This window comes from Cyprinodon tularosa, unplaced genomic scaffold, assembly GCF_016077235.1.
Source record: "Cyprinodon tularosa strain WSP-4 unplaced genomic scaffold, ASM1607723v1 ctg309, whole genome shotgun sequence".
Lineage (NCBI taxonomy): Eukaryota > Metazoa > Chordata > Actinopteri > Cyprinodontiformes > Cyprinodontidae > Cyprinodon > Cyprinodon tularosa.
This window is the reverse complement of record NW_024039018.1, coordinates 333,773-404,549: the sequence shown is the minus strand read 5'-3', so window position 1 is coordinate 404,549 and position 70,777 is coordinate 333,773. Positions and strand designations below refer to the sequence as shown.

Sequence of the window (70,777 nt, the reverse complement as noted above, 5' to 3'; positions counted from 1 at the left end):
GGCTTCAAATCTGAGACCATTTCATTTGTGTGCTCAGAGGTCTCTGGACGGCACAGAGCCTGCTCAAGGGTCTCTGGACATAGCTTGCTAATGGGCCCTGACTTGGAATCTGGCCCACTAAAGGGCACTGGCCTGCTAATGGGCTCTGGTGCTAGGGGAACTGGTTCACTAGGGGAACTGGCCCGCTAGTGGGCTCCGGCACTAGGGGAACTGACCTGCTAGTAGGCTCCGGCGCTAGGGGAACTGGCCAGCTAAAGGGCCCTGGCTCATGATCTGGCCCACTAAAGGGCTCGGGCTCGGGAAGTGCTGGCTGGTGGGGAGCTTATCGAGGTGGTAGGAAGGGAAATAGATCTTACATCTGCCCATAAAAGAAGTCCCATAACTGAGACTCCTCAATATGGGGTCTCTGACTGCAGGGGGTGTAATCATGGATACTTTTTTTAAACCTCCAACTGGTGAAGCGAGCTGCTGGTCATGGAGGTGACGACCTAGGCCATAGGGGAAACTAACCTGGTGAAGAGGGGAACTGAAGCAGGCGTCAGGCTGACCGGCCGGAGAGGAACTGGAGGCGTCAGGCTGACCGGCCGGAGAGGAACTGGAGGCGTCAGGCTGACCGGCCGGAGAGGAACTGGAGGCGTCAGGCTGACCGGCCGGAGAGGGACTGGAGTCGTCAGGCTGACCGGCCGGAGAGGGACTGGAGTCGTCAGGCTGACCGGCCGGAGAGGGACTGGAGTCGTCAGGCTGACCGGCCGGAGAGGGACTGGAGTCGTCAGGCTGACCGGCCGGAGAGGGACTGGAGTCGTCAGGCTGACCGGCCGGAGAGGGACTGGAGTCGTCAGGCTGACCGGCCGGAGAGGGACTGGAGTCGTCAGGCTGACCGGCCGGAGAGGGACTGGAGTCGTCAGGCTGACCTGCCGGAGAGGGACTGGAGTCGTCAGGCTGACCTGCCGGAGAGGGACTGGAGTCGTCAGGCTGACCTGCCGGAGAGGGACTGGAGTCGTCAGGCTGACCCCCTGGAGAGGGACTGGAGTCGTCAGGCTGACCGGCCGGAGAGGGACTGGAGTCGTCAGGCTGACCGGCCGGAGAGGGACTGGAGTCGTCAGGCTAACCCCCTGGAGAGGGACTGGAGTCGTCAGGCTGACCCCCTGGAGAGGGACTGGAGTCGTCAGGCTGACCGGCCGGAGAGGGACTGGAGTCGTCAGGCTGACCCCCTGGAGAGGGACTGGAGTCGTCAGGCTGACCCCCTGGAGAGGGACTGGAGTCGTCAGGCTGACCTGCCGGAGAGGGACTGGAGTCGTCAGGCTGACCCCCTGGAGAGGGACTGGAGTCGTCAGGCTGACTGGCCGGAGAGGGACTGGAGTCGTCAGGCTGACCGGCCGGAGAGGGACTGGAGTCGTCAGGCTGACCCCCTGGAGAGGGACTGGAGTCGTCAGGCTGACCTGCCGGAGAGGGACTGGAGTCGTCAGGCTGACCCCCTGGAGAGGGACTGGAGTCGTCAGGCTGACCGGCCGGAGAGGGACTGGAGTCGTCAGGCTGACCGGCCGGAGAGGGACTGGAGTCGTCAGGCTGACCCCCTGGAGAGGGACTGGAGTCGTCAGGCTGACCTGCCGGAGAGGGACTGGAGTCGTCAGGCTGACCTGCCGGAGAGGGACTGGAGTCGTCAGGCTGACCCCCTGGAGAGCGACTGGAGTCGTCAGGCTGACCTGCCGGAGAGGGACTGGAGTCGTCAGGCTGACCTGCCGGAGAGGGACTGGAGTCGTCAGACTGACCTGCCGGAGAGAGAGGGGAGGTGTCAGGCTAAGGGAGTGGTCTTCTTCCCCCAGCGGCGCTCACGCCTGGATGAAGAAGAAGGCAGTGGGGAACAACAGCCGGTGACAGTGGAGGGACCAAACTGGAGGCGATAGACAACAGAGAGGGAAGGTGATGGAGTGATGGTTAAGGTGGTGGAGGTCTGTTGAAAAGTTGGGGGCTGGCTGCTTGATGGTTCCACTCCAACTCTTCAAACAGTTCTGATAACAGTCGGGGAGAAATGAATGTGGATTTAGAGAAGAGAATCTGCTTTATTTGCCAGCCCCACTCACCCTCTCCAAAGGCGGGCTGAGACTGGCAATTAAGTCCAAAGTTTTTTCCCAGATTGAGGAAGTCCAAACCAAGCTCTGCTGGGTCCATTTTGGTTGGTTCCTTCTGTCAGAGTGGTGTGAAGGTTAGAGGACCCAGATGCAGAGAGACTGAGGTGATTTCTTGCAGTTTTAATAGTTAACACAAACAATTAAGGCAAAATCCAAAAATCCAACTTAAAATGTTACACAGACCAGAACTGTGGAGACATCAGTGGAAAACAAGCACGAGGAGTCAGGGAGTGACGAGGTGAGAAGACAAAAGCAATGATAGAACCAGCAACAACGAGGAACCAACAAGGAGTGACAGCAGAGGGAGAGTCTATATAGCTGACAGAGACAAAGGCAGGGCTAACGAGCTGATAAGGAGCAGGTGTGAGAGGAGACAACGAGGGAGCCAAGGGGAAAGGAACACACACAAGAGGACAACAGAGGACAACAACAGAAAAACCTGAGAACTAAAATAAATCTAGAAACACAAAGTGTGAAACAAACCAATAAAACACACGGATCAAAGTAAAACAGAATGCAAGACCGTGACACTTATTATACTCGAATGCTACTGCAGAAATATTAACAAATAAAAATGCATCTAAACCAACTGTTATCAAACTAGGATGTCCTTTATCCCCTTTGGTGAGGTCCCATAAATCTATAGCAGGCATTACAAACTTTCATTATATACAGATGATATGATCCTGTTCATTTTAAACTGAAATAACTCTATTCCACAAATTGCTTTATTCAATAGAGGAGTATGGTCACATTTCAGGGTATAATATGGATAAAGCTAAATCTTTATCGTTACTAGTGGATGGAAAAGAAATGCCCCCAGAAATGAAATCAGAACTTATTTAACATATTTAGAAATTCTAATATTTTCAAACCTAGATATGATTGTAAACCAGAAATATAAAGGTTTAACAAAAGAAATCACTGAAAATATCAATACGTGGAAGCCCTCAATGCCAGGGGCGCCCCCTAATGGACAGAAATGGAATCTAAGTCATAAGCCCACCCTTACCTTTCTACATTGAAAGGCTGTTGGGGAAAATGTTTAATCTCATTGTTTAAAACATGTCAAAATATGATGTAAAGTCACAATCAAACCAGTTATACTGTCACAGTTTATGGGTTTTACTCCTGGAAGAGAAGCAGATTCTGTATTTAAACAATGGGCCACAAATGGAATAGATACAATTCAGTATTTATTTCAAGCAAATTCAGCTTTCATGATCTATTTTGAAGAATTCAGGCAGAAATTTAATATAGATAGAAAATACTTCTTTAAATGTCTTCAGCTCATAAAATACATTAGAACAAAAAACAAAGATTTATCCAAACCACCGAAATCACAACTAGAAGTTGCTTCCAAAGATAAAAGTGTTGGGATATATCGCCACAATGGAGCCCAAATCAATTGAGGAACCATTTCAAACATCCATAAACCATAAATTAATGCTGATTTTAATCTGTGTTGGTTATCAGAGCTCTGGTTCATTGGCTGAAATAAGTTAGCTGTGAAAGCTTCTTTTTTCTTCTCTTTCCTATCCTGCTGTCTCCCTTTTCTGTTTTAGAGTAGTTAGAAGGAGGAGGTCTCTCATACCTCCATATACATTTCTCTCACACACATACAAAACTCTGTTGATGCCGTTTGCTAAAACGACTTCTGCTGCTGTTGTTAATGCATTTTAACCATTTATTATTTTAAGCTGAATGTATTTTTGTTTTATCTTAATTGTTATTTTAATTGCACTGTTGTCATCATCATACCGGCTGCTATTCTAAAGGACATTATTGAATGTATTAACATGTGGCCTATCTTGGACAATCTCATAAGCCAGTTAAACGGACTCTTAGGGTTTGATTCTTTTTGTTTTCTTTAAACTCGTCATTTAATCTACCTCGTGTTTATTTTTTCTAATAGCGTGTAATGTTTGCATAGATGTTAGACTTCTGTAATCCTGAATTATTAGAATAAAGACGTCATTGATTAACTTGTAGTGGTTCTGTGTTTCATATAGTGGATAGTTTATAACTCAGGCCAGATCCACCCTCTTTTGGTAACAGCGTGAATAAACAGAGATAAAAAGTTCTTTGATTGATAATTATTAGCTCTGCTGATAACCTCCAGAGGTGAAAGGCATAAACCCTGGTAAGAAAGCAAATTAAAGCTACAATTATTCAACTAAAAACACTAAACTGATTTCACCTCCGATTTTCAATAAGTTAAATAATTATCTATAACTCCAGTTCTAGTTAATCATTTATTCATTATCTGCAGGATATTATTTTGCACAACAAAAGTAAAGCTGTGATTTCAGAATTCTATAACTTTTTGGTTTTGAATATCCCAGAAGACTCGACACTGAAACTAGGAGCCTGGAGATTAGAGCTGGGATTAAATCTGTCACTGGAGGATTGATAATCTGAGGGTACAAAGACTCAGAAACAAACAGTTAACTTGCGTTTAATGTTACTTCAATACTAATGGTGAAAGCAAATCTATATTACAGCAGGACAATCCTAAACCAGACTTTAGATGAATAAGGGAGTTTGATTCATTGTTTCTGGGAATACAGGGAAATTCAAAATACTTGGAGAACAAGAAAATACTGTAGAACATCTTGTTTCGAAGGATGTTGTTCTAGATCAGGTTTTCCTCATTTTAGGTTTGTATCCAAAAAATACTTTGTTTACCAGATGTGAACAATTATTGATTGATATGTTTCTGCTACAAGCTAAAAGATTGAAAGCAATATTGTGGAAGAAAACGACAGGACCAGGTATTGACCAATGGATCAGGCAAATACTGAAGACTTTGGAACTTATCTCCAAAAAGGGAAATGAGAATTATCTGAAAACATTTGGAGACCCTTCTGGAACGTTATTAAAGGAGGTGACTTGGAGAAGCCAAACAGCTAAAGACGGGATTAATGTGGGACCATACAGGTGCTGGTCATAAAATTAGAATATCATGAAAAAGTAGATTGATTTCAGTAATTCCATTTAAAAAGTGAAACTTGTATATTATATTCATACATTACATACAAACTCATATATTTCAGATGTTTATTTTGTTTAATTTTGATGATTACAAATGACAACAAATGAAAATCTCAAATTCATCATATCAGAAAATTAGAATATTGTGAAAAGGTTCAAAATTGATGGCCCCTGGTGCCACACTCTAATCAGCTAATTAACTCAAACCACCTGCAAAAGCCTTTAAATGGTCTTTCAGTCTAGTTCTATAGGCTACACAATCATGGGGAAGACTGCTGACTTGACAGTTGTCCAAAAGACGACCATCGACACCTTGCACAAGGAGGGCAAGACACAAAAGGTCATCGCTAAAGAGGCTGGCTGTTCACAGAGCTCAGTGTCCAAGCACATTAATAGAGAGGCGAAGGGAAGGAAAAGATGTGGTCGAAAAAAGTGTACAAGCAAGAGAGATAACTGCACCCTGGAGAGGATTGTGAAACAAAACCCATTCAAAAATGTGGGGGAGATTCACAAAGAGTGGACTGCAGCTGGAGTGAGTGCTTCAAGAACCACCACACACAGACGTATGAAAGACATGGGTTTCTGCTGTCGCATTCCTTGTGTCAAGCCACTCTTGAACCACAGACAGCGTCAGAAGCGTCTTGCCTGGGCTAAAGAGAAACAGGACTGGACTGCTGGTGAGTGGTCCAAAGTCATGTTCTCTGATGAAAGTAAATTTTGCATTTCCTTTGGAAATCAAGGTCCCAGAGTCTGGAGGAAAAGAAGAGAGGCACTTCATCCACGTTGCTTGAAGTCCAGTGTAAAGTTTCCACAGTCAGTGATGGTTTGGGGTGCCATGTCATCTGCTGGTGTTGGTCCATTGTGTTTTCTGAGGTCCAGGGTCAACGCAGCCACATACCAGGAAGTTTTAGAGCACTTCATGCTTCCTGCAGCTGACCAACTTTTTGGAGATGCAGATTTCATTTTCCAACAGGACTTGGCACCTGCACACAGTGCCAAAGCTACCAGTACCTGGTTGAAGGACCATGGTATCCCTGTTCTTAATTGGCCAGCAAACTCTCCTGACCTTAACCCCATAGAAAATCTATGGGGTATTGTGAAGAAGAAGATGCAATACACCAGACCCAACAATTCAGAAGAGCTAAAAGCCACTATTAGAGCAACCTGGGCTATCATAACACCTGAGCAGTGCCACAGACTGATCGACTCCATGCCACGCCGCATTGCTGCAGTAATACAGGCCAAAGGAGGCCCAACTAAATACTGAGTGCTGTATATGCTCATACTTTTCATGTTCATACTTTTCAGTTGGCCAACATTTCTATAAATCCTTTGTTTTTATTGGTCTTCAGTAATATTCTAATTTTCTGATATGATGAATTTGAGATTTTCATTTGTTGTCATTTGTAATCATCAAAATTAAACAAAATAAACATCTGAAATATATGAGTTTGTATGTAATGTATGAATATAATATACAAGTTTCACTTTTTAAATGGAATTACTGAAATCAATCTACTTTTTCATGATATTCTAATTTTATGACCAGCACCTGTAAGGTTAAACCTTCTGCATACTTAAAGGACTGAATGCAGATGTGTGTCTGTGAGGGCGTTTGTTGCTGTAGCTGATTGTATTGGTTATATGGCAGATAGATTTATATAAAATACAATAAAAATATGACTTAAAAAAAGACAAGAACTGAGCTTAAACTGAGGAGGAGGACTCATGTCTCATAGCCATGACCTCATCGCCATGCAGGTGGTCAAACATCTCACCTGGTCTGCCAGGCCAATAATGACCCAAACGACCCCCATTCCAAAGGGTGGACCCATTCGTCCATTTCTATTTGCATGTTTTCTAAACAAAAACAAGGCTTTGTTGGGCTGCTGGATAAAACCTGGAACTCAACACTATTTCTGACATTTTGAATTGAAAAAGTTTCCTGGATGGAAGAGAAACGTCTTTAAACTTGGGAATAAAGGCCAATGGATTGATTTATTTTTTTTTTTAAACCACAGCAAGCAGCTTCAGAATAAACTGGGTGGCTGAGGCATGAGCGCCATCTGCTGGACACATTGGACAGATGAATGTCAGGTTTAAAAACTGGGACAAGGCCAGGTTATTGATCAAGCAGATTTCAGTAGAAACAGTTCAAAAAGCTGAAGGTGAGCAGAAAGAGAAGCAGAGTGCAGCTCAATGGAAAATAGAATTTACTCAGTAAAATAGGATTTCATAGGTAAAAGTTACTAATATAGAAATTAAAGAAAGGTTAGACTGTAAACTGAACTTTTCATGTTCAGATCTGTCAGGTTTAATCAGGATTTAAAGCGCTGCAGTTCTAAGGTTTTATTCCTGTTTGCTGGGAGTTTATGAGCTAGAAGCTGCTTCTATTATTATTGTTATTTCACTCTCAGGAAAATATGCCATTTTGAGTCAAATCCTCAGGAATTACTTATTTATTTTTTGCAAAACTATAATTTTAGTTAATAAACTCATAGCTTTTATGTATTTTATTTGCATTTTTCCAAACTACATCCCATATATTTGGTAATCTGTAGGGAAACATTTATTTTTAACATTTAAGGGGATGAAAATCGCTGATTTCATTGTTCATAAGGCTTACGTGATATACATGTGTATTAATATTTTTGGAGGAAAAGGAAATCAAATTCTTTTAGTTTTTCATTTAGAAAAATCGAATTCAGATTAAAATGACACATGACACACTCCTCAGACATTCCTGGCACAGGGACAAAGCAACATACCAGAGATGGAGCTAATCTATCCGAGTGGCTGCTACTACTGTGTCAGACCATGTTTGAACAAAGCAAGTATTTCCTTCATTGCAAGATGCAGAAATGAATCTAAATAAGAAAGTTATCAAGCTTTTCTTGCATAGTTGAAAGACTATGCAAGACCTCGAGGTGGCAAAAAAAGGAGAAAAAAAAGCTGTTTAAAATGATGGATGGATGAAGAGGAGAGTTGCAAGAAATCACCTCAGCTCCAGAGAGAAATGGGTTAAAATTAGAAGGCAAAAGGAAGTGTTTAAACCTGATACTAAACATATTATATATTAAACTAACACTATACTAAGTTATAAGAATAATTTTTAATTTCAATGGTGATTTTAAATAAACTAAACTCTAAACTCTTACAGGAAGTTAATAACGCATAGCTAAAAACTATTAAATTATTTACAAAAACAAAGTAAGTAGAGCATAAAATAAGGTGAAATTAAAAGTTTAAAAAATTAAAAGAGGAAAAAACTAGTAAAATGGAGGAATTAACCTAAAATTACAAAAAAACAAAAAACAAAATTCAGAAAAGCGTGTTGAGAAAAAGGCAAATGATATGGTGATGAGAAAGTATGTGGTGAGAGGAGCTTAAAGTGGCTGAATTTCGACTCGTCAGTCGTCCCACTTCATCCTGCAGCCACTTTAATTCACCTTTCCCTTTTTTTTTTTTTTTTTTTTACAGTGTCCTGTCTCGCAATGTGCCAATAAGAATAATTGTCTTGATGCCAAAAAGAGCCCAACAGGTTTTACTTTCACAAGTGGAGCAGTACGGCTATCGCCATAGTGTTCCGCTTGATTTATGCACATAAATAGCTTTATTATAATTATGCAGGGAGTTTTACAGATTATATGGACGCTGCGATGTTAATAAAACAGAAGAGGAAAAACAGAAGAAGAAGAAAAAAAGGGAAAAGATGAAACAAAGAGGAGATAAAAGGGAGATAATGATAAAACATTTTCAGTCTGCTTCATCACCTGCAAAGAGATGGAAAAAGAACAGCACAACCAACAGACATGGTACGAGACATACAATAAAGTAACACCTAGATACTATCACTGAAGTAGTATTATTTAATCTGACATGTACTCTGTGTTACCTGAAGATCAGAATGTGGGAATTGTATGTGGAAGTGAATCTCTGAGTACCTGGAGCCTAGCACCTGTAGTTAATTGTGAAAGTGCACTTGTGCATGTAAAGTTTATCCATAGAAAAATGCTCAATAGTGGTTGTGGAGAGCCGAAGAGGTGCCCCAAAGGAAGTCCCCCTGCCACCGCAATGCCGCCAGCAGCCAGCCACCCCCGAAGTGAATCCGGCCCTGGGCCCCAGGGATCCGAGGCCCCAGGGACGCCCGAACCCCACGCAGGAGCCCCAGCCAGGCCCCGGGCGACCGGGCCCCGCGGAGAGGCCGCCAGGAATGAACCAGCAGCCACCCGGGCAGCTACCCCCAAACCCCGAGCTCCACCAGTGGAGCCCCGACGCCAGCCAGCGGAGGGAGGGCAGGACAGGGGAATGCACTCCGCACTTAGCGTGTAATAGAGATGTGCGTGGGAGAGGGGGCAGTTCAGACCCCAACCTGGGAGAGACAAGAAAGAAAAAAGAGAAATGAAAGAAAGAGGAGATAGAAAGGAGTGAGCTTGTCGCAGATATTTTAGATTTATGCTCAATATTAAAGCGTGGTCTGCGCTATGTTATTCCACGCCACAATGCCAGAGGAACTAGCTGTGGGTCTAGATACGGCCAAGGCGGTGAGGAAGTAGGGGCAAGTTTGTGCTACAACGGAGGGACATGTGGGCCAAAAAGAGCGTAGATCCAGGTGGAAAAAGGGTCCCAGCGTTCTCGCTCACCTCGCTCTTCTAACTGCTCCATCTTCACCAGTCGTTTTCCACAATGGCGGTCAGAAAAACAAAACAAGCCGGAAAGGAACCAAACAGGAAAATATGCATAGTGTAGAGCGATTGGCGAATTGACCAATCAGAGGCCTCCTGTCTGCGGTCACCTACAATTTTGGAGAGGTGCAGCAGATTGTTTGCGGAGTGGGCGGGGCATATCTGCGTTCACTGCGACGCACGCGCAGACGACCTGGTTTCTGAGTATAAATCAGCCTTAAAGCCCCACTTACACCACCCTCTGAAACAGCTCGGTTCCTTATGACCATTTCCATGCCACACTAGCACGGTTCCGCACCTCCTAGTGGCGATCTACGGTACTACAGCTCTCTAGAAGGAAACAAGCAAACCAACATGGCGGCGCCAGTAACATTCAGGAAGTTTGCAGAGAGTCAGGAGAAGAAGGCAGCCTTTGGTGAATTTACTTGACAGATTCAGCTTTTGGGAAGTGGATACGACAAACGATTGTCTAATCAGGGCTTCCAGATGCAGGAAACAACGACAGACGTTGAGGTTCATCACACTGCTAATCATCACTGGAAATCGTGTGGCGTGGTAGGAAGCTAGGATTTTAGGAATGATTACGGAGGCTGACTGTAAGGAGATGAGGCGGTCTGCTCATTGAGAACCAAGCCAGAACTGAACCGCGCCGAGCTCTACTGATGAACTAGTGCCATGTTAGGGCGGTTCGGAAGCGTCTGGCACAGTCCGGGTCAGTTCTGAGTGCCAATTACACTCAATAGTTACCACAGTTACTGTGCTCGGACCGACTTCTGCATGGTTCCAAGGGTAGCGGAAATGGGGCTTACATGCACCAGGGAGCGTTATCACAGTTCCTTCCTCCCAGAAGCTGGAAGACTCTAGAACCACCACTGTTCCCAACAACCTCAATCAGGTGTTCCATTCATGCTGACTTTGCACAGTTTCTACCTTTGTCAGTTAAATAACCTGCTGCTGTCATTTTGCACATCTCTGATGTTGCTGCTACTTTCAAATATCCATTACTGTAAAAATGTCCATAGCTGGATATTGGTTATTTATTCTCCAGTTTGATATTATTAAAACACTTTACAGGATTGTATTGTTCACCTTTTAACTCTTCACTGTTATTTATTCTTAGACATTTTTCTAAGGTCCACATTATTATGACCATTTTTTATTTATCTTTTTGCGGAAATCACCACAATTTCGCCACAAAATTTCACATTCTATTCTATTCTATTCTATTCTATTCTATTCTATTCTATTCTATTCTATTCTATTCTATTCTATTCTATTCTATTACATTACATTATATTATATTATATTATATTCTACTGCTGTACAGCAGGTGGCGGTATGCAGCCTGAAGCTGCTTTCTAACCACCCTAATAGAAAAGAAGAAGAAGATGAAGCAGTAGCAGAAGAAGAAGAACCGCTCCGGTTTGTTTACTTTGCGGCGGTGACCATCCCGCTAACCCGGTTCTATCATCCTGCTGACCCGGTTCTATCATCCCGCTGAATCGGTTCTCCTCCAGGACCAGTGGTTCGGGTCCATCCCCCGGTCTGACAGTGAATGGACGGCCGCAAGCCGCTGGTCTCTGCCCCGGAAGTTAGTTTCTCTGTTTTCTGCAGAGCAGTTAGCTTAGCTAACGCTGAGCTAGCGCTACGCTACAACCCTGCAGGGCCACCGAACGCAGCCGCTATGGACCCGAACCGGATCATCCAGGCTCTGAAGGGAACCATCGACCCCAACCTGCGGCTGGCGGCGGAGAATGAGCTCAATCAGGTGGGAAAGCTAAGAGGAAGCAGCCGCTGCTGGGCCTGAGAGACCCGGACTATGCAGACCCGAACCGGACCACGTAGACCCGAACCGGACCACGTAGACCCGGACCGGACTACAGAGACCCGAACCGGACCACGCAGACCCGAACCGGACCACGCAGAGTGAACCGGACCACGCTGACCGAACCGGACCACGCAAAATGTACCGGACCACGCAGAGTGAACCGGACCACGCTGACCTGAACCGGACCACGCTGACCCGAACCGGACCACGCTGACCCGAACCGGACCACGCTGACCCGAACCGGACCACGCAAAATGTACTGGACCTAGCAGAGTGAACCGGACCACGCTGACCTGAACCGGACCACGCTGACCCGAACCGGACCACGCAAAATGTACCGGACCACGCAGAGTGAACCGGACCACGCTGACCTGAACCGGACCACGCTGACCCGAACCGGACCACGCTGACCCGAACCGGACCACGCAAAATGTACTGGACCTAGCAGAGTGAACCGGACCACGCTGACCTGAACCGGACCACGCTGACCCGAACCGGACCACGCTGACCCGAACCGGACCACGCAAAATGTACTGGACCACGCAGAGTGAACCGGACCACGCTGACCTGAACCGGACCACGCTGACCCGAACCGGACCACACTGACCCGAACCGGACCACGAAAAATGTACTGGACCACGCAGAGTGAACCGGACCACGCTGACCTGAACCGGACCACGCTGACCCGAACCGGACCACGCTGACCCGAACCGGACAATGCAGAGTGTACCGGACCACGCAAAATGTACTGGACCACGCAGAGTGAACCGGACCACGCTGACCTGAACCGGACCACGCTGACCCTAACAGGACCACGCTGACCCGAACCGGACCACGCTGACCCTAACAGGACCACGCTGACCCGAACCGGACCACGCTGACCCGAACCGGACCACGCTGACCCTAACAGGACCACGCTGACCCGAACCGGACCACGCTGACCCTAACAGGACCACGCTGACCCGAACCGGACCACGCTGACCCGAACCGGACCACGCAGAGTGTACCGGACCACTCAGAGTGTACCGGACCACGCTGACCCGAACCGGACCACGCTGACCCGAACCGGACCACGCAGAGTGAACCGGACCACGCTGACCCGAACCGGACCACGCTGACCCGAACCGGACCACGCTGACCCGAACCGGACCACTCAGAGTGTACCGGACCACGCAGAGTGTACCGGACCACGCAGAGTGAACCGGACCACGCTGACCCGAACCGGACCACGCAGAGTGAACCGGACCACTCAGAGTGTACCGGACCACGCTGACCCGAACCGGACCACGCTGACCCGAACCGGACCACGCAGAGTGAACCGGACCACGCTGACCCGAACCGGACCACGCTGACCCGAACCGGACCACGCTGACCCGAACCGGACCACTCAGAGTGTACCGGACCACGCAGAGTGTACCGGACCACGCAGAGTGAACCGGACCACGCTGACCCGAACCGGACCACGCAGAGTGAACCGGACCACTCAGAGTGTACCGGACCACGCTGACCCGAACCGGACCACGCTGACCCGAACCGGACCACGCAGAGTGAACCGGACCACGCTGACCCGAACCGGACCACGCAGAGTGAACCGGACCACGCTGACCCGAACCGGACAATGCAGAGTGTACCGGACCACGCTGACCCGAACCGGACAATGCAGAGTGTACCGGACCACGCTGACCCTAACAGGACCACGCTGACCCGAATCGGACCATGCAGAGTGTACCAGACCACGCAGTGCAGCAGTGATCCTAACCGGACCACGCTGACCCGAACCGGACCACGCTGACCCGAACCGGACCACGCTGACCCTAACAGGACCACGCTGACCCGAACCGGACCACGCAGACCGAACCGCACCACGCAGGACCGCAGAGACCCGAACCGAACCGGACCATGCGGGACAGTCATTAATCCCTCATCCATCCTGTGATCAACCAGACTGGATCATACTGTTCTATAAACATGACTCGGTTTTCATGGACTCGGTCTGTCCAGTTAAAATGCCTCCGATGAAGTTCTTTTCATCTTGGAAGATCAACTGGTTTCTTCCAGAGGAACCAGTTGGAAGTCCCTTCAGCATGATTGGCTCCTTCTCTTCCTTTAGGCCAGGAAGATGTTTCCTTTCTTTGTGGTTAAAGTGATCTCAGTTTCTCTCTGCTTATGTTCTGCAATAAAATGGTTCCTTTCTAATCTAAATGTTCTTACTTACTTTCTCCCTCCTCTGTTTCAGTCCTATAAGATCATCAACTTTGCCCCCACACTGCTCCAGATTATCGTGTCAGAGCAGGTCGAGTTCCCTGTCCGCCAAGCAGGTAAGACCGGAAACCTTTCATTTATTGGGAAGATTTAACAGAGACCCTGCTAGATAGAACACATTAGTCCCAGTCTGAGGTCATGTTAGTATAGAACCTGAACCAATGATTTTTCTGTTAGAGGGTGTACTTACTTTATCATCAACATGGGTATGTGTTGATCAGAATCACCTCCCTGTTCATGGCTGCATTATTAATCAGAGCTGTGTGTGTCCAGCTGCCATCTACCTGAAGAACATGGTGAGTCAGTACTGGCAGGACAGGGAGCCGTCTGTGGGGGAGGTGGTCTTCCCCTTCAACATTCACGAAAACGACCGGCAGCAGATCCGAGACCACATAGTGGAGGGCATCATCCGCTGCCCAGAGACCATACGGTATGACCAACCCCCCCTGTCTGCTCATTCTAGGAGTAGAGAGGGCCATGACTCACCTCTCTTGATTTGTTTTGGTCATTTCCATCTATTTCTGGGCCATTCACCTAACCATTACCAGAGCCTAACTAACCCTAACCATTAACCTAACAATTGCCTGAGCTTAACTAACCGTAGTTATTAACCTAACCATTACCAGAGCCTAACTAACCCTAACCATTAACCTAACAATTGCCTGAGCTTAACTAACCGTAATTATTAACCTAACCATTACCAGAGCTTAACTAGCCCTAACCATTAAAGGAATAGTACACCCAAAACATGATTAGCCTTCATTTTCTACTCACCCCCATGCTGAACAACACTCTGGAGTACTTTTTTGATATCTCAAATGCATCTGGAGATCTGGGAGGCTTCTTGCTGTCTGCTGACATTCAAATAATGGAGGTCTATGGCGCCCGAGACAGAAAGGTCCATAAAAGTCCACAAAAAACGTGTCAATATTCCTCCATACTGCTCGTCCAATGTATTCCAAGTGTCCTGAGTGGGTAGCATCCAGAATTTACTCGAAACGAAGTCATTTAGAATGTTTTTAGAGCATAAACAGTAGTGTATAGGATTTCCTGAAAGCGTGCACCTGCGCGTTCACGAGTCTACGGAAGCCGGCAGACCAAACCAGATGAAAGTGCGCATTCAGCGTCTGCTCTGCCAATAATGCAAGCGTAGAAGAAGAAATGTGCTGTTTACCTGTGCAAAGAAAGAAACAACGAAAGAAAAATGTCTGAGGACTTCAGTGTTGAGGAAGAGCATGAGTTCTTTGCCGAGCTGAATGCGCACTTTCATTGGGATTTTGCTGCTCCTGCTGCGTCCGGTGTGAAAGCAGCATGATTCACTCCGCTCTGGCTTTGCTCCGCCCACGCGCTGCTGAGAGGATGGTCCGCTCTTCTTGCAGTCAAACACCGTGCAACTTTCTGCTCTTAAATTGTTTCCGTGCTCGATGTATTGCATTGCGCACTATTGGCATCTATGAAGTGAAGCCGCACTTTTGACCTGGGGGGCATTTTAAAGGGGTTCCATGATGCTGCAACCAGTTCACAACAGATACACATGAACCCTGGCTGTAGGCGGGACCACCTGTGTATTTTTCCTGGATGACGCAATCACGTTAAGCGTTACAGCCAATCACCGAAACTTGGTACCGAAAGACGAGGCATGTTTCGATACTCTGTAGAACCGAAGCATTTCGGTCGGTACCATAAAAGAACCGAAGTTCAGTACCCAGCCCTAGACGGGCTAACGTTAGTGCTGGCTGCGCCTCGGAGGTCCCCTGGTTGCAGCGTTCCTCTCAACATCAGAACTTTTTAAAGTACGCATTGAATCAGTAAATAGTCAGGGGGGCCAGAACAACATCTGGGAACTTTGTCTGTTCTCAGCGTTCTTGTGAATTGGAGCAGTACTAGGTTGATGATGTATTATGAGTACACAAGAACGCACAATTACACATAATGAGAAACGGCCACGATGTCCCATATTTGACTGGGTCAGAATAATAGAGGTTAAAAAAAAAGTCACCGCAGTGAGAAAGCAAAGCCTTACTTTATGACCAGCCTGTGTGCAATGATCTGACACCTGAATAGGATTTCAATACAAAAAAAATAATTATTGAGCTTTATTGATCTCACATTGAAAGAATTCCCTCTCTGCATTTAACCCCTCCCCTTGTGGAGCAGTGGGCTGCCATTGTGCGGCGCCCAGGAAGCAGTGTGGGGTTAAGGGTCTTGCTCAGGGACTCAGAGTGCAGGCTGTGGGGATCAAACCGGGTTCTAGTGACCCTCTCAGAGCACAGCGCTCTGCTCTAACCACTAGGCCCATTCAGAGGAATTGGGACACCACTACCCTCAGGGTAAAGCACAGATTCAGGGACAGGAATGAAATTAGGGCTAGGGGGTGAATTGGGACAGGCCTTAATGTTCTGCCCTTCCTTAGCCCCTTCCCTCTTCACTTGTTCCTCCTTCCTACTGCCTTATTTTATCTCCTCGCTTCTTTCTGTCGCTCAGCCCCCCGCTGTGGAGGTTTCTGGTGAAAATGTTCACAGTGAAATGGCAGACAGATGTTTTCCTCCGGGTCACAGACCATCACAGTCCCCTGGTGTCCTCTCTCCTCAGGGCCCAGCTGACCATGTGTCTGAGAGCCATCGTGAAGCACGACTTCCCCGGCCGCTGGACCGCCGTCGTGGATAAGATCGACGCGTATCTGCAGTCTCAGAGCAGCGGCAGCTGGTACGGCAGCCTGCTGGCTCTCTACCAACTGGTCAAAACATACGAGTGAGTAAGGCGATGAGGTTAGCGCTGCAGCTCTCCGTCTGCACAGAGAGGAACTCTGCTGTCTGTGGGCTTCAGGTACAGGAAGGCGGAGGAGCGGGAGCCGCTGCTGGCAGCCATGCAGATCTTTCTGCCCAGGATCCAGCAGCTCATCAGCCAGCTGCTCCCTGACGTCACCATCTTCTCTGTCCTCATCCAGAAGCAGGTCCTGAAGATCTTCCACGCTCTGGTCCAGGTATGTCCATGGAGCCCCGCCCCTCACGCTGCGGCGTAGAAACGGTGGCGTCTTTCAGCTGGAGCTTCTGTAGAGTCAGTGTCCTGCTCTAACCTTGATGCTGTCCCGCAGTACTCGCTGCCTCTGCAGCTGATCAACAACGCCGTGATGACGCAGTGGATGGAGATCCTGCGGGCCGTCATGGACCGAGACGTCCCCGCTGTGAGACTGAACATGTTTGGGTTCTGTTTTCATCAGAACCGCAGCAGACGGGGACTGACCCAGCTTTGTGTTGCTAGGAGACCCTGGAGGTCGATGAGGACGACCGGCCGGAGCTGGCCTGGTGGAAGTGTAAGAAGTGGGCGCTCCGCATCATCACCCGGCTGTTTGAGCGGTGAGTCCAGGAGAGAGTGGTTCCCATGGCGACCATGGGGCCCGGTCCTCAGCTCTGTCATCTCCACCGCAGGTACGGAAGCCCCGGCAACGTCAGCAAGGAGTACCAGGAGTTTGCCGACTTCTTCCTGAAGACGTACGCGGTGGGCATACAGCAGGTCAGCGTGCGTCCTGGGGGGTGGGGGGGTTTTTTGGGGCTGGGAAGGCCCCTGGTTCAGACGGAGCAGAACCCTCGTCCAAGGCGCCGCCCAGCGGAAAGGAAGGGCTGCAAGTGGCCGATTCCTTCCCATCACCGCCGCTCTGACATCACACTCTCCGCAGGATGGAGGTGACGGATGCTTCTGGGCTTTGTGTCGCAGGTCCTGCTGAAGGTGGTGGACCAGCACCGGCGGGGCCTCTACGTCACGCCGCGGGTTCTGCAGCAGTGCCTGACCTACATGAACCAGAGCCTGTCTCACTCCCTGACCTGGAAACAGATGAAGCCTCACATGAAGGTAGGAGCTGATTGGACGAGGCGGCAGAGCTCCTCCTACTAACCTGCTCCTTTGCTTCCATGGTTGCTGAACTTTGACCTTTCCAACCTGCTGCAGCCTTCCACCCTTTGGTGTTTTTCAGACCATCAGCCAGGAGGTCATCTTCCCTCTGATGTGCTACAGAGAGGAGGACGAGCGCCTGTGGCAGGAAGACCCGTACGAGTACATCCGGATGAAGTTCAGTGAGTGGACGCCGCGCACGCTTTCCCCTTCCTGTCCGTAGATGTTCTGGTTGATCCTCTGCTGTGCTCCTCTGCCTCAGACCTCTATGACGACCATTCCCTCCCAGCAGCCGCCGCTCAAAGCCTCCTCTGTAAAGCCGCCCGCAAGAGGAAAGAGGTGAGGAACAATTAGCTGGTCGTGATGGCGGCCGGTTCCAGAACCAGCTACAGCATCCATGTGTCTGTGTTCTGGATGAAATGAGGAGAACTCTGATTGGTTCGGTTCAGCGCCGCCGCCATCGTAGTCAGCCCTGATGGATTCCTGATTATTTACAGCGTTAAACTGAGTAGACTGAGGTTCTCAGGGAGGTGGTAACGTCCGGTTCTAATGAGGGCCGAGTGGTTGTCTGAAGGTGTGTGTAACCGGCGGTAACCTGCGTGATGCTCTCTGCTGCTCAGATCCTCCCTCAGATGATGGACTTCTGCCACAACATCCTGGTGGAGCCCTCTGCTGACCCCCGCAGTAAGGACGGGGCGCTGCACTGCATCGGGGCGCTGGCCGAGCTCCTCCTTAAGGTACATGGGACGCGCCTGTGTGGCTGAGCTCTGGTTCTGATTGGTTCTGATGTTTGGGTCGCTGCGTCTCGCCTCACAGAAGAGGATCTACAGGGAGCAGATGGAGCTGATGCTGCAGAACTACGTGTTCCCTCTCCTCAACGCCCCCATGGGTTACCTCAGAGCCAGGGTGAGTAGCCGCCCTGCCGGCCTGTCACGCTCCTGTGGGCGGGGCTAAACCTGCTGCCGTGTCCCCCAGTCCTGCTGGGTGCTGCACTGCTTCAGCCCGCTGCGTTTCCATGACGAGCTGGTGCTGAGGAACGCCGTGGAGCTGGTCAGACAGGACCTGGTAGACGACCAGGAGATGCCTGTGAAGGTGGAGGCCGCCATCGCTCTGCAGGCGCTGGTCAGCAACCAGGAACAAGGTGCGCCGAGCGTCGGTCCGCTGCGCCGTAGGCGCCGTGTGCTCGTCTCACTGCTCCTCTGCTCTGTGCGCAGCCAAGCTGTACATCAGGCCCCACATCCGGCAGGTGATGCAGCAGCTGCTCCACGTGGTCAGAGAGACGGAGAACGACGACCTGACCAACGTCATTCAGAAGATGATCTGTGAATACAACCAGGAGATGGCGACCATAGCCGTGGACATGACCCAGAACCTGGTAGGAAGATGCTCAGGTTCCACATTCTAGATCTAATTTCTAACGGCGTGAAGGAGGCGGTAGATAAACTCTGAGGCAGTGGGGAGAGGCGTGACTGTGTTTGCTGCCCCCAGGCGGAGATCTTCACCAGAGTGCTGCAGAGCGAGGAGTATGAGGAGAACGAGGACAAGACGGTGATGGCTCTGGGCATCCTCAGCACCATAGACACCATCCTCACCGTCATGGAGGACCACAGGGAGGTCTGTCAGTCTGTCATTGGCCCAGCAGCCCTCTGAGCTCCACATGTGGAAACGTTTGCTGGTTTTCTGCTCCTCCTCAGATCACGCAGCAGCTGGAGGGGATCTGCCTGCAGGTGATCGGCCTGGTGCTGCAGAAGCCCATCATAGGTATGGCAGGTGTGTGTTGGTGGGGGTGGTGGCCTCTGAAGGCTTCCTGCAGACATTCACTCTGTGATGGAGGCCACCTCTCCCTCTGCCCAGCCCTGATGTTGGTCTCCTGCCTTCTGCAGAGTTCTACGAGGAGATCCTGTCCCTGGCCTTCGGCCTCACCTGCCAGACCATCTCCCCTCAGATGTGGCAGTTACTGGGGGTGCTGTACGACGTCTTCCAGCACGACTGCTTCGACTACTTCACAGGTAGAGAAACCGGCAGCGTTGGTGGCTTCAGGCCTGCGGGGGACGTGAAATGGAGCATGTGAGGAGGGACGGTTGGAGCTCCGGGCCCAGCAAAGCCTGGACCCGATTGTTCTACTTTCCCTCAGAATCTCTGCAGCCTAAAGTCCAGAACACCCCGACCTGATCCAACTCAGATCCTGCCTCAGAGGTGCTGGCTTTTAGCCTGCAGGGGGCAGCATAACCTGCAGGGAGCGGCGTAGCCCTTTCCTCAGAGCCAGTACCTACTGATCAACTTCTTAGCTGCAGTTATCTTCATTATAAATAACTTTATTTGACCATTTCCTGTTAAAAAGGTCAGTTTTTCTTTGCATCTTCTTCCTTCAATTGTTTCCTCCTCCATTAGCAGTCAGCTCCCAGTCATGGTGGCGTTCTGCTCTGGTTTCTTAGTGTGAATATTTTTCATCCAATACCTGGTGGATGAATCAGGAACTGAGATGTATGCTCCTGCAGCGTCTCATTTTAAGATGTTCCTGATGTTCAGGGCTTCATCCTGAAGGTTTAGGGTTACCATGACCCTGAAACACTGAACCTCAGTGCAGGTTGTTGGCTCCTCCCTTGCTGAAACTCTGCCGACGCTAAGAAGCAGCTAAAGACGTTTCTACTCCATCAGGCTTTAACTAGACGGCTGCATTCGTTTCCAGACGTGCTTTGATGTTTTATTTGAAGAACTCTGTGTTTGTGTTGCAGACATGATGCCGCTTTTGCACAACTACGTCACGGTGGACACAGACATGCTGCTGTCCAACCCAAAGCACCTGGAGGTCATCTACAGCATGTGCAAAAAGGTCTGGATGGAGAGGGGAGGACCCCCCTGCCTGATGATGATGACGATGATGATGATGGTTAACAGCTCCTTCTTCCTTCCAGGTGCTGACCGTAGATGCTGGAGACGATGCAGAATGTCACGCTGCTAAACTCCTGGAGGTGATCATCCTGCAGTGCCGAGGCAGAGGCATCGAGCAGGTCAGATGCACTACTTCCTGTTAGGCTGCTGCTGTTTCCTGTCAGTCTAGAAACCATCATGATGGTCAGGCTGTTCCTCGCTGTTTCCTGCTGGTGTGACTGAAAGCAGCTGGTTCTCTGTCTGCAGTGCATCCCTCTGTTCGTGGAGGTCGTTCTGGAGCGGCTGATGCGTGGCGTGAAGTCCAGCGAGCTGAGGACCATATGTCTGCAGGTGGTCATAGCAGCGCTGTACTACAACCCCGCCCTGCTCATTCAGACGCTGGACAACATGCACTTCCCCCACAGCCCTCAGCCAATCACAGCCCACTTCATCAACCAGTGGATCAATGACACCGAGTTCTTCCTGGGGTAAGGCTGGGCTCCTCTTCCTCCCTCTGCTGATCATTAGTCCCAAGACGTCCTGCTAAAACTAGGGCAGAGCTCTAGTTTTAGCACCATTCTGGGGCTAAATGGTTGTTGCAGCCTCTGCAGACTCATGATCTTTGCTCTTTAACATGTCAGCAGCCTAACCCGAGGCATGATCCGCTTCCCTCCTCAGGCTCCATGACCGGAAGATGTGCATCATCGGTCTGAGCGTGCTAATGGAGCTGCCCAGCCAACCGGCAGCGCTGCAGAGGGTAGCGGGTCAGATCATCCCCTCCATCCTGCTCCTTTTCCTGGGTCTCAAACACCTGTATGCATCGCGGCAGATCAACAAACCCGACCTGCTGGCACGCGCTGGGCTCCATGATGAAGATCAGAACGGTAGAGGAAGACCAAGCCGTCCGAATTCGGAGAGTATTTCTAAGATCCAGGGAATGATCGCTTTTCTCTGTGAGCAGAGGAGATCCCCAGCGACGAAGACGACGTCAACGACAGCCAGAACAAGTTACATCAGCAAGCCAGCCTGACGGCGGGTCAGGGGGATGACGATGATGACGATGATGAAGAGGATGATTACTGGGATGAAGATGCCTTTGAGGGAACGCCCCTTGAGGAGTACAGCACACCTCTGGACTATGACAATGGAGAAGACGAGTACCAGTTCTTCACCTCCGCCCTGCTGAGTAAGTGATGATGATGATGATGATGATGATGATGATGACGGTTGCCTAATGGGGCCTGGTTGTTAGTTTTATCTTGAATGCAGTGGAAACAGAACAGCTTTAGCTTAAAAACTGATGTGCTTCATTATGAGGAAGATAGGAGGACATGACTGCAGACTTGAAGGTTTCACCTGAATTTTTTAATCAGTTAAACCGATTGTTTATCAATCGGTTTATAGTCTCCCATCTTAACTTTATTGAACTCATATTTAACCCATCTCCTTGGGGAGCAGGCTGTGGGGATCGAACCGGTTACTTACAACCTTCTTAGCACTGCTCTAACCACTCCCCTATGTAGCCCACTCACAAACGGAGGGATGGTTGGACGCTCTGACAGACCGATGATTGGTTGGGTGTAGGACTGAAATCGTTTTAATTGATTATTGAAATCATCATTAACTAACTTAGTAATCGATTCATCATTAACTGCAGTATAAAACATGCCTTTAGCTGGCAGAGCGACCCACTGAGAGCATCAATTATACAGAGATAATCGTTAGTTGCATTTCGAGTTGGATGGTTGACATTATAGAATTATGCTGCTTAAGGTGGATGTTGAAGTGGCTCTCTTTTCCAGTAGACGTTTGCTTTTACTTGTTGGTTGGTTTCTTTTCTTGAAGAAATAATTCCAGCAACCTTAAAAGCTTTAGGTACCTATCCCTGTAACAGAGATAGATTAAACACATCTAAAATGGAGGAGGAGATCAAAGGGAATAGCTCCTTAAATAACCTGGTTGGAACATACAAGTTGAAGGCTTAGATGAAGACAATAATTTTGCTAAATCAGAAAGTTCAACTGGATCAAAGCAGTCTAACCCTGGTTCAGATTCTATGACTACATTAGATGCTGCCCCACCCTCCAGAGACAAACCAATCATGGATACAGGAGTGCTAATGATCTTATTTTTAATAAGATCAATCTTATTTAAAAAGAATCCTATAAATTCATTGCTACTAAGAGCAGGTAGAATGGACGGTTCAACAGAGCTATGGCTCTGGGTGAGTTTGGCAACTGGATAAAAAAAAAATCTAGGATTATTCTTATTCTCCTCTATTAATGAGGAGAAGTATGCTGCTCTTGCTTTACAAAGGGTCCTCTTATACAGCAGTAAACCATTTTTCCAGACTAGGAAGGATTTCTGTAGGCCTGTGGAGTGATATTTTCTCTCCAGTTTCCTAGCATTTTGCTTCAAAGTGCGCAGCTCTGCATTAAAGCAAGGAGCAAGCTTTCTATTTTTAACGGTTTTCATTTTCAAAGGAGTTGCGTTGTCTAAGGCAGTAGGCAGAGAACTAGCAACCCCATCAACAAAATCATCAACCTGTGAAGGGGAATAAGCTAAGCTTTTGCACTCTGCAGCACTGCTCAGCGACACAGAGGAGAAAGAAGGTGAAGCAGATACTTTAAAATTTATAACTGCACTATCTGATAAAGATCTACTAAAATTGAACCTTCTTTTGGGGGAGGAGAACTCTGTTAAAGTAATCCTGAAGGTTATTGGAAAGTGGTCAGAGAGGACAGGGTTGTGAGGAAATACTGTTATTTCTTCACATTCTATGCCGTATGTCAGCACAAGATCCAAAGTATGAAGATGAGAATGTGTGGGACTATTCACATTTTGAACAAAGCCAATAATGTCTAAGATAGCATTAAAGGCTGCTCTTAAGCTATCGCCTTCAATGTCAGCACGGATGTTAAAATCTCCCACTATGATGACCCTGTCAGTTTTTAATACCAAATCAGAAAGGAACTCTGAAAACTCATCTAAAAATTCAGAGTAAGGACCTGGTGAACGATACAAAGTTACAAAAAGAAGAGGTTTTCTTGCCTTGAAATTTGGATCAGGGAAATTAAGGGTTAAATGTTCAAAAGAGTTGTAGGTATTAACTGTTCTGGGAGTAATCAGTAAGTCAGACTCGAAGATTGTTGCTACTCCTCCTCCTCGCCCAGAACTTCTGGGTATGTGAAAATTTAAAAAGCTTGAAGGAGTTGCCTCATTTATGCTCACATAATCCTCTTGCTGCAGCCAGGTTTCTGTAAGGCAAAACAAGTCAATGTGATTATCACAAATCAAGTCATTAACTAGCAGACTTTTAGAGGAAAGAGATCTTATGTTAAACATACCACATTTAATTGTTTTAACTATTTTGATTTTAATTAGATTATCATGATTTACTCCTTTGGGAATCTTTGCTAATTTATTAGATTTTGGTCGTGGGCAAGACACTGTCTGGATGGAGTAAAGAGTGGGTAACAGTAGAGAAGCTGCAGAGATGTGTGTTAAACTACAACTCTGCTTCCTGGTCTGCACCCTGGGTGGTCAGGGTTTTGGAGGACTAATAAATGTGGCCAGATTCCTAGAAAGAAGAGCTGCACCATCCAAAGTGGGATGGATGCCGTCTCTCCGAATCAGACCAGGCTTTCCCCAAAAGGATTGCCAATTATTAATGTAGCCCACGTTGTTTTCAGGGCACCACCTAGACAACCAGCGGTTGAATGACGACATGCGGCTAAACATGTCATCACTGGTCAGATCAGGGAGGGGACCAGAGAAAATTACGGAGTCCGACATTTTTTTGGCAAACTTACACACCGAAGCAACACTAATTTTAGTGACCTCCGATCGGCGTAACCGGGTGTCATTACCGCCAGCGTGAATAACAATCTTACTGTATTTAACCTTATCCTTAGCCAGTAGTTTCAGGTAGGATTTGATGTCGCCCGTTCTGGCCCCCGGCAAACATTTGACTATGGTCCCTGGTGTCTCTAATGCCACGTTTCTGACTATGGAGCTGCCAATCACCAGAGTGGGCTTCTCAGTGGGTGTGTCACTGAGTGGGGAAAACCGGTTAGAAACGTGAACGGGTTGGTGGTGACCAGTGGGTAGAGATCCACGACTACGCTTTCTGCGTACAGTTACCCAATCGCCTGGCTGCTCAGGCACTTTTGGAGGACAGCTAGGTGGGGGGCCTACTTTAACTCCTGGATGTTCTACAGCCTGAAGCCTGGATTCTAACTCTGACACCCTCGCCTCCAAAGCTACAAAAATACTACACTTATTACACATCCCATTATCACTAAAGGAGGCAGAGGAATAACTGAACATCTGACAGAGAGAGCAGGAGAGAGGAGAGGAAGAGAGTTGAAAAGAGTCAAGGGAGGGAGAGAGAGAAGCCATAGCAATGCTAAGCTAGCGCTAGCCTAGGCTAGCTACTCCTTGCTATCAGAAATAAAACCGTGTGAAACTGACAAGTGCTCAGTAGAAAAGTGCAGCAGAAGGTGTTTTAAAGTGGTTCTTGTCAGTTAGAGTTACTGACATCCAGAGATATCACAGAAAAAATTACTTCAGATGGAGATTGTCTGGACAGCAACAACACTCAGTTAATCCAAACAGGAAGTGAACACGATACGTCTCACCAAAAGCAGCAGGATCACCCTCTAGATTTCCTTCATCTGTTAAATGTGCAGGATGCAGGAAAACTAGGCAGGGTTTTTACTTTCCTAGAGGCATCAGCTTCATGTTAACTTTCTTAAAAAAGGTGCAAAGATAAACCGATATAAATCGTCTCCAGCTGCTGAGCGGATCTGTGTTGCAAACCTAGAACTGAAATTAGTTGAGTTCTCCCAGCGGTACCTGTACCTCCATCAATGCAGGTGATGTTTTCCACGCTGCTGTTCCTCTGACTGAGGCTCACTGAGAGTTTCTGTGTTTCAGGGATTCAGAACAGCAATGCAGCCTGGTACCAGTGTTTGACCGCTCCACTCAGCGACGATCAGAAAAAACAACTCCAGGAGATCTACAGCATCTCACAGCAGAGGAGGAGCACCGCCGCTAAGGGCCACTGGTAGGGGTGTAAATAATAATCGTTTTGTAGCGATGCATCGATCCAACATCCGACGATCCGATGCATCGACACGTCTGCAAGAGTATCGGTTCATGTTTTTATTTTCCTCTATTTTTATCCATTTGCTCCTGGATGTATTCTGACTCCGGTGCTGCGGTGGCGCTAAGCCTATTTTGCCTTCCTACCTCGCTTCCTTTAGCCACTACCCTCTTTCCGCTGGCGCACACACACTCACGTAAACAGTAGGCAAGACAGACATGGCGGATTCTTGAGTAAAGAAAATAATGGAAACGTTGGGTCACGAAATTGATACTGAATTGAATCGCCATGCTGGGTCGGATTTACATCCCTTGCAACTGGTAAGAAAACTGGTCCTGAAGAGCAGCGCTGCAGGCTGAGGGAGGAGCGGCGCTGCAGGGTGAGGGAGGAGCATTGCAGGCTGAGGGAGGAGCATTGCAGGCTGAGGGAGGAGCGGCGCTGCAGGCTGAGGGAGGAGCATTGCAGGCTGAGGGAGGAGCAGCGCTGCAGGCTGAGGGAAGAGCGGCGCTGCAGGCTGAGGGAGGAGCGGCGCTGCAGGCTGAGGGAGGAGCGGCGCTGCAGGCTGAGGGAGGAGCATTGCAGGCTGAGGGAGGAGCATTGCAGGCTGAGGGAGGAGCGGCGCTGCAGGCTGAGGGAGGAGCATTGCAGGCTGAGGGAGGAGCATTGCAGGCTGAGGGAGGAGCGGCGCCGCAGGCTGAGGGGAGGAGCATTGCAGGCTGAGGGAGGAGCGGCGCTGCAGGGTGAGGGAGGAGCGGCGCTGCAGGGTGAGGGAGGAGCATTGCAGGCTGAGGGAGGAGCGGCGCTGCAGGCTGAGGGAGGAGCATTGCAGGCTGAGGGAGGAGCGGCGCTGCAGGGTGAGGGAGGAGCATTGCAGGCTGAGGGAGGAGCGGCGCCGCAGGCTGAGGGAGGAGCATTGCAGGCTGAGGGAGGAGCGGCGCTGCAGGCTGAGGGAGGAGACGCGCTGCAGGCTGAGGGAGGAGCATTGCAGGCTGAGGGAGGAGCATTGCAGGCTGAGGGAGGAGCATTGCAGGCTGAGGGAGGAGCGGCGCCGCAGGCTGAGGGAGGAGCATTGCAGGCTGAGGGAGGAGCATTGCAGGCTGAGGGAGGAGCATTGCAGGCTGAGGGAGGAGCAGCGCTGCAGGCTGAGGGAGGAGCATTGCAGGCTGAGGGAGGAGCATTGCAGGCTGAGGGAGGAGCATTGCAGGCTGAGGGAGGAGCGGCGCCGCAGGCTGAGGAAGGAGCGGCGCCGCAGGCTGAGGGAGGAGCGGCGCCGCAGGCTGAGGGAGGAGCATTGCAGGCTGAGGGAGGAGCATTGCAGGCTGAGGGAGGAGCATTGCAGGCTGAGGGAGGAGCAGCGCTGCAGGCTGAGGGAGGAGCGGCGCTGCAGGCTGAGGGAGGAGCAGCGCTGCAGGCTGAGGGAGGAGCGGCGCTGCAGGCTGAGGGAGGAGCATTGCAGGCTGAGGGAGGAGCGGCGCTGCAGGCTGAGGGAGGAGCATTGCAGGCTGAGGGAGGAGCGGCGCCGCAGGCTGAGGGAGGAGCGGCGCCGCAGGCTGAGGGGAGGAGCATTGCAGGCTGAGGGAGGAGCGGCGCTGCAGGGTGAGGGAGGAGCGGCGCTGCAGGGTGAGGGAGGAGCATTGCAGGCTGAGGGAGGAGCGGCGCTGCAGGCTGAGGGAGGAGCATTGCAGGCTGAGGGAGGAGCATTGCAGGCTGAGGGAGGAGCGGCGCCGCAGGCTGAGGGAGGAGCATTGCAGGCTGAGGGAGGAGCATTGCAGGCTGAGGGAGGAGCGGCGCCGCAGGCTGAGGGAGGAGCGGCGCCGCAGGCTGAGGGAGGAGCATTGCAAGGTGAGGGAGGAGCGGCGCCGCAGGGTGAGGGAGGAGCGGCGCCGCAGGGTGAGGGAGGAGCGGCGCCGCAGGCTGAGGGAGGAGCGGCGCCGCAGGCTGAGGGAGGAGCATTGCAGGCTGAGGGAGGAGGAGCATTGCAGGCTGAGGGAGGAGCAGCGCTGCAGGCTGAGGGAGGAGCGGCGCTGCAGGCTGAGGGAGGAGCGGCGCTGCAGGCTGAGGGAGGAGCAGCGCTGCAGGCTGAGGGAGGAGCAGCGCTGCAGGCTGAGGGAGGAGCATTGCAGGCTGAGGGAGGAGCATTGCAGGCTGAGGGAGGAGCATTGCAGGCTGAGGGAGGAGCAGCGCTGCAGGCTGAGGGAGGAGCGGCGCTGCAGGCTGAGGGAGGAGCGGCGCTGCAGGCTGAGGGAGGAGCAGCGCTGCAGGCTGAGGGAGGAGCGGCGCTGCAGGCTGAGGGAGGAGCATTGCAGGCTGAGGGAGGAGCATTGCAGGCTGAGGGAGGAGCATTGCAGGCTGAGGGAGGAGCATTGCAGGCTGAGGGAGGAGCGGCGCCGCAGGCTGAGGGAGGAGCGGCGCCGCAGGCTGAGGGAAGGAGCATTGCAGGCTGAGGGAGGAGCGGCGCTGCAGGGTGAGGGAGGAGCATTGCAGGCTGAGGGAGGAGCGGCGCCGCAGGCTGAGGGAGGAGCATTGCAGGCTGAGGGAGGAGCGGCGCTGCAGGCTGAGGGAGGAGACGCGCTGCAGGCTGAGGGAGGAGCATTGCAGGCTGAGGGAGGAGCATTGCAGGCTGAGGGAGGAGCGGCGCTGCAGGCTGAGGGAGGAGCATTGCAGGCTGAGGGAGGAGCGGCGCTGCAGGGTGAGGGAGGAGCATTGCAGGCTGAGGGAGGAGCGGCGCTGCAGGCTGAGGGAGGAGCATTGCAGGCTGAGGGAGGAGCGGCGCTGCAGGGTGAGGGAGGAGCATTGCAGGCTGAGGGAGGAGCGGCGCCGCAGGCTGAGGGAGGAGCATTGCAGGCTGAGGGAGGAGCGGCGCTGCAGGCTGAGGGAGGAGACGCGCTGCAGGCTGAGGGAGGAGCATTGCAGGCTGAGGGAGGAGCGGCGCCGCAGGCTGAGGGAGGAGCGGCGCCGCAGGCTGAGGGAGGAGCATTGCAGGCTGAGGGAGGAGCATTGCAGGCTGAGGGAGGAGCATTGCAGGCTGAGGGAGGAGCGGCGCTGCAGGCTAAGGGAGGAGCATTGCAGGCTGAGGGAGGAGCATTGCAGGCTGAGGGAGGAGCGGTCGGCTGGGGGAAGGGTGAGGGAGGGAGCAGCGGCGCTGCAGGCTGAGGGAGGAGCATTGCAGGCTGAGGGAAGGAGCGGCGCTGCAGGCTGGGGGAGGAGCCCCCAGGCTGAGGGAGGAGCACGTGCAGGCTGAGGGGAGGAGCGGCGCTGCGGGCTGAGGGAGGGAGCGCTGCAGGTGGAGGGAGGGGGCGAGGGAGCCGCAGGCGGGAGGAGGAGCGGCGCCGCAGGGCTGAGGGAGGAGCGGCGCCGCAGGCTGAGGGAGGAGCATTGCAGGCTGAGGGAGGAGCGGCGCGCAGGTGAGGGAGGAGCATTGCAGGCTGGAGGGAGGAGCGGCACTGCCGGGTGAGGGAGGAGCGGCGCTGCAGGGTGAGGGAGGAGCTTAGCTGGCTAGGAGAAGGTGAGGGAGGAGCATTGCAGGCTGGGAGGGGCGGCAATAGGAAGGAGCGGCGCTGCAGCTGAGGGAGGAGCATTGCAGGCTGAGGGAGGAGCATTGCAGGCTGAGGGAGGAGCGGCGCTGCAGGCTGAGGGAGGAGCATTGCAGGCTGAGGGAGGAACGGCGCCGCAGGCTGAGGGAGGAGCGGCGCCGCAGGCTGAGGGGAGGAGCATTGCAGGCTGAGGGAGGAGCGGCGCTGCAGGGTGAGGGAGGAGCATTGCAGGCTGAGGGAGGAGCGGCGCAGCAGGCTGAGGGAGGAGCATTGCAGGCTGAGGGAGGAGCGGCGCTGCAGGCTGAGGGAGGAGCGGCGCTGCAGGCTGAGGGAGGAGCGGCGCTGCAGGCTGAGGGAGGAGCATTGCAGGCTGAGGGAGGAGCATTGCAGGCTGAGGGAGGAGCGGCGCTGCAGGCTGAGGGAGGAGCATTGCAGGCTGAGGGAGGAGCATTGCAGGCTGAGGGAGGAGCGGCGCTGCAGGCTGAGGGAGGAGCATTGCAGGCTGAGGGAGGAGCGGCGCTGCAGGGTGAGGGAGGAGCATTGCAGGCTGAGGGAGGAGCGGCGCCGCAGGCTGAGGGAGGAGCATTGCAGGCTGAGGGAGGAGCGGCGCTGCAGGCTGAGGGAGGAGACGCGCTGCAGGCTGAGGGAGGAGCATTGCAGGCTGAGGGAGGAGCGGCGCCGCAGGCTGAGGGAGGAGCGGCGCCGCAGGCTGAGGGAGGAGCATTGCAGGCTGAGGGAGGAGCATTGCAGGCTGAGGGAGGAGTATTGCAGGCTGAGGGAGGAGCGGCGCTGCAGGCTGAGGGAGGAGCATTGCAGGCTGAGGGAGGAGCATTGCAGGCTGAGGGAGGAGCGGCGCTGCAGGCTGAGGGAGGAGCGGCGCTGCAGGCTGAGGGAGGAGCATTGCAGGCTGAGGGAGGAGCGGTGCTGCAGGCTGAGGGAGGAGCGGTGCTACAGGCTGAGGGAGGAGCGGCGCTGCAGGCTGAGGGAGGAGCATTGCAGGCTGAGGGAGGAGCGGCGCTGCAGGCTGAGGGAGGAGCGGCGCTGCAGGCTGAGGGAGGAGCATTGCAGGCTGAGGGAGGAGCATTGCAGGCTGAGGGAGGAGCGGCGCCGCAGGCTGAGGGAGGAGCGGCGCCGCAAGCTGAGGGGAGGAGCATTGCAGGCTGAGGGAGGAGCGGCGCTGCAGGCTGAGGGAGGAGCGGCGCTGCAGGCTGAGGGAGGAGCGGCGCTGCAGGCTGAGGGAGGAGCATTGCAGGCTGAGGGAGGAGCAGCGCTGCAGGCTGAGGGAGGAGCGGCGCTGCAGGCTGAGGGAGGAGCATTGCAGGCTGAGGGAGGAGCATTGCAGGCTGAGGGAGGAGCGGCGCTGCAGGCTGAGGGAGGAGCATTGCAGGCTGAGGGAGGAGCGGCGCTGCAGGGTGAGGGAGGAGCGACGCTGCAGGGTGAGGGAGGAGCGACGCTGCAGGGTGAGGGAGGAGCGCTGCAGGGTGAGGGAGGAGCATTGCAGGCTGAGGGAGGAGCATTGCAGGCTGAGGGAGGAGCGGCGCCGCAGGCTGAGGGGAGGAGCATTGCAGGCTGAGGGAGGAGCGGCACTGCCGGGTGAGGGAGGAGCGGCGCTGCAGGGTGAGGGAGGAGCAGCGCTGCAGGGTGAGGGAGGAGCATTGCAGGCTGAGGGAAGAGCGGCGCTGCAGGCTGAGGGAGGAGCATTGCAGGCTGAGGGAGGAGCATTGCAGGCTGAGGGAGGAGCGGCGCTGCAGGCTGAGGGAGGAGCGTTGCAGGGTGAGGGAGGAGCGGCGCCGCAGGCTGAGGGAGGAGCGGCGCCGCAGGGTGAGGGAGGAGCGGCGCCGCAGGCTGAGGGAGGAGCATTGCAGGCTGAGGGAGGAGCGGCGCCGCAGGCTGAGGGGAGGAGCATTGCAGGCTGAGGGAGGAGCGGCACTGCCGGGTGAGGGAGGAGCGGCGCTGCAGGGTGAGGGAGGAGCAGCGCTGCAGGGTGAGGGAGGAGCATTGCAGGCTGAGGGAAGAGCGGCGCTGCAGGCTGAGGGAGGAGCATTGCAGGCTGAGGGAGGAGCATTGCAGGCTGAGGGAGGAGCGGCGCTGCAGGCTGAGGGAGGAGCGTTGCAGGGTGAGGGAGGAGCGGCGCCGCAGGCTGAGGGAGGAGCGGCGCCGCAGGCTGAGGGAGGAGCGGCGCCGCAGGGTGAGGGAGGAGCGGCGCCGCAGGCTGAGGGAGGAGCGGCGGCGCAGGCTGAGGGAGGAGCGGCGGCGCAGGCTGAGGGAGGAGCGGCGCCGCAGGCTGAGGGAGGAGCGGCGCCGCAGGCTGAGGGAGGAGCGGCGCCGCAGGCTGAGGGAAGGAGCATTGCAGGCTGAGGGAGGAGCGGCGCTGCAGGCTGAGGGAGGAACGGCGCTGCAGGCTGAGGGTGGAACGGCGTTGCAGGCTGAGGGAGGAGCGGCGCCGCAGGCTGAGGGGAGGAGCATTGCAGGCTGAGGGAGGAGCGGCGCTGCAGGCTGAGGGAGGAACGGCGCTGCAGGCTGAGGGAGGAACGGCGCTGCAGGCTGAGGGTGGAGCATTGCTGCAGGCTGAGGGAGGAGCGGCGCTTCAGGCTGAGGGAAGAGCGGCGCCGCAGGCTGAGGGAGGAGCGGCGCCGCAGGCTGAGGGAGAAACGGCGCCGCAGGCTGAGGGAGGAGCGGCGCCGCAGGCTGAGGGAGGAGCGGCGCTGCAGGCTGAGGGAGAAACGGCGCCGCAGGCTGAGGGAGGAGCGGCGCTGCAGGCTGAGGGAGAAACGGCGCCACAGGCTGAGGGAGGAGCGGCGCTGCAGGCTGAGGGAGGAGCATTGCAGGCTGAGGGAGGAGCGGCGCCGCAGGCTGAGGGAGGAGCGTCTGTGTTGTGCTCCTGGTTCCTAGTCCTAACAGTGTTCTGGTTTCAGCATCATTCCTGGGGTTCTGCTGCATGTGGTCTCATCAGCTCTTCCTGTCATTTCAGAGCAGACGGACCTCCTGCTGCATCGCCGTCATCATGGAAACAGGGCAGTGGAGACCAGAGAAGCTGGTGAGTTCATCTCGGAGCCGATCAGGTGAGAGAGACTCCACCGAAGCAGACAGGATGAGTTCAGAGCGCTGAAGGACCTGGTGAACTACTGAACTCTTCCTGGTACCACTGGAGCTCTTCTCCAGCGCTTCTACATGTTTGTTTTCTAGCTGTTTGGTCTCCTCAAAGTACCGTTAGCGTGTCTCTGTGTCTCGATTCTGCAGGACCTCCAGCTTCAAACATCGTTCTGAAACATTCGCTGCAGAGAAATTTGGACATAAAACCTTTTGCTCTCGGTTTTCTTTTCTAGAGATTTTCAGACTAATTGGAGAAAAACAGGAACTTCTGCTTCTGTTTGGTTCCTGTTTCTGAAAACAGACTTTAGTTCAGCATGAAAAGCAGAATGAACTAAAAATGAAAGATGAATCTATCATAGCAGCATAATGAGGCTCTAATTAAACCCATCCAACCTGGGCTGGTCTATTAGTCTCACTAGGGGGCGCTGCAGGTAGTTGATGTTCAAACAGCCCTTTTAATGTTTTCAACTCAAAATGTACTTTTCCACTTATTTTACTAAATGGGTTTTATTCAGACATTTGTGACCATTTAAATGTCTGCAGGTAAAGCTAAAGTTCAGCTAGCATGAGTCTCCCTCATGACACTGGAAGCATTAGAACAGGACGCTGGCGAGAATCAGAGGTTAATGGTTCAATCCCAGCCCTGAGGTCAGAGACCACATCATCAGCCAGCAGTGCTCACATCTGGACTGCTCCTCTGCAGCTACGTTATCCGACACGTAGAAGAGTGGAAATACTTCAGCAGCCTCGGCTTCCTGCTGTATCGTTGGTTATATCCATTGTTTTTATGTGCTATCAGTTCCTGGCATCAAGATTGTTGCCCCTGTTTGAGGTTTTCTATGAAAATTGAAAAAAAATCTTTTAAAACAAAATGTTGCATTAATAAAAACCAGTTCCTGAATCAGTTCTGCGTTTTGTTTTGTTTTCAGTGTTAAACATGAAATGGTCGTCCTTTTTTAGGGTCCCGCCTGATGCTTCAGCCTTTAATTTCACATGAAAATATTATGGTCGTCAAAAAACGGGTGGAAGCAGATTATAAAATTCTAATAAAACACTTAGCTGAACAAAATGTTTGAAGCTTATTCTCATCCTTATGAATCCTTATTCTAATTTTCTTGTGTTATTTTTCCTCTCTATGCTGCTAATCTGTTAATGTGAAGGAAGACTGACCTGTCAGCGTTTCTGTTTCTTAACCCTTCATCCTTTCCTCCAATCAGATGTCCCCCTATAACATTTGGACTTTCATGTATTGTTTCTGAACACGCCCCCTACTGGCTGTGTGTTAAAACTACAGATGAAAGTGTAAATCGAGCTCAAATCAGATCCTTCTGCAGAGATATGGAATAAATTCACCACAACTTCCAGTAAAATAAGAGTTTATTAACTAAAAACATTCAGCTACAAGGCAAGGCAAATTTATTTGTATAGCACAATTCAGTACAAAGACAATGCAAAGTGCTTTACATGATTAAAATACAGGAAGATAAAACAGAATCAAAGCAAGTAGGAAAAAATAAAAAATGCAGAAACAAAAAAAGAATATTAAAAACAGTTGGATTAAAGAAAATATGTTTTAGTTGAACTGTTTAACTAGAACAGTGGAAGGCAATCCTAAACAAATGTGTTTTTAGTCTTGATTTAAAGGAACTCAGGCTTTCTGCACTTTTACAGTTTTCTGGAAGTTTGTTCCAGATAAGTGGAGCATAGGAACTAAATGCTGCTTCTCCATGTTTAGTTCTGGTTCTAGGTATGCAGAGCAGGCTGGAGCCAGAAGACCTGAGTGGTGTTAAAGAAAAATTATTATTTTTAGTCTTTAATACAGTTAATCTTATGGCATGTGTAAAAGGTATGTTGTATACTCTCCTTGTGAACATATTTCTTATTTTGAACAAGTTTGTGAAGATAACCTTTCCTTGAACCAGATTACTAAATTTAAGTTTGTTCTTGAGAATTTATGGTGAGGCCCCCGCATTCCACAAGCTGTCTGTGGAAGCTTATCTTGTGTTTTATGACCCTAAGAATTCTAGATGCCAGGACAAGCTTTCCGCCTTTTCTTGTTAAAACAAAGAAGCAATTGACCCCAGATGTTTGCAGTAAATTAGGTGAAGTTCTAGGCAGTGTCAGAGATGGCGTCTGGTTGGAGGACCAAGGGCCAGCCTTATGTGAATAAATTAAATACAAGAGGATAAAGCTTTTTACATAGAAGTAAAAAATCAGATTTGCGCCTGCAAACTCTCCAAAGATGTCTTTGTACGTCTTTGCTTTCTTTCCTCCTATGTCAGGTAATGGAATGTATGTCTCTGTTGTTCTGCAGTTTCTGGTGTAGATTTGTGCATTGTCTTATTTCTAAGTGTATGCATTGTCTTATATTGGATTAAAGTCTGTAATTCTGTGATGTCAACACGCAATGCTGGTTTTTATTACCAAACGCAGCTCGCCGAGTGGACCTGGGAAGGGAAGAAATGAAAAGCCAACCTTTTTCCAAAGTTAACTATGTTAGAATATTTTCTTCCTTAACAGTGGTCAAACAGATTTCAGTTCAAAACTCTTGATTAAAAACTAGTTTAACTAAACTACTATGAACAAAGAGTGAAAACAAGGTTGGAAACCATAATGAGACGATGATGCAAAGATTTCACAGATTATTATGATTTTATGTTTAAGAACCAAAGTTTATCCTGAAGTATTTGGGATGTGATCAAATTCACTAATTTAGAGCAATTTAATGTTTTCAAACCGATTCAATGAAAATGAAGTAAATTATTTGGATGTTTTATTCAGTGATTTATTTGATCAGGAATCAATAACCTTTAGTTGATGGATTTTAAATAAAATCTTTATTTTTGTTATTAATTCAGATTAAATGGAGATTTCAAAGGGAGGTTTGTTCCTCCTGTTTGTCCTCCTTCTCCTAGCAGATCTTTAAGTCTGACATACAGTTCGATGTTTCCTCCTTTAACAGTTTCTGTTGAAATCTGGAACTAATTTCTAATATGGTTTCATCTATTTCCTACAGATCTGTACCCAGAAACCCTTTAAAAAAAAAGACTCCAGCTTAAAGTTCGTCTTTCTTCTTCTTGTCCTTCTTGAGGACCCGTCCATCTGGTTGTTTCCTCCAGCTCAGCTTCAGGTCTCCTCTCACGCCATCGTCCTGCAGCTTCTGCTTCAGCTGAAACACAGATATTTCCTGAGCATTAATCTCTCTTCACACAAACGGGGTTCTGATCCAATAAATGAAGATGTTCTACCTTCCTGAGCAGCTCGTCCAGAACAGCAGGCTGATTCTGAGCCGCAGATGAGGAGAAGAGGAGCTTCAGTTTCACTATCTGCTTAGAGGACGGAACTGGGAGAAGGAAAGATCTCCGTTAGTCTGGAATCATGCTTCATTCCAGCAGCAGAAAGCTCCTTTATAGCAAACATCCAACTGCACGGCTCCACCAGCGGTCAGACCTTCATGCTTAGTCCGTCCATTTAGCATGCAGCAATCACCGGGACGGATCTTCAACAATTATGTCAGAAGAAAAATGTTTTCTGCAGCTAAACCACCAATAAAGTTAAAGAATAAAACTAAAACCGCCTTTAGAGGATGGATATTAAAGTTCCTGCAGTAAACACCTCTGCAGACTCTGAGCTTTTCTACCAGATAATCTGCAGGATAAATGAAGGAAGGTTGATCACTGCCTAAGCCTCCCTCAGCTTTGCACCAACAACCTCACTGATCATTGTTTTCATACAGACTACAGCTTTGCTTTGTCGTCTTTATAACATGACATTTCTCTCAGTGGGAGTTAAGCTTGAAACTGTTGAACTTTTTCTCCAGTTGGTCAAACAAGCGTTTTTTTGTTTCATGTTGGAGTGATTGATCAGTGTTTATGTCTTATTTCAAAGTATGACTGAAACATGAACTGATCTGCAGCTGCTAACGCTGCAGGATTCCTCACCAGCAGAACAGATGAAGGCTTTCTTCTCAGCACAGCTCCATTTCTCCCACTTCCCACCATTTCCAAAGTTGGCAGCAGCACATTCATTCTTCCTGCTATCAGGGTTAAAGATGTTCCAGAACCTGAAGGAGGACTTCCTTCCCTCCACCCACTTCCAGGGGTCTCGGTACAGACCCATCCAGACTGGCCGTGTGATCAAGTTCTTGATCCTCTGGTTTTCAGAGGTGTCTCTTATGTTGGCCAGGTCTGTGTAGCGCTCCCTGCAGTAGCTCTGGGCTTCGCTCCAGGTCCTTTCTTGGTTGTTGTACCAAAACTTGCGAGTCTCTAAAAAAAAATGACCCAATTAAGATGATGTACAGACAAGAAGATCACCTTGAATGAGAATCAGAGAAGTTGAAGTGAAGAGCAGAAGGAAAACAATCCTCACCCTTTTCTTCAACGCAGAGCGTCCCTAAGGTCAGAGAGCAGGGGACGTCATAATAGGACCCATCAATGTCAATGGCAGCACAGCTCTCTATTCCAAAGTCATTGTTCGGTTCTCCAGTGTACCAGTTCCAGAACTGCTTCTCCTCCTGCTGATCCCCATCCGAGATGGACCACTTCCAGCTGTTCACATCTGCATACAATCCGATCCAGACCGCCTGGAAGCAGAACTTGGTCAGAGGCTGCAGGAAACCCTACATTTTGATACCTCCTCTGAATTTTCTGCTGTTTTTTTATTGACAGTGTCGCCAATCTACCTCCACAGAACTTCTGTATAGCTTCCTGTGATCACCCAGTGCCACATTCAAAGCCCAGTCAGATCACAGTAAGGTGGACTTACAGAGCTGTTAGCCAGAGAGGCTCCCAGGTCAGCCAGCATCCTCACATCCTCCATGTTCTCCAAGGTTGCCAGGTCAGTGTGATGGTCTCTGCAGTAGCTCCGAGCTCCAGCCCAGTTCTTCAGCTCATCAACAATGATATATTGACGGGTAGGAGGGTTTGAGTTGCCACAAGCCACTGCAGTGAAGAACATGTATTGGAGTTACTTTGGTTAAAACTGCTCAGCATGTTTAATACTGTTGTGGCTGACTTTCAGGCTAAGCAGAGCTCTTCTGGATCAGGTGTGTTAAACCACAGAAATATCTAAAACCCTACTGACTTTCAGCCTCTAGAATGGACTTAAGAAACCAAGTTAATAATATAAATGTGTGTGACCTGAACAACTATGGAAAAACTGAGAGTTTTTTACTTTCCACTGAAGGAAATCTTTCTCTTTCCCTTAAGAACTAAACATGTGTGTCTGCTTTTTGTGAATGGGGGTCAGACTGCTTTATTTTTAGGGACTTTTAGGGACAACCACCCTTCCAAAGAGGGTTCTGCTCATGAACTTTTGACCTCAGATCTAAACCTCTTACAGCAGGAGCAGCCTGTGCTGTCACAGCGCTCAGTTTTTAGCTCTGAAACAGGCATCCCAGAGGAGAACAGTATTTCAATCTGAAAAACTCACAGAGAGAGAAAGATGCAATTAGAAGAGTTTATTGATATTGATAGTTTGAACTTTGGCGCTCAGACCTCGGCAGGAAACATAAACGCTGATTAATACTTTAATGCAGATAAACTGATGTATGAGAATGAGGATATTCCCCCCGGGCCTGAAACTGGTGGTGGAGTTTAGATAGATGAAGTTTGGTTAATCCATAGAGGCTGGTATACAGGGTGATGCTTGAGTTAGATGTCACTGAATGAACAAAGTTTGCATAAACTGTCCATGAAGAGCAAGCATGAAGCGACTGTGGAGAGAAAAAACTCCCCTTTGGGAAGAAATCTCTGGCAGAACCAGGCTCAACGTGGCGGTCTTCTGCCGGACCGTTTAAAGTGACAGGGAACTCCACGAAAGTCTGGAGGGAGTACACACTGGAGGTGAGGTTGAAGGAGCATCGAGGAGGAGTCAGATGAGCTTACTACAATGGTGGAGAAGGGGATGGAGGTGGGTTGTCTGAATCAAAGTCCGACATAGGAGCGATGGATCTTGCACTTGTTGAAGAGCAGGCCTAGAGATGATTTGGAGTGGCTTTAAGTAGAGTGCTGGAAGATGATTGGGCATCGAGGAAAGTGGCTTGAAACGGGTTGGCTGCATTGGAGGCGGATCAGCCTCAGATTGAATGGAAGTAATCAGAGTTTCTTCAGTTGAATTTCCGCCTTAGCTTCATTTCAATCTGAAAAACTCACAGAGAGAGAAAGATGCAATTAGAAGAGTTTATTGATACGATAGTTTGAACTTTGGCGCTCAGGCCTCGGCAGGAAACATAAACGCTGATTAATACTTTAATGCAGATAAACTGATGTATGAGAATAAGGATATTCCCCCCCAAAATTGCAGAGGTTCAGGCCTGAGCGCCAGCATATGCAGAAAGCGGAGGGAGAAGGATGAGCACAGAAGGACTTCATTATGCACAGGCTGATACACGTGATAAATGAATAATCATGACAGGGATCATAGCAGTGAGCATGGTAGAGAGAAAATAAAGGAGTTTGCAGAATGCTTAGCAGGGTGCATTGCAGGAAGCATAGGAAACATTGCAGGGAGCATAGCTGAAAGCAAGGCAGGAAACGACAGGGGATGTGGCGAGGAAGCATGGTTGGAAACACACAGGGAGCAGGCAGGGAACAAGGCCAGGGACCACAGGGAGCATGGCAGGGAACACACAGGGAGCATGGCAGGGAACAAGGCCAGGGACCACAGGGAGCATGGCAGGGAACACACAGGGAGCATGGCAGGGAACAAGGCAGGGGACCACAGGGAGCATAGCAGGGAACAAGGCCAGGGACCACAGGGAGCATGGCAGGGAACAAGGCCAGGGACCACAGGGAGCATGGCAGGGAACACACAGGGAGCATGGCAGGGAACAAGGCAGGGGACCACAGGGAGCATGGCAGGGAACAAGGCCAGGGACCACAGGGAGCATGGCAGGGAACAAGGCCAGGGACCACAGGGAGCATGGCAGGGAACACACAGGGAGCATAGCAGGGAACAAGGCCAGGGACCACAGGGAGCATGGCAGGGAACAAGGCCAGGGACCACAGGGAGCATGGCAGGGAACACACAGGGAGCATGGCAGGGAACAAGGCCAGGGACCACAGGGAGCATGGCAGGGAACACACAGGGAGCATGGCAGGGAACAAGGCAGGGGACCACAGGGAGCATAGCAGGGAGCGTGGCAGGGAACACACATGGAGCATGGCAGGGAACAAGGCCAGGGACCACAGGGAGCATGGCAGGGAACAAGGCCAGGGACCACAGGGAGCATGGCAGGGATCACACAGGGATCATGGCAGGGAACAAGGCAGGGGACCACAGGGAGCATGGCAGGGATCACACAGGGAGCATGGCAGGGAACAAGGCAAGGGACCACAGGGAGCGTGGCAGGCAGGTATAGTGGCAGGGATCACACGGGGAGCATGGCAGGGAGCGTGGCAGGGCGCATGGCAGGGAACATGACTCACGGGGAGCATGGCAGGAAGCATGGCAGGGAACACCCAGGGAGCATGGCAGAATGCAAGGCGGGGAATGAGGCAGGGAACATGGCAGGGAACACACAGGGAGCATAGCAGGGAGCAATGATTTAGCAAAGATGAGAATATATTTTAAACCACCACCAGTATTCGAAGTTAGCTTACCTTACAGACAGAGAGAGCGATGAGCTGCTAAGATTGAAGAGTGTTCAGGGCGGATATAGGATTTATAGGCTGAAAAAGTCTATCGGCCCAACTGCTGGAGAGAAGCCACAGAGACACCACGAGCAGCTGCTTTGTGGCTGCCCCTATCCTAAATGAGTGGCTGGAATAATGACTGGATGAAAAGCCACAGGATTCTAATAGTATTCTGAGATGGTTTTGGAACCAGCGTGGTGACGCGGGAGAACCCTCGGGCGTGACGAAGGGGCTTTGAAATGAGGGAAAAACTTTTGCGCTTTTGGACAAATTTAACATTTTGATAAACGGGCAAAAGGGGCCATCTGTACGTGCGATAGAAATAGAACAAGGGCCTTCCTTTAGAATGATTCAAGATATTTGTAAGATCGATATGGAAACAAAGATCCGAAAGAGACGAATGTCGGGAAGGATCGAAACGACTATTAGTTGAAGTGAAGCTAAACCTGATTTATGTAGAAACTGGAGGATGTAAGTACGAACGAAGAGAGTGGGTTAGTTCAGGGATGAGTTCTTTGAGCGGAGGAACGGGGTCGGAAGGAGTTTGGCAGAAGGACGAAGATGTTAAAACGAGAAAGAGCATCAGCAGCATGGTTAGAAAGACCAGGAATGTGTCGAGCAGAGATGATGGAGTTGTTAGAGACTGCTTGCCAAGTTATGCCTCTAATGAATGGCATGAGAGATTGAGAGGAGGAGCGACCTTAGAGATTGCGTCGACGACTGCCATGTTGTCGCAGAAGCGGATATGCGCTTTCTCCTCCAAAGCGGGCCCCGCAGACGGCAAGCTACGGCTAAAGGTAAACCTCGAATAGCACAGATGACTGAGAACTAGTAAAAGAGGGAGGCCACGAACCAGCAAACACCTGTCCTGAAAGAACCCCCCCAAAACCTACGGATGGGGCAGCATCCGTGAAAAATTGGAGTGTGTCAGCGTTTGGATGATGTCATCAGAAAATGATTTGCCGTTCCATTTACAAAGAAGTCTAGCCCAGAAGGAAGGATCGGAACGGCAACCTTCGTCCAGAGAAACCTAATCTAAGAGAGAGGGAACAGAGTTAGCTAGGTCGAGCAGTCGGGAAATGAAGGAACGACCTTGTGAAATTAAGGTGACCAAGCAAAGAAGCAACTAACGTTTGGAAATAATTGATGCAGAGCTATAAGACTGAGAAATCTCACGAATCCGAGACAGCTTGTCTGCGGGCAGGGATGCCATCATGGCCACTGAATCGAGAGCTATGCCTAGAAACACAATTTTGTAACAGGGCCGATGGTTTTTCTTCAGACAGGGGAACACCAAGTGGTTAAGAGCTTTTAGTTTAAGGAGTGACGAACTGGGCTGATGGAGGGAGGATCTATGCGTAGGAAATCATCCTGAGATGAAGAACGCATGGCAAATGGGTAACATTAAGGAGAATCCAACACAGAGCTTCTGAGGTTTTGTCAAACAGCTCCTGCAGCCGAAGGTGAGACGGACAGCAAAGTAGAACAGGGACTTCCATTTAGCTCGGAACAGGTGCCATTGAGAAGGGTGAATGAAAATAATTTTGAAAGCATCGAAAATGTCTGCTTTGGCCAGCCAGGCCCCTTGGCCGGTGGTCTTAATGAGAGAAATAGCGTGGTCTACAGAAGCGTAGTGAAGAGAGAAGGAGGAAAGAGGCTATTTATGGAGGAGTGACGGCCAGATGAGGGGCAGATAAGTCCAATATGAGCCTCTTTTTCCCGGAATATAGCGGGTAGCTACCACTAGGGGGCTCACACGAAAGGGAGCAAACAGAGAATGTTTGAAAGGACCAATCATGAAACTCTTGGACACAACTTGTGAAGCAGGTGATCTACGACGTCTGGTTCTTTCATGACTCCGACATGAAAACCTTGAGACAGACCGGTAAGAATGAAGATGACGAAAGTGCGGTCGGGATGATGGGTAAGACAAATTGCCAATTCAGAAATAATGATGGGCGAAGAAGATGACGGGCTATTAATGTTTGTAGGTACGATTTCTCATGAACGGCACACGACGGGGACAGATGGACTGGGATGCGCGTCCTAGCAAAGCTGCAAATATGGAGAAACTGCAATAGGAAAGGTGCATGTACTTTCATTAAACTTATTACAGATGGGTCTGGAATTGAATATCTGGACGTTTCTACCTCGGCGGTCTGTGGGCTGGGCAAGTGTAGAAGAGAACGGAGGAGGAATAGATTGAATGCTAGACTTAAAGGGTATAGATGGGCAAAACGCGCTGAGGTGACCGGTTGAAAGACAGGCAGAACAGGGGATGGACTGGGTCAACATGATTAAAAGATGTGTGTCCGAGACCCACCAGTCCAGACGAACTCCGGATTGGGCCAAGATTGCAGCTGGTTTAGTAGCAAATGATTGAGATATTGATAAAAGAGGTTATTGCGGAATTTGATATGAAGATCTGCTATTAATGCAAGATAATTGTCTAGCTCGACCCTGCGGTCTGATAAACTGAGCAGAGTGTCTCGGTAGATGCTGAACGCTGCTAGAAATTGGCCAATGGTGAGGTCTTTGGATAAGTGGGGATCGGATGATTTGAAAACAGCTGTAATGTCACCTGCTGAGGCGACTTGATGTTCAACTTCACAGGAGGGGAGGATGAGTGAAACTAAATTAACATAATTCCCTTATATAATATTGGAACAGGCAAGGAGAAACATTAGAATACATATAAATATATTTACTGCCTGGATGGAAAGGGCGGGGACGAAGCATAATGAGCAGAATGAAAAAAAAGAAAATTATAATAGAAACATGGTTAGATACATCTTTCCTAGAGCTGGCTCAGGGCGGGCGTAGGCGAGTGTGAATGTAGGAGGAGGAGGGAGGGGATCCCACTGCGAAGCTGAAGCCAGTGATGACGTGGCAGTGTGGGGATTTCCCAAGGCTTGAACACGTGCAAACAGAGTCAGAACGGAGCGATTTAGAGAGTCCAGGGTGGAGCATAGTGAAGCCGAAAACTGGTCAACGGTGGGAGGATTGTGGAAGGGTGGAGCCGCTATGGATTGAGAAGCTAACATGATGGGAACATCTGAAGAAGTACCTGGGTTTGCGTCGGAACGATAGAGGGACTGGGCGCTATGGCGGCTGGAGCTGTGACGTTCTCTGCTGCGTTTGGCGGGGGCGGAGGATTTGCATGACCGCTTACGACCTGGATTCGGCGCAGACGGAAGAGCGGATGGAGGGGGGAAGGAATCTTGATGAGGCAAAAGGGAGGCTAACTGAGAAAGTTGAGCTGAGTCTAAGTCGGAGCCTGGCAAAATGCCCCTGGAGCGCACTGCGGAGGACGGAGATGAGAGAGCGGCTAGACGGGAACTTCTTCGAGCCGGAGGATTGGAGGTAAATTGATTTGTCTGAATCAAAGTCCGACATAGGAGCGATGGATCTTGCGGTTGTTGAAGAGCAGGCCTAGAGATGATTTGGAGTGGCTTTAAGTAGAGTGCTGGAAGATGATTGGGCATCGAGGAAAGTGGCTTGAAGCGGGTTGGCTGCATCGGAGGCGGATTAGCCTCAGATTGAATGGAAGTAATCAGAGTTTCTTCAGTTGAATTTCCGCCTTAGCTTCATTTGAGAAGATTCAGAATTGTAAGTGAGTGAGTGGGAGGGCCACTGTGGAAGGTGGAAATATGATTAATAGTTTGTTTTAGTAGCGAGAGTGTAGTGATCTGTTTTATTGATGATGAGGTTACAAGGACTGAGGAAGAGGAGTGATCCAGAAGAAGAGTACCAGCTGTAGTTGGCATGACTCCTTCAGGTTACCAGGCTGGTAATGCCATAAGTCTGAGGCCTTCCTCATGAGGTCAGCTCCTTCAGCAGCTATGCTGATAATGGGCAGATGAGGAAAACTTAAATAAACTTGACCAGTTTAGTGGATATGGAATCTCAAAGATTGAGATAACTGCAGTGTCCAAAATGAAGCTGCAGGAAACCGAAGACTGTTCCTTAGGACCACATTCTCAAACAACCAAGAGCTGCATCCCACAACTGAAGCACCTGGAGTGATCAGTCTAAGCACAATAATGGAAGGTGCATGCTGATAAGTATATAGCTTTAAGGAAAGTAAAGCAGGGCTGATCTTAAAGGGCCGGAGGAACCTGGGAACTAGTTTTGTGGGCAAACTTCAAGTAGGAACTCTCCCCTTGGGCAGACATCTAGGAACTACATTCCTAGGCAAAATTATAGGAACTACATTGATGTGCAAACTAATAGGAACAATCCTCCTGAGCAAACTTCTAGGAGCTACCTTCATGGGCAAATTTCTAGGAACTATCCTCTTGGGCAAACTTCCTGGAAGTACCTTCCTGGGAAAACTTCTGAGAACTACATTCATGGGAAAACTTCTAAGAATTACCACACAGGGAAAACACCAAGGAACTATCTTGTGCAAATATCAAGGAACTACTCCTGGAAAAACTTCTGAAAACTGCCTTCATGGGCAAACTTCTAGGAACTATCCTCCTGGCCAAACATCTAGGAACTACTCTCCTGGGCAAACATCAAGGAACTATCTTCCTGGGCAAACATCTAGGAGCTACCCTCCTTGGCAAACATGAACGAACTACCTTACAAGCCAAAATTCTAGGAACTATACTGATGGAAAAACTTCTAGGAACTATCCTCCTGGGGAAACTTCTAGTAACTATCCTCCTGGGCAAACATCTATGAACTACCCTCCTGGGCAAACATTAAGGAACTACCTTCCTGGGTAAAATTCCAGGAACTACCCTCCTGGGCAAACTTCTGGGAACTGCCCTCCTGGGCAAACTTCTGGGAACTACCTTAATGGGCAGACTTCTGGGAACTACATTCTTAGGCAAATTTCTAGTAACTATACTTTTGTGAAAACATCTAGGAACTACTCTACAGGGCAAACATCAAGGAACTACCTTCCTCGGCAAACTTCTAGAAAATACCGTCCTGGGCAAAACTCTGAAAACTGCCTTCATGGGCAAAATTCTAGGAACTATCCTCCTGGGCAAACATCAATGAACTGCCTTCCTGGGCAAAATTCTAGGAACTACACTGATGGGCAAAGTTCTAGGAACAATCCTCTTGGGCACACTTCTAGGAACTGCCCTCCTGGGGAAACTACTACAAACTACCCTCCTTCACAGACGTCTGAAAACTATCATCATGGGCAAATTTCTAGGAACTATCCTCCTGGGCAAAAGTCCAGGAACTACCATTCTGGATAAACATCAAGGAACTATCTTCCTGGGCAATATTCCAGGGACTAATTGATGGGCAAACTTCTAGGAACTATCCTCCTATGGAAAAACTTTTGGGAACTACCTTCCTGGGCAAACTTCTAGGAACAATCCTCCTTGGCCAAACTTCTGGGAACTACCTTTCGGGGTAAACTTCTTGGAGCTACCTTTATAGGTGAACTTCTTGGAACTTTGTTCCTGTGCAAACTTCTTGAGCTACCTTCATGGGTAAACCTCAACAAACTACCTTCCTGGGCAAACCTTTAGGAACTATGTTCCTGGGCAAACTTCTAGGAATCTTTTCCTAGTCAAACTTCTGGGAACAATCCTCCTCAGCAAACTTCTAGGAACTACCTTCCTGTGCAAACTTCTAGGAACTACCCTCCTGGGCAAAGTTCTGGGAACCACCTTCCTGGGCAAATTTCTACAAAGTATCCTCCTGGGCCCACTTCTTAGAATCGGCCTTTAGGGGAATGTTTTTGGGAAGAAAGCCAAACTTTTGACCACCAGAGTGAAGGAGAGAAGAGGTTGGTTTGGGTTCCTTTTATTCAGAGTGGAGGTGCATGGAAAGCAGGCCTTTGTGTAGTTAAAGACATTTTTGCAAAGGGAGGAAATGACAATGTACTGAAGGTGAGATTCTGGAAACAGCTGGAAGAATAAATGGCCTGTAGTAATTCCAATGTTTATTAGTCTCCTAAAAGAAACCACCCTGTTGAAACCTCACAAAACTTTGATCAAAGTTAGTATCTAAATGGTAGCTAATCATGGTGGGCATATTCTGGGCTCTGGAGAAGGGGAAGCTTTTCTGGCTTTGATTCACTGGCCCACCTTTAGGTGTTGGAATGCATTTAGACATTTAGGCTTTAGGTCAAGAGAGGTGGGGTGCACAACTAGCCTCCCCCCTGTTTTCAAATAGTTCACTAGGCAACAACACCAGTTTAACACTGTGAGGGGTTAGGGTTTGGCTGTATGGGTGGTGCCTGTAATCTTCTACTGGAACATCCTAGTCCCCAAGTACAGGTGGGGCCTAGGACAATCCTGTTCTCTTCCCCCTTCTCATGCTCTTCGCAGAGGGCTCTAAATGGTGGTGCATTGATGGTTCTCCGGGTGTGGGTTTTTTGGTGGCTGTTATCTCATTCCTTGCGGATGGTCGGGTTGGAGTTACAGTATATCTTCTGAATTGTTAGCTGTTTTGCATTCTTTTCTCTGCTCCATCTTTTATTTCTCTATCTCCCATTAATTATTATTCTATCTGTCTTTCCATCACTCGATTTCATTTCTTAAATAGTTTTTATTAACTTCCATATCTAAGTATTAAGCAGAACATAATGGTCTGCTTTGGCTGTTGGGCTATCATCTAGCTCTGGCACGTCCATTCCGGGAGCTACTCCCGGAGCTGGCAAACAGGACACAGATAATATTAAACTCCTTCTAGGAATTTTCAAATATCAGCTTGAAAACTAGTTCAATATGCAGTCAAGGTATGTGGGTGTAAAAGCTGTTAAAAATGGTACATTTTTGGTCACGTTGAAGGGATTTAGCCTGGCCTTGACATTGGACTACTTATCAGAGAAAGATGAAATGCATTAACATTTGCAGAAAAAGACCAAATGTAGACAAAATGACACTTTTCCAAGAAGTTCTATGTCTGAATGTCTCATCAGCTTTGGAAGGTCAGCATCTCTGTCTGAGCCTGGTTCTGCTGGAGGTTTCTTCCTGTCAAAAGTTTTTCCTCTCCACTGTCGATGCAAGCATGCTTGGTGTGAGGGATTGCTGAAGAGTCAATGAGTTGATGCAATCAACAGGTTTTCCTTAAATAGAGAACTTTGAATCAATCTGACTGGATGAACTGGTGAACTGTAAAGTGCCTTGAGATGACATGATGTGAATTGGCGCTATAGAAATGAACTGAATTGAATTAAGAGAGGGTTACCATCTGGCTGATGGTTGAGAATCCCTGCTTGAACAAAGATTTAACAATAAATTGTTGTCCTATGAATCAGATAAATAATAATTTCTAAAAATAGAATGGGAGGCAGATCTTTTAGTTATCAGGCTCCTCTCCTGTGGAACCAACTACCAGTTTTAGTCCGTGAGGCAGACACCCTGTCTACTTTTAAGGCTAGGCTTAAAACTTTCCTTTTTGATAAAGCTTCTAGTTAGAGTGGCTCAGGTTATCCTGAGCTATCTCTATAGTTATGCTGCTATAGGCTTAGACTGCTGGAGGACATAGGGACCCCTTTTTCATCATTCTTCATTCTATCTCTATTCTCCCACTCTGCAGAATCTGTTAGTTCAATCTCTAACGTTCTGCTCTCTCTGCTTTTTCTCATAGTAGCTTCATCTGGTCTGTTCCTGTTTGGCTGTGACTCCATCCTGGAGAGAAATATCAGCTGTGCTGCTGCCATCAACACCTTTGTTTGTAGATGTTGGAGACTGGGCTGTTTTCCAGTGTAGTCCTGTTTCTCTGACTGTGACTAACTGGATGTGCTCTCTTCATCCTCTGACATGGGAGCTGGCTCAAAGCTGGTCTGCCAGGCTGTGTGTTTCCTGGACAGGGCCACCTTTTACAGCTGCTTTTTTTTATGTCTGCTTCTGTCTCCTTGAACCCCAGTTGGCCTCAGCAGATGGCTGCTCAAACTGAGCCTGGTTCTGCTGGAGGTTTCTCCCTGTTCAAAGGGAGTTTCCTCTCCACTGTTGCTACAAGCATGCGTAGTGTGAGGGATTACTGAAGAGTCAATGTAATCAATTGGTTTTCCTGAGATAGACAACTTTGAATCAAATTGACTGTATGATCTGGTGAACTGTAAAGTGCCTTGAGATGACACGTGCTGTGAATTATCGCTATATAATTAATTGAATTGAATTGAAATAAATAAAGCAGGCGATAGGATGTTATGCTGCTGATGGTCTGGCTTTATTTGTTGCTTTACTTGCTGTATTTTATGTGTAAATGTGTTCTTTGTTGTTATGGATCAGCTTTTATCGAGTAAAAATGTTTATTTGGTCTTCAGGTGGTTTTTATTTTGTACTTAGTGTATAATGTCAAATATTTAAAGAGTGTCTGGTAGAGGGTCTACAGGTGAATTCAAATCAAGTCCAGAGTGCAGCATGGCGCCCCCATGCTGGTAACATCTTGGGGCTCATAGAGACCCCCAAGATACAAATGCCCTTATTAGTATTAAGGATCTACAAACATCTACAAGCCAGTATTGGGTTGAAGTATCCTAAATGAATCTATAAACCCTTTTTATTTCCAGGACTTTACTAAGATAATCTGAACTGGGAAGGTGAATCTGATCAGCTGTTCCTTTCTGCAGCTATATCTATATAGATAGAGACGCAGCTTGGATGTTGTTATTTAACCGTGATCCTGCAGGATGAGTTATTGAAAGTAGTGATAAACTGCAGAGTAAAGTTCTAAACATGTTGCATGACCAGAGAAACGTTTTTATCTCCCAGAGCTGCATTAACAAAACAACATCTTTCCTTTATTTCTCAGTCTTTGTTCACTATTTGGGCAGATTAGGAGGTACTAATTAACTACCCAATCAGGCACTGAGGGACCTCTGGGGAATCCGTGAAGTTTGAAATGTCCAGATCTGGTCTTTGTTCTACCCACTGGAAGTAAATGTGGGTAGACCTAAATGCCTGACTTTGACTGACCTTTGTAGCAGACGAATGGCCGTAGTTCATCACAGCCCAACTCCTCCCACTGGCCAGAATTTCCCAGGTTTGCTATCGCACACAGCTTATCAGCTGCGCTGGGTTCCCCGGAGCCCCAGTGACGAAATGAGGACTGGCTTCCATCGACCCAGATCCAGAGGAATTTGTGGAGACCAATCCATGTTTTCTGTCCTGCTGGTATCAACTTCTTAACCTTCTGGTTCTCCTCTATGTTCCTCACATAGGCCAGGCCAGTGTAATGTTCACTACAGTAGCTCTGAGCCTCGGTCCAGTTCATCTCAAGACTGATGTAGACAAACTTCACATCCGTACCTGAAACAAGGACTTTGTTCAGTAAATAATATAAATAAATATATACTCTTACAATTTACATTAAAGCAATAGTTTGTAAAAGTGATGAATTTGGCTTATTTGGGAAAAAAGAGAGTAAAAGCAGAATTTATGTTTAAAACTCTCACCTTTGACATCTGAGCAGACCGAGCTTAGCTTTTGAAAACAAGGTTCATAATTCCAGAATCCATCGCTATATATTTGCACACAGTTCTCTATTCCTCCACTATTACTGGGCTCATAATTTGCCCAATTTGTGAACTCATTTTGATCCCTCTGCTGCGTGTCAGATGCAGAATCAGACCACTTCCAGCTGTTGACATCATTGTACAGCCCAATCCAGGCTATCTGCAAAGAGTGTTTAAAGCTCTGGATAATCCTGGCTCATCTGTTATATGCTCCCCTGTTTTAATCAAATGGTTTTAATAACCTGTGGTTTAATGTGAACATACCGAATTTTTACCCAGAGATGCCACCAAGTTGTTCAGTGTTTTCACGTCCTCCATGCTCTCCAACACTGCCAGGTTCGAGTAATTCCCTTTGCAGTAACTCTGAGCTTCAGTCCAGTTCTTCAGCTCTTCAACAAAGAAGTATTTACGCACAGGATTTGAGGCGCTGCCACAGAGCACTGCAGAGACAAACACCAGAGAACAGCAGATGTCTGGTTTTTCTGGGGACCACTAGCTTTTTATTTGAAAGTGCTGCAACAGGAAATGGATGATGAGAGAGTGAAAAACTGAGGATGGTGAATAGAGCTACTACTGCAGCCGTAGCTCATACTCAGAGATCCGTATCTGCCTGTTAATACTGAAATTATCAGCAACAGAATCAGGCGTCTACATTAGAATCACTGCAGAAATAATGGGTGTGATGAGTGAGTGAGTTTAACATGTTTAATAACTAATGGGAAAGTTCGTCAAAGAGAGAGGGGAAAGTGGGCAAACATTCACAGTGTCTTAAAAAAAGAACAATAGAAAATGGGAATCACTCATATTTCCATTAAATTGACCCAGCTACACACAGAGTAACTTCATTAGAAGGTGATGTTACACATGGCTGTAATAAACAAGAAGTAGCATGGACCAGACATCTGAAAGGAGAGGTTTCCAGCAATCTGATGCTGTCAGGAGAAATGTGATCTCCGTTTTTTATTTTCACCAGAAGCTGAAGCCTTTTGTCTGAACATGTTGGATAACGACTGCCATGGTTTAGCTTTTCTTTATCTCTTTTTGAGGATGAAGATATAACAGAATTAAGAACTTACTCTACAAAACAAAAAAGACTAAATACTCGTACTCGTCGTCTCCCGCTTTATCCGGAACCGGATCGCGGGGGCAGCAGACTAAGCAGAGACTCCCAGACTTCCCTCTCCACTGACACCTCCTCCAGCTATGTTTGGGGAAGCCCTAGGCGCTCCCAGGCCAGTCGAGAGACATAGTCTCTCCGGTGGGACGTGCCTGGAACACCTCCCGAGGGAGGCGTCCAGGGCGCATCCGAAGAAGATGTCCGAGCCACCTCAACTGACTCCTCTCGATGTGGAGGAGAACCGACTCTACACTGAGCCTCTCCCGAATGACTGAGCTCAGCCCAGCCACCCTGCGGAGAAAGCTCATTTCAGCCGCTTGTATCCGGGATCTCGTTCTTTTGGTCATGATCCAGATTTCATCACCATAGGTGAGGGTAGGAACGTAGACCTACCGGTAAATTGAGAGCTTCGCCTTTTCGGTTTTATTTACATTTATTAAGATTAAATAAATGTAAATAAAACCACAGAAGAAAGGTTCCTGTTTCACCAACAGGGTCTGTGTGTATTCTAGTGGATGGAGAATCTAACCTCACTGGGAACAAAAAAGGTTTTACCTCCTGCTGTTCCTCTGGAGAATGACTGTTCTAATAGCACATTTAGCCCATGTTGGTTTGAAGCAGCTAAATGCTACTGATCCATCTTAATATGGTGATTAAATAATTAACAGTTCGATAACCTCCATCCACACCTTCGTCTTTAGCATACGGTAGCAGCAGCATCAATGCTAACAGGTTTGCATCATGCATCATGTCAGTCACAGACTTGCTAAAGGACTTTATTGGTTATCGTATCATAATCGCCAGCATCTTACCGCCATCCTAACCAATCAGTATATCATCTTGTTGTCCCCCCAGGTTATCCTGACCGTCTCTCTGAGGCCCTTTCAGCTTCCTGGTCTGAACCTAAAACCAAACTTCATTTGTTTCCCAGACTGAACTGAGCGGCAGAAAATCAACAAAGTGCAGAAGAGATGGAGGAAAACATGAATGCCTTCTATTCTTTGGAGTAATTGCAGTGTCCTCCGTTATTAATGGGCTAAATAAGACTAATGATCAGCACCGTGACTCATTACTAACTATGAACCAAGGACAGACAGCACTAAATGGAGATGGAACAGCCTGATTTATCAGATTCAGTTCAGTCACGTTCTGAGGCAGCTTTACAAGCAGATCACCATAAAACATCAAACTGGTTCCTACCGCTGTAACAAATGAAGGCCTTCCTTTCCCCACAGTTCCAGTCCTCCCATTTGCCAGATCTCCCAAAGTTAGCCGCTGCACATTCCTCCTTCCCGCGGCTATTTGGTTTATTGTTTTCTTTGTTCCAATTCCTAAACGTTGAGTTGTTGGCATCCGCCCACTTCCAGGTGTCTCTGTACAGGCCGATCCAGACTCTGTCTTTTGGAATGGTGTTGTTAACCTTCTGGTTCTCATCCAGGTTCCTGATGCTGGCCAGGTCTGTGTGATGCTCTCTGCAGTAGCTCAGAGCCTCCGTCCAGTTCATGTAGGTTTTGATGTGAACAAAGGAAACATTTGATCCTGAAAAACATTTGATTGGATTCAAGTAAAAACAAGAAGTTATTATCACGGTTGCTGACATGCAAACATCTAGCTCTGCTGTCCCTGATCGATGGGATGGGAGGCACACATTTTGAGCTGGTTAAGGTAGCCTGAACAATTTTACGACTTTTGATCTAAACTTGTCAATCTAGCAGGAGCATTTACAGAAACAATTGGAACCAGAGCAGGTATGGATACCCAAGCTGCCAAATTATCAACATAACACACATGATTTATAAAATATCCCACCCATGGAGAAAATATTGACTATCATGACTGGATGGCCATGAAGGGAGGCCTAAAAGCCTGCTGCTGGTTCTCAGCAGCAGGCAGAGAACCAGAGATGCTAACAGATGATGCAGAGACAGCCTGGGGCAGACAGTCAAACTGACGAGTCTGTAGACGTTACTGATAACGGCCAGCTTCTGTCTCTAGAGGAAGGACCAATTCACAGCAATGAAAGAGACGCTGAGAATGAGGCTGTCTGTCAGTTTGCCATGGTGGGAGGAGAGCAGGAGGCGGAGCCTCAGATCACACTGATGAAGACAGAGATAAAGCTCACCGGCTTCCTCGGGCATCTTCATCCCTTCAGCATCGGGAAGTCTTTGAAGCTACTCAGTGAAAGTCCAGCAAGTCATTACAGCATCACTGCCACTATGAATAACCTAATAATTTCACTTTGTCCTTAAAGGAATAGTACACCCAAAACATGATTAGCCTTCATTTTCTATTCACCCCCATGCTGAACAACACTCTGGAGTACTTTTTTGATATCTCAAATGCATCTGGAGATCTGGGAGGCTTCTTGCTGTCTGCTGACATTCAAATAATGGAGGTCTATGGTGCCCGAGACAGAAAGGTCCATAAAAGTCCACAAAAAAACGTGTCAATATTCCTCCATACTGCTCGTCCAATGTATTCCAAGTGTCCTGAGTGGGTAGCATCCAGAAATTACTCGAAACGAAGTCATTTAGAATGTTTTTAGAGCATAAACAGTAGTGTATAGGATTTCCTGAAAGCGCGCACAAGCGTTCACGACGCTATGGAAGCCGGCAGACCAAACCAGATGAAAGTGCGCATTCAGCGTCTGCTCTGCCAATAATGCAAGCGTAGAAGAAGAAATGTGCTGTTTACCTGTGCAAAGAAAGAAACAACGAAAGAAAAATGTCTGAGGACTTCAGTGTTGAGGAAGAGCATGAGTTCTTTGCCGAGCTGAATGCGCTGGTTTGGTCTGCCGGCTTCCGTAGGCTCGTGAACGCGCCGGCGCGCGCTTTCAGGAAATCCTATACACTACTGTTTATGCTCTAAAAACATTCTAAATGACTTCGTTTCGAGTAAATTCTGGATGCTACCCACTCAGGACACTTGGAATACATTGGACGAGCAGTATGGAGGAATATTGACACGTTTTTTGTGGACTTTTATGGACCTTTCTGCCTCGGGCACCATAGACCTCCATTATTTGAATGTCAGCAGACAGCAAGAAGCCTCCCAGATCTCCAGATGCATTTGAGATATCAAAAAAGTACTCCAGAGTGTTGTTCAGCATGGGGGTGAGTAGAAAATGAATGCTAATCATGTTTTGGGTGTACTATTCCTTTAATGGTTTCAAACTGGAAATAAATACATAGATAGATCATTACAAGGTTAAATAAAGTGGTTTTATTTTAGGAAGTCATTTTTTTCATTATTTAATAAATGATTTCATGTTCCTCTTCTGAAGCAACTCATGATATAAACTGTTACACATCCATCAAGGTCAGAGAGGCGGGGCCAGGGCTGCTTCAATTGAAACCTTGCCTTCCGATCGGCTGCTCCTCGCTAAGCTAGTGTATCATTTATATTTGTCTAGTTTTCCTCATATTGGCAGAATTCAGATACATGGAATTAAATATCTGCATTAAATATCTAATATATTTATCTTAAATGGGTGTCTGTTAGCTTTCCATGACTGGAATAGTAAACCTGTGAACTGCCATTTACTAGATGTAGCTGTTGGTAGCCCATCTTTAAAGATGGGTGAAAATAACCCAGAATGGTCCGGTACTGTGCAATGAACTCTCTCTAACTCTGATCTTCCAGCTGTGCTTTGAAGAAACTAACTAACTATGAGGATGAATGAAGGATAAAAGGATGAACATGTTTAATATGCAGGAAAACAGACGAGGTTTCATGCTAGGGTCAGTTAAAAGGATTAGATCTTATACGTCCTGGTTATCCTGCTTTGCTGCTTTCCCAGATATTTCTGCAGATTGATGTTAAAGAAACGATACAATTAATTAACTTGGCCAGAAGCCACTTTTATCAGTGGCAGCCATCAGCGGCTGATCAGGTTTGTCCAACTTTAGTAGGGTTTCAACACAGAGGATGATCAGACCTTCATGTGACCAAAGATTAATAAAAACCAGGAATTATTCTGCAGCTGATGAAGGAAAATCCACCAAAGCAAACAGCAAACATTATTTCTAACTCTGGAATCATCCAGCACTCACCGCTGACTTGAAGGCAGATGGTATTTTGGTCATTGGAGCAGGATTTATCAGCCCAGGATCCGTCAAAGTTCATAGCTCCACAGTACTCTTGTCCACCATAGTTGTCAGGTTCTCCAGCTGCCCAGCTCCTGAACTCGCTCTCCTGATGCTGGTAGAAGTCTGAGTCAGACACGGACCACCGCCAGGTGCTCACATCATGTTGCAACCCGATCCGGGCTTCCTGAAACCTCTATCAATGTTACGACAAAATGGGGGAGATTTGATTAAAGTTTTTATTACAGGGAGTTTATATTTGCTCTTTATCTCCACAGCCAAAGCAGGACTCTGGCCTTGGAGAAAAAGAAACAAAGTTCTGGACATCACTGCAAACTAAAAACTAACAATAAACAGGAGAACAGTCATTCAGTAGGAAAAGTTTGGGGACTTTTTGTTCCACCATGGCTCCACAGAGACATGGTCGACCTTCAGGAGTTTATCTTCTCTCTCATTATTACCATCAGGGAGAAATGCAAATACCTACTATGTTTTTTCCCATAGATGCTGCCATGTCATTCAGAGTCCTCATGTCCTCCATGTCCTCTATGGTTGCCAGGTCTCTGTACTTCTGTCTGCAGTAACTCCGAGCTTCAGTCCAGTTCTTCAGCTCATCGATGATCACGTATTTATGGTCAGAGGGCTGGCAGTTTGCACTCAGGCCTGCAGTGAATAACGTACATACTGAAAATAAATAAACCAATGGTTAAAAGCTGATAACTAGAATCATAACTTACTAAAGGCAACAATGATGAGCAGAAGAACTTTCTCCATCTTTCCTGCTGCCTCAGTCTGCAGATCTGCTGTTTCACATGCTGATTAAGGCTGATGCCATGGAAATGACATGGAAATAATCTGTTGGGTGTATAGCGTACATTGTATATTTTCAGGAACTAATCCCAAAAAAACTAGAAAAAGCTGTTTCGGTTAAACAGCAAAGTGGGAATGCTTTTTTCTGCTGAAAGAAAACAGAAAAATTAGCTAAAGTAACTGCATAAATGAAAAGAAGCAGAGATTAGCTGAAGAACATATGAAAATGTGATTGGAAGAAATCAGAAACCTCAAACAGCAGAAAACTGTAGAATCATCTAAAGATTTTGTAAGAAAAAATCATTTGGCAGAATAGTGACAGAAACATACTCATCTTAAAAGCAAAACATTTAGTTAAAGTTTATTAACCAGAAGAAAAAGTCAAAAAGTAACTGTTTACCTGGAAGTTGACAGAACCAAAGCATCTACTTACAAGGTTAGCAGATGGTTTATTACAGTGGAAATGTTAAAGCTTCATTAAGAAATGTGCACTTAGGTGTGTTGTCAACAGGCCTTGGTAGTGTAATTTGAAGAAATTGGTTCAGTTTGGGTCATAGCTTCAAACCATACGGCACAATGAATGAGAATGAGAATGCAAAAAGAAGAAGCTTTTATTTTGTAGAGTCCATCCATCTATCCATCCATCTTCTTCCGCTTATCCAGGGTCGGGTTGCGGGGGTAGCAGCTTCAGTAGGGAGGCCCAGATGTCCCTCTCCCCAGCCACTTGGGCCAGTTCCTCCCGAGGAATCCCAAGGCGCTCCCAGGCCAGCCGAGAAACATAGTCCATCCAGTGTGTCCTGGGTCTCTCCGTGGGCCTCCTCCCGGTGGGACATGCCTGGAACACCTCACCAGGGAGATGTCCAGGAGGCATCTGTTGGGTTTAAATCCAGAGAAATGTGAGTTTAAGAGTTTAAGAGGACGAAATGATCAAACACAGACAGGGATTTGCAAACGTCAGCCTCTGCTGGCTCACAACCAGCACCTTTTCTCACTGTTCCCTTCACAGCAAAGCCTTTTATTAACAGTTTACAACATAATAGGGCGGGTCTTAAACAGAAAACCCTGTAATGATTATCTGGCAGGATGCAGGTCATAAGACAGTGTGACTCTGCCTTATGACCTACTGGCCGGAGGCAGGTCATAAAGGAAATGACCCTGAAATGACAATCTGGCTGGATGCAAGTCACACAACAGTGTGACTCTGCCTCATGACCTACTGGATGCAGGTCATAAAAGTTTATGACCCTCCTGATTGAATCACAGGACAGAAATGTAGCATCTTATTTCCTCAATGTTTCATATGCCCACACATTAATTTTATAATTGTAACCCTAACATTTCCCCCCTGTTATACATGAAAAACATCAGCATATAGCACTTCTAAAAAGATTTTCACTACATACATCATGAATGCATTGCAGATAGGGAATTCAGTAATCAAAGTTTAATATGCAAAACACAACAATATTAAAAGGAAAATTCAAGCACAAAGGTAAAATTTATTAAGAATGTAAAAAGTTTAAAAAATCTGTCCCTTGAGTAGGCAAAAACGCTCCAATAGAAAAAAATTCCTACTCGACCCCTCCCTAAGAGGCGATCATTATCCCTGTATAAGATTACACAGCTTCATCATCATCATTATCTTCATCACCATCTCGGCGGAGTTGAGCATAAGTGATAGCTGAATACTGGATTAGAGTGGATCCTATCATTTTCTGAATCATTGATTGCAGGCATGGTATTAAGCAACAAATAAAAAGGAAAAATATGATTAACAATCCTATAAATGGTAAAGCTATCTTCATCAGTACCTGCCACCATGATCCCATGGTGAACCAAACTGTCCATGGTGCTGGACCTGCACCGGAAGTGTGACGGTTAACATACCTCTTTAGATCTTTCAACTCATCCAGAGCAATCTGTATTTTTTCATCATTAGTGTTATTAGTTATATAAGTACAACATGTCTGGCCAATAATGGTACACACCCCCTTGGGAGGCTGTCAGCAGATCCATTACCATTCTGTGTTGAATGAGGGTTTGCTTAAAATGGCTGAATTCCTGTTTTATTGCTAGTCCTAAATCCTCAGTGGCCTTTATTAGTCTCATCAGGGCATATCTGTTGATTTCAACATGGTCTCGAACCTCTCCAATCCCCACCCATGGAAAAATACCTTGCAGGACTTTAGGTCCCCACCCCCATATCCTAAATTCCATGGGGAATCCTGTGTCTGTGGTCACACCCCAGTGTGATGCTGGGAAATAGATTCCTGTGTCTTTTTCAGCTTCCCTTCTTTGTAGGTGGGAATGATAGGGGTGTTGCTCAACTTTTTCCATATATCCATTTATATATGGGCAGAAAGAATAAGTAGCATTACATCTTCCTTTTGGAATAATGCCCACTGAAATGCTGCCATTACTTTCTACACACACAGGAAATATTTCGCTTACTATCATGGCGTGTGTGGAAATTGGGATTGAAACCTGTGGTAACACTGTGGCATCCTTATCTGCAATACATGGCAGGCCCAATAAAGGACTAGTTGAATTCTTTAGTGGCTGTGAGAAATTCGCTTTAGAATGAATAACACCGATTCCTGGATGAGTTGAAAGAGCCATTAGGCAGTAAGTTTGACGTTCAGACATATTGTATGCATAGACAGTCGGAATGGTAGAAGTAGGCATATGAGTACAACATAACAGTCTGTTTTGTTCAAATCTTCAGCAACATGTTTGGCATGTTGCCACCACATATTGGCACCGTATGGATGACTTGCTGTGGATCCATCAAAAATCATCCTGTTCTTCCTTTGTTTCAGACAGTCAGTTTGAGTCCCTAGGAACACCAGTCCAACGGTAACCACCAGGCAGCAGAACGTCTTTAGTTTTCCCATCTTCACCAGCTCCTCCAATAAAGCACCTATTAACTAGGACTCTAAAGGGCTGGGTTAGTTTGTTTTCTTCACCAGCGTTGAGACGAGTGGTCCTAAAAAACCAAACCCCTTTGAAGCTGGACTTCCTGTGAACGTAACTGGGCTTCTCGCTGTGGAAAGTTTTTAATTAGCTTACAATAACTCTGGTGGATCCATGTGTCTCTTTCCTGGATTTTGACGGCGGTGGGGGTTGGTAGTTGCACTATGTAGGGTCCTTCCCACCTCGGAGCTTTCCAATTTTTCCTTTTGATGATTTTAATCAGCACTTGGTCTCCAGGCTTCAGGCCTTCCTGTGGGGAAACAAAAGGAGCACTAGGCAGATTACATGTTTTCCGAACAGTTTTGTCGCTGAACAGCTTCAGCATCCACTTAGTTAGCGGGTCAATGTCCTCTTGTTCTTTTTCTGCCCATGGCTGTCCTTCCCATAATGGTAGAACAAAAGGTCTCCCATTCACTATTTCAAAAGGGGTCAAACCATCAGATGTTGGAATAATCCTCATGAGTAATTTTACCAAGTGCAAACACTCTGGCCATGGCTTTCCTGTTTCTGCCATGAATTTTCTCAATCTGTTCTTAACCTCTCCATTCGCTCGTTCCACCAATCCTGCACTCTGTGGATGGTAGGAACAGTGATGTTTCAAAGTTATGTTTAAATGTTTGGACATCAGTGATACCAGTTCATTCACAAAATGTGCTCCATTATCACTTTGTAAGATTTTTGGGATACCATGCTCAGGTATGATATGTCTACACAAAGCTTTTGCTACTGTCAGTGCATTGGCATGTTTTGTGGAAACAATTTCTACCCGTTTAGAAAAATGGTCCACTAGGACTAGGCATTACTTGTATTGTCCACTTGGGGTCAGCTCAATGTAGTCCATGCTAATCACTTCAAACGGAGCTGTACCTCTTGGTGCCTGTCCTCGCTTAGGTCTCTGATTTCCTTGTGGATTGTATTTACAACATGTGAGACATGCTCTGCAGTAATGTCTAAAGTAATTATTTAAACCTGCAGTGGGATAAAATACTTTTTGTACTATACTCATCATCCCTCCCGTTGAGACATGGCCCGGACCATGACATCATCACTGCAGCTGTTCTAAACAGGCTTCGTGGCAAAACTGGTCTATCCCCTATTATAACTAGGCCATCAGACTTTGTAACCGCTCCTTCCCTTTTCCATTGTTCTTTTTCAGGTGTAGGAGCGTTTTTCTGCATATCTATAAGAATTTCTGTAGGAATTATTGTGCATTCATTTGACACATCTGCATTAGTCAGAAAAATTTGTGCTCTAGCAGCTGCTTTTGCTGCAGCATCTGCCTTCCTGTTTCTTCTGCTTATCACATCTTGGCTATCGGTATGTGCTTTACATTTGCATATGGCTATGGCCCGTGGCAACATCACAGGTTTTAACAAGGTTTTTTAACAAATCTGCATGCTCAACCCTTTTCCCCGCACTGGTAACCATGCCCCTACGCTCCCATTGTGCAGCAAAATTATGAACTGTGGAAAAAGCATACTGACTGTCTGTAAAAATATTTACATCTTGGCCTTTTGACATTTCACATGCTTTCGTTAATGCAACAATTTCTGCAGCTTGCGCAGAATATAATGATTTTAAAGCAGCACTGTTAAGAGTTTCTTGATCATTTACAATTGCAAAACCGACTAAATTTTTTCCTCCTTCTGATTTGGAAGCTGACCCAAATTTTTATAACCCTCCTGCGGTTCATCTTTTAAATCTGAACGCGGCTTGCAACTCATAGTTGTTCTTTCAACACATTGGTGAGGATCACCATCTTCTGGTGTGGGCAGCAAGGTTGAGGGATTTAAAGAATTACATCTCTGATGCATGAGGTGAGGCTGAGACAGCAAAGTGGTCCTAATGTTTAGATGTCTGGCTGGAGACATAAAAGTCATTTTTGCTGATGTGACCAACAGTTCCAATGCATGAGGTATTAACAAGGTCAGTGGATGATACAAGACAATTTCAGATTTGCTCTGCACAGCTAGAGCAGCAGCACAAACTGATCTTACGCAGTGTGGTAGGGCAACTGCAACTGGATCTAATCTTTGAGAATGAAATACCACTGGCCTCATTTTTCCCCTTGTTTCTGCATTAGCAGAGAGGTCATGAATTGTCCCCTGCAATCCACTGCTTGGATAAATGATTTAGAATAATCTGGTAGCACCACTAAAGAAGAGTTTGCAATCAGGTCCTTTAGTTGTGAAAAAGCTGACTCTGCAGTTGGAGTCCACACTATTTTATATATCATTGCCATATCATTTGTATAAATGAGATCAAGCAGTGGCTGAGTAACCTCAGCATAATTGGGAATCCATGTCCTACAGTAATTACACAAACCTAGAAAAGCCATCATTTGCTTTTTAGTTTAAGGCTGTGGAGCGTTCAACACCCCCTTTTTCCTGTCCACTGTTAATGATTTCCCCTGCTGAGAAATGTTACGGCCTAAAAAGATAACTTCCTTTTTGCAGTAGCTTATGTGGTGAAACTTTATTTCCTGTTGCTGCTAGATGGGTCAGAAGCCTCTGAATCTGTTCCTTGTTCTCTTTTTCTGTGGGGCTTGCAACCAGAATGTCATCCACATACACCAGTATCTGTGTGGTTTTTTGGGTGCTGATGTTCTGCTAAACATGCACTTATCTCCTGCGAGAAAATAGTGGGACTATCTGCAAACCCTTGAGGCAATCTATTATATGTATATTTTTTATTCTTAAAAGTGAAACCAAACCAATGCCTTGAATCTGAAACGAGAGGTATTGAGAAAAAGGCATTACTAAGATCCACTACAGAAAAATAACATTGTTCTGGGTTCAGTGAGTTTAAAAGATTATGTGGATCTGGCACACAGGTAGTTCTAGTTTTAACTGCTTTGTTCACTTCTCTTAAATCATGGACCAGCCTCCAGTTGTCCGTACCAGGTTTTTTTAACAGGAAATATGGGTGTATTACATTCACAAGTTGGATCTTCAATCAAAATTCCAGCTTTCAACATGTCATCAATTACAGGTTTACAGGCGATGGGAGGTTTTTGCTTGTACTACTACAGGTTTAGCAGTTGTGAGTGAGCCTACCTCTGTTTTTCCAGTGGACCACACACTAGCTGGAACTGAAAGGGACTTATAATCCACAGTTAGTGACCAATTGTTTTTCAGAAATGCGCTGAACTTCCATTCTTCCATCAGCAGAGACAACTGTGATCCATTTCTGTCCCACTTTAACCTGGGGTAGTTTCTCCCTTTGTCAGCTCCGGTGTCACATAAAAATTTCATATTTACCCCTTCAATGGTCAAATGCCAGTATGGTCTTTCTGATGAACTGAAAAAAGAAAAGGAAATTTTCTGTAGGTCCAGGACCTCCACTGGGTCCATAATTACCTGCTCTGCACTGTCTGCTGGTGCACATGACTTCTGGCGTCAGTGCTGACCGTAATTTTTGCGACTGGGGGGGTCAGCATCCTAATCAGATCCCCGAGCCCCCTTAACTGGCTCCTCTTGATGTGGAGGAGCAGCAGCTCTACTCTGAGTCCTCCCCAGATGACTGAACTCCTCACCCTATCTCTAAGGGAGAGCCCAGACACACTACGGTGTTCACCAGCATGTTCGAGGGTTGCCACCGCGACATGTACCGACAACCTTGCAGCCACAGCTGGTTCACTCAGACTCAATGTCCCCCACCTCCCTCGGAACGTGTTCAAAGCTCTGCTAGAGATGGGAGTTAAAGCTCTTTCTCACGGGGGACTCTGTCAGATTTTCCCAGCAAACCCTCACAATATGTTTGGGCCTACCAGGTCTGACCGGTGTCCTCCCCCACCATCAGAGCCAACTCACCACCAGGTAGTGATCGGTGGAGAGCACCGCCCCTCTTGTCACATGAAACAACAACAAAGTCGATCATTGAACTACGGCCTAGAGTGTCCTGGTGCCAAGAGCACATATGGACACCCTTATGCTTGAACATGGTGTTCGTTATGGACAATCCATGAGGAGCAGAGAAGTCCAACAATAGAACACCGCTCAAATTTCATGTCATGTGGGCCATTCCTTCAAACCATGCCTCGCCAGGTCTCGCTGTCATTGCCCACGTGAGCGTTGAAGTCCCCCAGAAGAACAAGGGAGTCCCTAGGAGGGGCACGCTCCAGTACCCCCTCTACAGACTCCAAAAAGGGTGGGTAATCTGAACTGCTGTTTGGCAGATAAGCGCAAACAACAGTCAGTGCCCATTCCCCCACACGTATGCGGAGGGAGGCACCCCTCTCATTCACCGGGGTGAACACCAGTGGCGGCTGGTGAAAAATATTTTTGGTGGGGCTGATATAGCCTAGTGTATGTCTCCAACTAATCCGGAATAAGAATTCGATTAAACAATTGGACAATACATACAATTTAACAGTAATGATTTAATTTACTATATAATAACAGTGATGATTTGGGTCACTGTGACGGGGTTCTTTGGCCTCCAAGAATCCAGGCTCAGTCGGGTTACCGGTGTTGCTGATTTATTGAGCTCAAAAAATCAAAACAGGGTGCAAAAGAAACTAAACATATACCAGATACTCTGGGCCTCAGCCTCCCTCCAGTTACCAGCAATGTAACAAAGAAACAGACAACAAAAATTGCCGCTTTTCTTCCCACAGCCCTCATTAAATAGTTTAAGCCCCTCACCTCAGGCTCTCTTATTTCTGATTTCTTCTCATTAATCAGTTTTGTCCATATATTACCTCCACAAACAATTAATTTACAAAAACAAATAATTTTTACAACTTAATTCTTTTACACAGATTCGTTGACTTATTCAATTACACCAAACTGGATTTGAACCCAGCAAAGATGCAGCCAGACTGAAGATGACAAGTCCCCGTAGCATAAACACGTACACACCCACACCCCCCCCACACACACACACACACACCCACACCCCCCACATACCACACACACACACGGCTAACCCCACTGAAATATTAAGTGTGCACCCTCAATATGCCAGCAGGTAATCAGGAACAGCTTGTGTGTTTTAAGTTCATGGAGCTACTGGGCTCAGCGCGAGTGTATTGGTCCTCACAAACACAGTATAACGGGAACGTGTGTGTGGCGCGCAAAGTTAGAGAGGTTGTTTTAAGCGAGGAGGTGGATTCGTCACAGTCACAATAACCATGACATGAAATGTTCATATCCTACAACAGGGATGTTCTTCCGGCAAACGGGTAGATAAATAAGGATCTCACCGAATTTGGTGGAAGCTGCATCTTCCTTGTTACGTTCGCCATCGTCCCTCTCATTGTCTGCACCTGCGCTTGGGTTCAGAAGCCTGTAAAAGTGCAGTATTTTCAGAGCCCCAAGACCATAAAGTTCCGAGACGCTGATTGGCCATTAAATTCACCTAGCAAAAGTACATGATTGACAGATTCTCTGCAAATGTGGGTCAGTCTGATCACAGCCCCCAGAACAGAGACGGTAGGAGTCTGTCTGTGGAAATCCACAAATTAATGACAGTAGATAGGGAAATGTAGTTTATATAATTTGTTTTGCTTATAGGTACACAGTCTAGAGAGTAAAACTGACATTTATGATTTAATTTCTAAAAATATATTTTACGTTTCTCTCTTCTTATCAGGGAGGGCGGTGCCCCAGCGCCCCCTATGGGCCGGCCGCCACTGGTGAACACCAACATACAGGCACCAAGATGAAGGGCAAAAGAGAATGCCCACTCCTACTTGGTGCCTCTTTAACAGGAGCAACTCCAGAGTGGAAGAATACCCAGCCCCTCTCAAGGAGACTGGTTCCAGAGCCAGAGCCATGAGTGGAGGTAAGTCCAAATAACTCTAGTTGGAACCTTTCAACCTCACGCACTAACTCAGGCTCCTTCCCCACCAGAGAGGTGACATTCCATGTCCCAAGAGCCAGCTTCTTCAGCCGAGGGTCAGAATGCCAGGGTCCCCGCCCTCGACTGCCACCCATCACACATTGCACCCGACCTCTTTGGCCCCTCCTACAGGTGGTGAGCCCATTGGAAGGGCACCCATGTGTCCTCTTCGGGCTATGCCCGGCCGGGCTCAATGGGTAAAAGCCCGGCCACCAGGCACACGCCCGCGTGCCCCACCTCCAGGCCTGGCTCCAGAGTGGGGCCCTGGTGACCAGCATCCGGGCAAGGAAACACTATGTCCATTTCTTGCATTCATCATAAGGGGTGTTTGGGCTGCTCTTTGTCTGGCCCCTCACCTAGGACCTGTCTGACTTGGGTGACCCTACTAGTGGGCATAAACCCCCCAGACAGCATAGCTCCTAAGGTCATTGGGACACTCAATCCCCTCCACCACCATAAGGTGGCAGCCCAGGGAGAGGGCTTTGAAGAACCTCTGTTTGAAAACAATTTAATCTCATCACAGCTGTTGTTATCTGCTACTTTAAGATCTAAAATGAGAGAAGCCTGCTTGTGAAACCAAAACTGTTGGGCTTTCAGCCTGTATCTAACTTTGCATATTATTCAGGCCTTTTATGCTAATTTACCACATTCAAATATTAAGAGAGAAACAAACTTTATGTTTCATGACAGCTCCACGCACGCCACTTCATTTGAATGGCATTATATGGATTTCAGATGATAAAGTAAAAAATCTTTATGTTGTTTTTGATCAGGGCCTGTCATTAAAAATCCCATATCAAAGAGGTTTCTAGAATTTCCTTCTTTCATCTGAGGAATATTGCAAAAATGAGAAATCTCGTGTCGAGAGGTGATGCTGAGAAACTAGTCCATGCATTTATTACTTCAAAGCTGGACTATTTTAATTCTTTACTATCAGGAAGTCCACAACCTCTAGTTAAAAAACATATCTCTCCTATCCTGGCTTCTCTTCATTGGCCTCCTGTTAAATCCAGAATAGAATTTAAAATCCTCCTTCTCACATATAAAGCCTTAAATGGCCAAGCTCCATCTGATATCAGAGATCTGATTGTTCCTTATGTCCCTAACAGAGCACTTCGCTCTCAATCTGCAGGTTTACTATTGGTTCCTAGAATTTCTAAAAGCAGAATGGGAGGCAGATCTTTTAGTTATCAGGCTCCTCTCCTGTGGAACCAACTACCAGTTTTAGTCCGTGAGGCAGACACCGTGTCTACTTTTAAGGCTAGGCTTAAAACTTTCCTTTTTGATAAAGCTTCTAGTTAGAGTGGCTCAGGTTATCCTGAACTATCCCTATAGTTATGCTGCTATAGGCTTAGACTGCTGGAGGACATAGGGACCCCTTTTTCATCATTCTGCTTCATTCTATCTCTATTCTCCCACTCTGCAGAATCTGTTAGTTCAATCTCTAACCTTCTGCTCTCTCTGCTTTTTCTCATAGTAGCTTCATCTGGTCTGTTCCTGTTTGGCTGTGACTCCATCCTGGAGAGAAATATCAGCTGTGCTGCTGCCATCAACACCTTTGTTTCTAGATGTTGGAGATCAGCCTGTTATTCAGTGTAGTCCTGTTTCTCTGAACGTGACTAACTGGATGTGCTCTCTTTATCCTCTGACATGGGAGCTGGCTCGGAGCTCATCTGCCTGGCTGTGTGTTTCCTGGACGGGGTCGCCTGTGGAGCTGATTGACAGTTGTCTTTTGTATCTATGCTTATTTTTCTATGTCTGCTTCTGTCTCCTTGAACCCCAGTGGGCCTCAGCAGATGGCCGCTCACACTGACCCTGGTTCTGCTGGAGGTTTCTTCCTGTTCAAAGGGAGTTTTTCCTCTCCACTGTCGGTACAAGCATGCTTAGTGTGAGGGATTGCTGAAGAGTCAATGAGTCGATGCAATCAGCTGTTTTTCCTTAAATAGAAAATTTTGAATCAGTTTGACTAGATGATCTGGTCAACTGTGAAGTGCCTTGAGATGACGTGTTGTGAATTGGCACTTTATATATTGTGCAAAATGATATCCTGCAAATAATGAATAAATGATTAACTAGAAGTGTAGTTATAGTTAATTAACTCATTCAAAACGGAGGTGAAATCAGTTTAGCTTTCTTATTTGAATAATTGTAGCTTTAATTTGCTTACTTACCAGTGTGTATGCCTTTCACCTCTGGAGGGTTCCTGGACTGGCTGTTAAAATCCAGGTATCCACACAAATCTAGGGACCCAGGCTAGGTTATCAGCAGAGCTAATAATTATCAATCAAAGAACTATTTATCTCTGTTTATTCAAACTATTACCAAAAGAGCGGATCTGGCCTGAGTTATAAACCATTCGTATATGAATCACAAACAACTGCAAGTTAAACAATAATTCAGAATTGCAGAAATCTAAAATAAATGAAAAACTCTACACACAATTAGAAAAATAAACACGAGGTAGACTCAATGACTAGTTTAAAGAAGATGAATAAAACCCTAAGAGTCCATTTAACTGGCTTCTGAGTTTGTCCAAGATAGGCCCGATGTTAATACATTTAATTAATGTCCGTTAAAATAGCAGCCGGTATGATGATGACAACAGTGCAATTAAAACAACATAAAATACATTTAAATGATAAATGGTAAAAAAAAATGCATTAACAACAGCAGCAGAAGTTTGTTCAGCAAAAAGTAAGGAGCAGGGCTGTGTGTGTGTGTAGGGGGTGTATGTGTGTGTGGGTGTGTGTAACCCCCCTTTTCATATGATGAAAGGGAGGAGGACAGGGAGGCAGCGTCTATCAATAGATGGTTTTCAACCACGTGGCCACACGCAGTTAAAATTCAATTAAATTCTATTCTATTTATTTCTAAAGGCACCAATTCACAACAAATGTCATCTCAAGGCACTTTCCAGTTCACCAGATCATCCAGCATCAATGCTAACGCTTGCTTCCTCAATGCGAGCCGCCATTGTTGTTGGAATCTCACGGTCGCTTCTCCACTCCAGGACACACCCGCCCTGCGTCCTGATTGGACAGACCATAAATTCGGTTGGGGAAATCACTTTCAATGAGCGGGTTCCCAGATGTATGTGAGTGGAGCTGGGCGGAGCGAGACATGCATCTGGCTGTTGTCAGGTTAGCTGGTTTCAGAGCCAACACCTTTTCTCCCCTACTGCAGAGATTGACATTACAAATCCATGTCTGTGTTGATCATTTCCTCTTAAAGCTGCAGTCTGTAACATTGAGAAGAGAGCAGACTTCGACTGAAAATTTGAAGAAAAACAGGTTTCACGTCACTCCCCCACCCTCTCTGCTTCACTCATGCCCCACCTCCAAGCTCCACCCCTCTCACACAGCATCTGCGCGGCTACCAAGCGTCCAAGCAGCGTACGTGGCATGGAGTGTGAAACGGTAAGAGCGATAACACTCACCTCCAAGCAGCTAGATATAAGAAGCTGGATATACTGATGTTTGCCGTGTAAGCAGTTGTCGGCAGGGGCAGTAAGGGCAGTTTCTCTTTTGCTGGTGGCTGTCACTCCGCCATGACTTCCACGCGCGTCCTCCTGGCTGCAGCAGCCGGGCGGCAGCGGCAGGCTAAGCGGTTTGGGCGGGGGGGTGGGGGGGGGGTGTTGGGCAGACGCTCCTCTGGCTGTGATTGGTTGTTTTGACTCGTCCAGAATTATTCTTTCCAGATTGAAATACAGGCAGTATGCGGGACCAATTGAAGCAGTTTTTTTCACAGGTTACATATCACATGTACTGCTGTCTGGACATAGGGACAGTTTTAGCCAATATGCCAAAAAATGATTTTTAAAAACTTACAGACTTCAGCTTTAATCTGTTAAACTCACATTTCTCTGGATTAAAACCCAACATTTTTGGTGCCGAAACTCCGGGAGTCAAGATCCAATTGTCCAGGACCGTGCGGGACCAAGGCCAAGAAACTGTCGACAGCCGTCCACCCTTTGCCGGACGGGGCCAATTGGTTCAGCCCTGCCCTGGACATCCTGGTGACGACTCAAGCTGAGGACTGATCTACACGACAAAGGGTAGGCCTAAAGCTTTTGATCAAAAGTTGGTCTGGGACCATGTGAAAGCTATAACTAGTTGTAGTCGCTAGAATATTTGACAAACAGGGTTTGTTGTGAGAGATCTGGGATCGGTATTCTGTGCGTTTGGGTCTGGGACCCTCTGTGTGAAAGCTATAACTAGTTGTAGTAGCAAGAATATTTGACGAAACCAAGTTTTGTTGACAGATCTGGGATCTGGGTATTCTGTGCATTTGAGTCTGGGACTCTGTGTTGTTCTCGAAATAGTAAGGTTTGCAGCTGCAGCAGGGATATTTGACGAAGCCAAGTTTTGTTGACAGATATGGGGATCTGGGTATTCGGTGCGTGCGAGGGCGTGGAGCTGGAGACTCCAAAGTGTACACGATAAATGTTTGTTTTTTGTCTATGTTGGTTAAAATAAAAAAAAATATCTTAGGCCTTAGAATAGGTGTGTGTGACTGTGTGGGAGTGTGTCAGGAAACAATCGAACCTTTCAGGTTCTGTTGTTTCATACTAAAACAGCAGGGGTTTAATACAGTACAGCTCTTGTGGATGCAGCGGCAAGAATTTCTCACCTGAAAAGGTAGAAGCAGAAATTACCACAACAGTGTTTGGGTGCTGTCCTGCTGAATAAATATCCAGTGCGTAGAATACCCTAGGTGTTTGTACTGGACTAAATTCTTTAAAATGGGAAAAGGTCAAAATAAATTAGAGATAATTTAAAATCTACGATTAGAAGTTGTAGAAGTGCAGGATCCAACAAAAAATAAAAAATAATAATACTTATAATCACTTAAATATATAGCTTGGAAAAAATATGGGTTTGAGGGACGCCTCTTTTCCAAGAAAAAATAATAAGAACTAAATGATAAAATAATAGAACTGAAGTGAGTCGGGGGGTAAAAGAATTAAAAAGGATGGGTTCAGGGAAGAGTATAGAGAAGATCATAAAGGGGATGTAAAGTTTGTGTCAGATTGATCCAAGTAATTTAAAATACTTGTAGGAGTGGAAGTTAGAGTATGATACATGCACAAAGCAGATACGATGAAAATCTAAATAAATAGATCTAATGCTGTGTTTGTCTGGTTTTAATATTATGTGTTTCTGTCTTTAAAGTTATGTTTGTGGGTCTTTAAAGTTGTTTGTGTGTCCAAAAAATAATGAAACACAGTTTAGAGGGAGACAGCTTAAATCTGCATAAGCGCGCAAGGGGGATGTCAGTGGAGCGATGACTGCAGCGTTGTTCTAATTGACAGCCTTCCTAATGCGTCTGCAGGGTCTCCAAAACTATAATTTCGGAACCAAAATTTAAAATTAATAAACCCACAAGAAAATTATTTTAGTCATGCAAGCTACATACAGGAAAAAGGGGGTGTTGAACGCTCCACAGCCTAAAACTAAAAAGCAAATGATGGCTTTTCTAGGTTTGTGTAATGACTGTAAGACATGGATTCCCAATTATGCTGAGGTTACTCAGCCACTGCTTGATCTCATTTATACAAATGATATGGCAATGATAGATAAAATAGTGTGGACTCCAACTGCAGAGTCAGCTTTTTCACAACTAAAGGACCTGATTGCAAACTCTTCTGTAGTGGCGCTACCAGATTATTCTAAACAATTTATCCAAGCAGTGGATTGCAGGGGACAATTCATGGCCTCTCTGCTAATGCAGAAACAAGGGGAAAAAATTAGGCCAGTGGCATTTCATCCAAAATTAAGCAATTTTTCCCAAACAGGGGGGCATGAAGGCCGAATGTGTGGAACATATAAATAGTGTTTCAACAAAATGTACTCGTGTCTATATACACTATGCTAGAAGCACATTGTCAGATCCACTGGATGAAAGTCTGTTAGTTAAACAGTAGAAAACTTTGAATTTGTGCAAAACAGTTTCTGAAACAAGACATTACTATAACGGCTACACAAATTATGTACATAGATGGGGGTTCTTAGCAGCAGTTACTGTTATTACAGAGATGTAAGGAATGTACTGCTTATCATGGGTAAATCATTTGTCATTGGTTAAGACCAGTGAAGCACAGTGGAGAGACACATGCCTGCGTTTAGAAGCTGCAGAAGGTGCATCTGATTTCTATCTATGTCCGCACCACACAAACCAGGCTGGCTTTATTGCCATAACACAGAACTATGGAAACAGCCTTATAAAATTCTGTTCAATACAGAAGCTTGGGTCCAAGATTTAGCATTTGTTAAAATAACTCAGCATTCTTTGCTATCACAATTTGATGAAAATGATTTCAAAGATATTCCAAATTCATTGTGGTATACAAGAAGAATTGATGCAAGACTGTTGACAACTATAGATTTATCTGAAATAGTTCCTAATACAGGCCAAGGATAAAACAATATCTGCTAGAATGTGAAGCAAAGGAAAGTATAAAGTAGTTATACAAATTTTAGTAGGTGCAG

At 47.5% G+C, this 70,777-nt stretch overlaps 2 protein-coding genes across 3 annotated transcripts; one reads left to right on the top strand and one right to left on the bottom strand.

Moving 5' to 3' along the window:
• The first annotated feature begins 11,194 nt into the window (after positions 1–11,194).
• Positions 11,195–33,294, top strand: ipo8 (importin 8). 2 transcript variants are annotated; one of them, XM_038292141.1, is made up of 25 exons: positions 11,195–11,576; positions 13,873–13,954; positions 14,172–14,328; positions 16,491–16,649; positions 16,725–16,881; positions 16,993–17,082; positions 17,160–17,254; positions 17,327–17,411; positions 17,613–17,747; positions 17,869–17,968; positions 18,049–18,125; positions 18,407–18,523; positions 18,603–18,692; positions 18,762–18,927; positions 19,001–19,161; positions 19,275–19,400; positions 19,481–19,556; positions 19,670–19,795; positions 20,522–20,619; positions 20,702–20,797; positions 20,925–21,145; positions 21,336–21,541; positions 21,619–21,843; positions 25,596–25,725; positions 32,269–33,294. In XM_038292141.1, coding segments are annotated over exons 1-25 (3,189 nt in total). In that variant the 5' UTR covers positions 11,195–11,363; the 3' UTR covers positions 32,270–33,294. The 2 variants fall into 2 exon arrangements, with proteins under 2 accessions (XP_038148069.1, XP_038148070.1); XM_038292142.1 differs by having other exon boundaries at positions 11,196–11,576; positions 19,481–19,547.
• A 1,948-nt stretch (positions 33,295–35,242) lies between these two features.
• Positions 35,243–55,502, bottom strand: LOC119788015 (macrophage mannose receptor 1-like). The gene is made up of 12 exons (XM_038292124.1): positions 55,400–55,502; positions 55,150–55,325; positions 54,630–54,858; positions 51,778–52,116; positions 49,725–49,900; positions 49,401–49,620; positions 48,922–49,254; positions 37,155–37,330; positions 36,759–36,972; positions 36,332–36,655; positions 35,639–35,733; positions 35,243–35,559 (listed from the first exon to the last, which is right to left on the bottom strand). Exons 1-12 carry the CDS (start codon positions 55,434–55,436, stop codon positions 35,446–35,448), a joined length of 2,433 nt encoding a protein of 810 aa, XP_038148052.1. The 5' UTR covers positions 55,437–55,502; the 3' UTR covers positions 35,243–35,445.
• Positions 55,503–70,777: the final 15,275 nt, after the last annotated feature.

Coding starts and splice junctions, on each gene's coding strand:
- LOC119788015 (XM_038292124.1), bottom strand. CDS start 55,436: ATGGAGAAAGTTCTTCTGCTCATCATTGTTGCCTTTA. Junction 49,901..51,777: donor GGCCTTCATTTGTTACAGCG/GTAGGAACCAGT, acceptor TTGTCTCTGCAG/TGCTCTGTGGCAGCGCCTCA. Junction 36,656..36,758: donor GCTCTGCGTTGAAGAAAAGG/GTGAGGATTGTT, acceptor ATTTTTTTTTAG/AGACTCGCAAGTTTTGGTAC.
- ipo8 (XM_038292141.1), top strand. CDS start 11,364: ATGGACGGCCGCAAGCCGCTGGTCTCTGCCCCGGAAGTTAGTTTCTCT. Junction 17,969..18,048: donor GTACATCCGGATGAAGTTCA/GTGAGTGGACGC, acceptor CCTCTGCCTCAG/ACCTCTATGACGACCATTCC. Junction 18,126..18,406: donor CCGCCCGCAAGAGGAAAGAG/GTGAGGAACAAT, acceptor TCTGCTGCTCAG/ATCCTCCCTCAGATGATGGA.